A 69555-nucleotide genomic window follows, 5' to 3' on the forward strand; every position below is an offset into this window, starting at 1 on the left:
AACCACTCCTGATGACCTGACAAGGAACGGGCGTTTTGCGCTAAACAATGCGCTGCCTGATTCGCAGATCGTCTCACGAAAACAAAAGAAACGTTACATAACTGCTTTGCTAAGTTCAAACAATCATCAATAAGGAAATCGGACTCTATAAGACTCGGATTTCGAATAGCCAAAATCACCTCCATAGCATCTGACTCTATAATAATATTGCTAGAATCCTTTAGCCAACTCAGAGCTTCACGAATGCCCATTGCCTCTGCCACTCTCGGAGAATAATTCCCATGAAACTTCACTAGTCTTGCTTGAACTAGACTCCCACGCCAATCCCTTACGACGATGCCGACTCCTATGCCCTCATTCCTGGAGAAAACCGCTGCGTCCACATTTACCTTAAGCCATCCTAACTCAGCAATTTGAAGAGCCGATTCTAACATATTTTATGAAATGAAAACTCTATTCTTATTTAATTAAAAGAGAATGATAAATACACCTTGCATAAAATGAATGATCAAAATAAAATATTAAATTTATTAAGGTAGAATTACTCCAAATACAGTTTTAATTCATTTTAAATGAATTCTATACCTTTGAATGAATCTCAAGTAGAATTCAACCAAACAATGAGAGTATTCTACTTTATCCGGGTTCAACATTTGCCTGAACCAAACAATACCTTACAGTTTTCTACTTTATCCAGGTTCAACATTTAATTGAATCAAATATTATGTACCTTACAATATTCTACTTTATCTTGGTTCAACATTTGAAAATGTAACAAGGTTGATAGAAGGTGAATGCTTTCTTGAGGGATGATCAGCAAATCCTGGTTTCAAATGAGTAGCAAAAAAAGGTTGTTTAGGAGTAGGCAATACAGCCCCTTCGCTGTTCAGTATTGCTACAACATCTGCCATTGTTGGTCTGTCCTCTGCATTATCTTGTATGCATAAAAGACCCACTTGAACACACTGCATAACCTCATCCACCGTAAATGAATCGCCCAATTCCCGATCTATCAACTCGCTCGATCTTCCCCCATTCCACAGCTCCCAAGCCTTGAAATGTCCCAAAAAGTTAATTTTATTTGCAAACTTTGTACGAGAATGAAAATATATAAACCCGTGTTCCAAAATTCGAACCAGTTGCCGAATCGGTGGAGCCACCGATTCACGGTTCAACCTGATCAATCAATACTTTTCAATTCTTATAGTTTTTTTTTTCAGTTCAAAAGCATTTCCATTTTTAAGGAAGAACCGAACCGGACTGACATCAGATCAACTGACCAATGTGGGTCGGTTCTTAAAACACTGGATATTGCATTTACTTACGTGTTTTAGCAAAGTTGATTCATCATCATCAGATTCAAAAAAGGAATTGTTTCTTCTGCCACTGATGATCTCCAGCACAATAACTCCGAAACTGTATACATCTGATTTTGTAGAGAATACGCCATGGACTCCATATTCCGGAGACATATATCCACTGTTCAAACAACCAGAGAATTAATATATATATATAAATGTAGTATGGAAGCAAAAACGCTGAAACAGAAAATGATGAAATGGGAAACAAGCAGACAATATTTTTCAGTAGAATAGAATTATAAAGATAGAGTTTCGAAGTTTCCAATGCATTTTCAAAACAGCAAAATATAAATCTGAGACAAGTTTTCGTGCAATGTATAATACTGGTTCTGAGGTTGCTTACTATGTTCCAACAACCCTCTTTGTTTGTGATCTTGATTCATTATCAGAGAAAATTCTTGCCATCCCAAAATCTGAAATTTTGGGATTCATATGACTGTCCAACAATATGTTGCCAGTTTTGAGGTCTCTGTGTATTATCTTTAGTCTTGAATACTTGTGAAGATAAAGGAGTCCTTGAGCTATCCCTTCAATGATGTTTTTGCGCCGTCTCCAATCTATAAGTCTTTGCTTTAAAGGATCTGCATATAGAACCTCAATCAGATGAAAGAAATCAATAGAGTGCAAAAGACCAGAAAAACTATGTATACACGCAAACAGGATACACTAAAATAAAAGGGTTAATTCCATAATACATCACGACCTTTACACGAAGTTTCATTTTAATCACAACCTTTAAAAGTTGGCATTTAAAGGCATGACCTTTTATTTTGTTTCAAATCTATCACCAAAGTAAAATTCGGTGTGTTTTTTCTGACGAAAAATTACTAATCCTACATACTCTAGCCGAAAGATAATAATATTTGGTGTCGATTTATAATTTGGGTCTTTAATTAATGGTTTAATGAAGAACTTAGTGAAAAAAAATTACACTAAAATGATAAATTTGAAAAAAAATAAAAAGTCATGGTTTTTTATGGCAACTTTTAAAGGTCGTGCTTAAAATGAAATTTCGTGTAAAGATCGTGATTTTTTATAAAACTAACCCAAAATAAAAATGGGAAAATATATTTTTATAAAAATAGGTTATAAATATATAGTTTTGCAAATTTAAGATTTATTTTCAGAAATTAGTACAAACAAGATACGTAGGATTTACGGAGCTTCCGTGCAATATAATAGACAAGTAACGGCATTGAGATATATTTTACGAACCGAAAATGAAGGAATCCAAGCTTTTGTTGGGCATGTACTCATAGATTAGTATCTTCTCTTCTTGTTCAATGCAATAACCTAAAAGCTTGACAAGATTTATGTGCTGAAGCTTAGAAATCAATTGTACCTCAGTTTTGAATTCCTCTAATCCTTGTCCTGAGCTTGTAGATAGTCTTTTGACTGCAATTTCCTGTCCTGATAACATCCCCTGCAATAAGACATTTTTTATATAATCAAGAAATAGTTTTCATTATGTTGCACGAAACATAGAGATCAACATTTCAGTGTTTCATTTTTTTTTTAGAAACACTTCAGAGACTCCAAAACTTTATACTTACAATCTATTTTGTTAAAAAAATTCATTTCACATTTTCTTTTTCAATGTTTCCCTTTTGAGAATATGTATTTTTTCAGACAGCCTATAGTTTGAAATTTACCAAGTAAACAGGTCCAAAACCACCTTCTCCAATCTTATTTGCTGCAGAGAAGTTCTTTGTGGCTTCTACTATACAAGAAAAGTTTAGAAATGGCAGTTCATGATCTGTTCGAGCATCATCAGTACTTGGCTTGTCAAAGCTTAACGGAAGTGCTAATAAACCTGCTGCGTCTCTAACGGTGTCAGGATTTCTATCAGTTTCTGATGATATGCAAATGTTTATTCAATTCAATGTCTTGTAGTTAAGAAATAGAATACATATTGTTCAATGAGTTAGAAAAGGTACCTGTACGGTTTACTTTTGTTCGTCGTCTGAAATAGAAGGCAATCATAACCACTATTATCAAAGTGGTTAATGGGATTGCTATTGCCCGCCATAGCTTGCTACGTTGTTTACCTTAGGAAAGAAGATGATCATAAATTTAAAATCAAATAGAAGCAGTATGAATCATGTATAAACACATAGTTGTTGAAGTTCAAACTGGGAATGTTATTTTACTGATGCAAGTTCCCCGATATTCAGAAGTCACTTTAGGCCTCAGCTATACCTAATTATCGACATTGCTTGGGCAGGCTCGAACCGGACTAAACTGGACTTGATGTTTTACATGTAAGTTCAATTCTGGTCAGAACCCGGTTCAGATCTAATATATATTATCCTAACTCAAATCCATAAATCGAATTTATACGGATTTTGTCAGATTTTTTTCGAGTTCATATAGAATTTTAATTAAGATACAAATTCAAACGCATACAAATGGATTTGATACGAGTTGAGACTCAGACAGAACTTAAAGGTAAAATTAAGTATCTACACCCAGTCCAACCGGGCTGGAGCTAGAAGGACCAGGCGGATACCCAATTCATTGAACAATTTTAGCCTCAACTAAATCTAGAGTCCAATTGGGTGGATCCACAACAAGACTCAAAATCTAGATTTTGCTTAAGGAGAACTGAGATCCTTGCCACTCATACCACAAGTGCTGATGAATAATTGAAAATATTAACAAATTCATGAAATCTTTTGCAGAAGTTACAGTCAAGAACCTGATGAAGTTTGGCCTCGAACATAGATCGTGTCATTTCCTTTTCCTATGATGTTCAGAATATTCTTTCTGTCTCCATAATAGTGTACGCAATTTTTTCCTTGGTCTTCTAATGAAGCAAATGCAACACATGAACAATTACCGCTGCATATTATCTCACAATTACTGAGGCTCATAAGGCCAGACCAAGTATACATGGTTAAAATAGGCATTGAACCTTTATTTTCTGAGAAGTTATCTCCATCTTTGCAATTCGACGGCAAATTCAGGCAATCATTAAGGTTGAAAGCTGAGACACCATGACATAATGAATGATTAATCTCTTCAACCCCTTGTTCTGTCATGGTGTATTCATTGATTTCACCAGTTGAAGCTATTTCAAACCATGAAGCTGTTGAGTTTCCCTTGTTATCAAAAGTAATGTAAACTTCCTTGTCGTTTGATTCATAGCTGAAATTGTATTTATCTAAAGATTTTTCCATATTGAATATGAATCTACTGCCATCCCAGTGTCCAACTTCTCTGGCTGATTTACTACTGTAAAATACACTGAACTGCGATTTATTATCAGAATTTATGGAAATTGCAAATGAACCGCTGCTTGGAAGAGATGGGCTGTACCAGGATAAAAGGTATGCTTGTCGGACATCATCAGTATCCATGTTGAAAAAACCTAATTTCATTCCAGCGAGGAACGTATCTGTCGGATAATCAAAACTCTGCCATATGATAATTTCTCCGTTCAGCTTCAGAATTAGATTTCCTGAATCAAGAAGCGTTGCGGTAGTATTGCTGCTTGTTGCTAAAGAAGCAAGGTTAACTATAGGAGCAGGTTGCTGCCTTGTTGTATCTGACATCACCAAGTTTCCATCTGACTTTCTGATTGTAAGAAATTCGGAAAAAGTTGTCAAAGGGCTGTCTCGATTGGACACCCAAACTGGCTTCTTTCTTTTGTCATTTTTGAACCAAATTCCTAAATAATGATTGCTCATGGTCTCAGTTGAAGTGAAGAAGCCTAGTTCAAAGATTCCACTTTTAGAGACTAATGTTTCATTGTTGTACAAAATGTCTCCTGGTTTAAGTGTGTCGCTGTCTATAGCAAGAGACAGGCAGAGAAAGAGGGTGCTACATAAAAAGTAAAGCTTGACAGGAAATTTCAAACATGTGTCTCTCATTTTAGACGATAAAGAGAGATTAAAAGAGTGAGAAAAACTTATATTGCAATAAATATCCTCTCAGATAATTTTTCATGTGTTGACAAGCCAATGTGCTTATTACTTAGCAGCTATATTGCACAAAAACAGAAACCATTTAAAAAATAATTAAGAGAGAAATGGTAAAACGTCAAATTTACAAGAATAGGTCATAAAAATAAAGTTTCATAAGTTTTCTGTAAATAGAAAGGAAATACTGAAACATAAAACTCGACAAATTTCCATACTAGCTTGTCAATTTATACAAAGTCAATGTTCATTTCAGGAATAAATTAGGTAATGATAATTATTCATCCACTAAAAGAGCTAAAATCTTAAAATTGACTATCAGTATTATAGTATGTTTATGTTGAAGTAATGGAATAAAATAAGCTGCTAGAGTTTCCAAGTTTCCATCAATATGATTATTATAGTGTTATTTTTTTTGAATAACTGTTAAGAGTTGCTACTTTCAAAACTTGAGTTTTATTTTAGAATGTAAGTTCAGAATAAAAATAATGTTTTAACAGATTTCTTATGATTGCAGTTTATCTCCTTTTAGATGACTTTTTCATGAATTGTCTTGCCATTATTGCACCCTCTGCTGTTTCTTCGAAATTTACAGATTCAAGTACTACTCACAATGTTTAATTCAGAAAATGGACTGCGTAAGAATGACAACTACCGCAGACCATTTAACTATTTATTCTTTCTTTTTTTTCCTGAAAGGAGGTGGCTTCTTAATTCTATCATTAGTGTTGACTATCATTATAATAGTATGCTGATGTTTAAGTAATTAATTAAAGGAAACTAGAAGGTCTGAAGATAGATTGGCTGACAAGAAACGATAAAAACGTTAGAATTATCTATTTAACTATCAAAAATTTGATAGTCAATTTTAAAATTGTTTGAGTCTGATATTTGTTGAATTTTAAACGTCAAAAGATAGAATTTAGAAATTTGAAAGACAAGGAAAAAAAAGGACCAACATTATTTTACTTAATCAAACTAATAGGTATAATTTATTCATATTTTGAATAATTTAGTACATATTCTATATTTTTTTATTTGATTCATTCTTATTTCTATATATAAATTATTGGTACAATCCAGAAATTGTTAGCTTTTGTCTTCCTGCACATTTGTCTCCACAAGAGATTGACTAACTTTTAATATCTCAGTATTCTGTATGGGAAAATTAAGAGAGTTTAAGTGTTCATAAAGGTTAATAGTATTTGGTAAAAACTAATAAATTTTGTGCGGCTGGGTTCCAACTTTATAATTTGAAGTTTCTATATAGTATCATATCATCAAATAGAGTCCATAAATAATTTAATTGCTGGACGATGAGCTAGAGTTGAATTAGTAAAGAAAACTATGCAGGTTAATGACTTTGAACGTCAGAGATGACATATCAAGAAGTGTTACGAAAGGATGAAAAAATCATCTATGTATATAAAATAAAAGTGAACAAATTAGGCATCGAATAATGAAGAGAAAATCTTATCAGACTGTTCGAAACTAATGAAAGTTAATGATAATTAATAAAAGTTAATTAGTTTCTACAGCCTAAAGTTTGGTGCGTTGATACAAAACTAGAACTAAAGAAAGTAGGTTTAATAACATACCATTAATATATCAACAATTCCATTTGCTATACACAAAGAAACAGCATAGCATACCACTCTAAAGTTTCTTTGTGTTATTGAACAAACCATATTATGTATAGAAGCAGCAAAATCTTATGAGACTGTTCTGTCTTTGAACTACAATGCATGGTGAACCGAACACAAGTCAAAACATAAATTAATATGTAATACAAATACTTACTGTCTTTGCTAGATTGACTCTGAAGAATTTTACGCATCCACTTTTTTTACTCTGCTTCGGTCAGAAGAGAGCTGTGCGTTTCATGTTGTAAGGTTGTGGATTAATTCATTTGCAAGAGTAAAATATCTGATCGACTAAAGCTGAGCTCTGTTTTATGCACTGCAACTGTTCGGCGAAATTTCCCTGAGAAGTAATTTCCCACAATGATACCAGCGCAGCTAAACACACTGATCTCAGGAGCTGCAATTTGCATCGGTGGTTTAGAAGCTCTCAAAACAACTTCTGCCATCGTTATCGGTCGGCGCTTTCCCCCGCGCTACTGGGCACAAAATGGTACAGGTAATATAAACCGGCGGGGGGGCTCAATTTAATGTTCCCTGATAGGTAGTGGTAATATATAAAAAAAAAAAACTAAATCAGAAATCATAATTTAAATAATTATTAATTCAGTTTTAATCTTAAGAAATAAAAATAATATCATTAGTTTAATTTACAGTTTAAAATATATATAAATCAAATCAAACATAAATTATATAATTTTTATTAGAAATGTGATTATCATTTAAAAATCAAATTTAATGATATTTTTTAAAAGTTATAGTGTATTGAGATAAATTACAGTTTATATTGATCATAGTCAATATAATTTTTCATAATTCTCAATGCTTGTATATGTATTATCGGGTGATTATCAAAACAAATAAAACCAAATAGAATTATCAAAAAAAAAAAACCAAATAGAACTAAATTTGCTGATTTATTAATACATATTTTTTTTTAAAAAAAAATATTCATTGATGTAGAGTAAATTGGAAAGTTATATAACAATTTTAGATCTAAAATACTAACAAACAACCCAAGATACAAATAAAAAATAAATCGAAATTAGGCAAATCTAGATATCGATTCCGTATGAAAGGACCGAACGAGACTTGAGAGCGAAGTTTCGTTGGAACGGGTCTTCGATTTTTCCTTCCGATTTGACCGGCAATCCGCTTGCTCCGTTGAAACTTAATATTTCCGATCTTTATTTTCAATGAAATTTTAAAAAGTTAGAATTACAACCATCCAAAAATTTTAGATCCACAAGAAATTGACTATGAAGTTTGAACAATTATTAGAGATTCTTGAGAGATCTAAAAAAACACACCACAAAAATATAAAAACGTAAATTTTCAAGCAAAAAAATACTAAAATTTATACCGGAAAAACTATTAAAATAAATTTATTGAAATAAAGTCTAAGTTTATAAAATACTAAATTTTTATGGGCGGAGAGGGTGATTTTCTGATTCGTTCTTTAAGAGATGAAATAGAGAGGAAGTTGATTAGAGGGAAGGGAGAGGAAATTTGAGAGAGAGAGAGAGAGAGAGAGATTATATACTTGGTTGGATATCGGTTTAAAATTTTACTAAATCAATAAAATAAATATAGAGCTCAGGTTGAAAATTTGAAGTTCAGTTCAAGAAAGTGTGTTTCTTTGTCAAGGTATGGAAGTAATCTAATTACTAGTCATCTGAAAATTTTCATATTTTTATCAACCTTTCTTTAAAAAAATCTTGTCACATTGTCTGTGCAAGATTGACACTCTGCAGAATTTTACTAGTCAACTTATTTTCTTCTGCTTCGGTCAAAAAGAAAAAATATTGTGTATTTCATGTTGTAAGGTGCTGAATTAATTAATTTGAAAGGATAAAATTGATGATAGACCAAAGCTGAGCTCTGTTTTATCCACTCAACCTGTTCGACGAAATTCCGCTTAGAAGAAAATCCCAAGAATGATATCAAAGCCGCTAAAGACACTAATCTCAGGAGCTGCAATTTGCGTGGGCGGTTTAGCCGCTCTCAATATAACTTCTGCTCTAGCTATGGGCGCTTTTCGTCAAGCTAACGAGCACAAGCTGGTAATTTTCTTACAAAAACAACCTATTTTTCCACTCATTTTAATTGATTTGATAAAAGGTTTTAGTTACTGTTTTGACTATAGAGAAAGAATGGAATGCCATGTGGGGTTTGCAGAGGAAAAGGGTTTTATATATGCAAGCTATGCAAAGGCGACGCTACTATAAAGTGGTCACCTTTATATGATCCTATTGTTATTAACCCTTGCCTTTGTCCTACTTGTGATGGTCACAGGTTAGTTATTTGGGTTTTCCTGGAAATAAACTGTGGTGCTTTGATTGAACATTTATTTTTATATTCAGGGTTCAGCGTTGTCTAAATTGCCGCGGGAAGGGATACGCTTGATGCAATCACTTCATATTATCACATGTATTGTGCTTTACTTGGATTGTAAAGTTTCAAATCTTTAAGTGAAAGGGAAATGGAATTTGTGATTTGTGGCAGATGACAGGTTTATTAGTTAAACTTCTGTGCTAAGGCTGGAAGTGCTCTTATTTGTTATTCATTTGACTTGTTAAACTACCCAAAACAGAATGTTGTTTAACTTTAACATCATATGATGCTACTGGAACTGACTAGGTTTTAAGCATTCTGATTATGGGTTTTTGGCGTTGAATTTGATAAGTTTACTTTTTAAAGTGAGTTAGTTTCTTGAACAGTTATTGAATTTCAGTGCACATCCTGTCTGTTATTGAATTTCAGTGTACATTCTGTTTGGAGTTCGACTAGTTTATGCTTACCGTAAAATTAACACTGGACGATAGGTGTAGTTTAGAGAGATGCAGCGGTATTGGAGAAGCTGGGCTGTGAAGACGTCGACGAATTAGCAGGCGATGATGGAGATGCAGCGGCGATGAGAACATATGACGTGACACAGTAACTGCAATAGTAGGCCATCATGTGCCCAGCTCAGCCTTTTAACAGCTTAAAGAAATGACCATTTCTAGGAAGGGTCTGAATTTCAGGTTTGGACAGCGTTAGGGTCATTTTTTTAGACTCTAAAATAATCAAGGGTTTATGAGAGATACAGAAGTTACATGAGGGGTTATTTTGAACCTTTTCCCAAAATTGCTTGAAAAAGGTAGGAAAGTGGATATTTAGGGGGAAAAACTTAAAAGACAATTTTCAGCTCCAAAGAAATTTCAAACCTAAACTATCTCTTACTCTTAGGCTTGTGCGGCTACCTTCGGGTGTTCGGGTCATTTCTTGGTGAACATAATCTGCCATAATCTCTTCGATCCCTTCATTTATATGCCAGAATAAAGAGAGATTTGGTAGGGGCTGTATTGGCGAGATCCAACGGTGAACAGCTGCCCAAAAGAAAGACCCCACGTGTGATTGAACAAACGAGTTTTGCAAGGGAATTCACGATGTTTGTTTTAGAATTAAAGAAGTTTCTCCGTAGGGAAAGATTTCTATAGGAATGCGGTCAACTAAAGACCAGGAGTTAGGAGTTTTTTTTTTGAGGCTGAGTTAGGAGTTAAGGCATTGAAAAAAGACCGGTTATATAATCCACCAACCTACCAAAGTGATGGCATATGGAATCAAATTCCTCACTATAAGAATTGTATTAATCTTAAGTTTTGATTAACAACCATGTCAGAGTCGTTAAAATTTTAAGTGCGTGTCTATATTAAAATTGTAAATATAAAATAGCATAATATAATAAAATAAAAAACAATAAAAAACGACAAAAAAAAAGACCAATCACAATAAAAAAATTAGTGTATCACAAATTTTTAAAATTGCCAACTTTTATCTTTGTTTTCAATTTTAAATTTCAATTGCATCCATTTTTTCAATTTGAAAAGAAAAAAATTGAAAAATGTATTTTATGTTTGATACATAATCTAGATATGTTCATTTTTTAATTTCTTAGAACTAAACGAAATCAAAATTCAGACTAAATATCGAACAAGAAAGCATATTTGAGTAATTTTTTTTTTAATTTGAACAAATGGATTTGACGAAATTGAACATTACAAAAAAACTGACAATTTTAAAAAAAATTGAAATATAATCAGAAAAAAACGTGATGTTTTTTTTTTTTTGAAAATAGAGTCCATGAGATTTTCTAAACGCGTCTCAACTATGAGACGACACCTTTAAATCTTTTACATTTAGACTAATTTCTACTTGAATGGTATATGTCTTTTGAGGAAGACAAATTTTAAACGTCTGCTTACGTCAATACGGCTCGAACTCGCGATTTTCAAATTAATTAAGTACTCATAAAATAAATAGGATAACTTACTTATTATGGCTAAACCCATCCAAACATCCATATATTACACCACTTTTATTTAAAAAGTTCTCGTACTATTTTCTTCTCTTCCGATCTTTTAATTATTTAGTTTTTTATTTTTTATATTCTTTTTTAGTTTTTTAAGTCCCTCTGTCTATAATTTTTTTCCTTCAATAACATAAAAGGGCATAAAAATTAAAAATTAGATAAAAAAGGAAGCTGAAAGAATAAAAAAATAATACTACATAAATTTCCTGAACAAAAATAGTATGATACAGAAATCTCCGAATGAGTTTTGCGTTATTATTATCTCCATGAATTTACATGAACTACGGTTTTCTTTTTCAAATTTGAAAAATAATTATTTTTTCTTATTTTTTAGTATGTTTTATAAATATAAAAGAGTGTAAGTTAAAAAAATCAGAATATAAAAAAACAGTTATATTTTAAAATTTATGAAAAACTAGAAATTAATTCGATTGTAAACGTATACTTTAAAAAATCTATTCTTCTAATTTTTATAGAAACTGAATGAAATGCTACGTAAAAATAAAAAAAAATGTTATTTAACTCTTCAATTTTACTTTTATGTGTCAATTTTTTATTTGTTTAGTTCCAAATATATAGTCTAAATAGAAAAATATGTTGAGCAACATTTTCTCTAGATCGTGGATTTTACTCTTTTCACAAATGTTTCTATTTTGCAATTAAAAAATTGATTTTCTCCATTTTTATTCCCACGTGGTATGATAAAAGGGAATAAAAGAGAAGGAATAAAATACATTGTTCTAAAAATAAATATAAAAAAGTAAGTGTTTACAAATAAAATCAAAGATTAGAATAGTAGATTTTAGGATTAGGTATCAAATTCAATTCGATATTATCATTTAATTATTTGTAATAAATTTATTTAAATATCATGAGTTTATTACAGTTACTATAATTAATACATTTATATTAATTTTTAACATAATTTTTTAATGCAAATGCACCATTAAAGTTGATCACATGTACTAAATTGAAATTCTATTCAATAATCAATCATATGAACACATGAATGTAAACTATATTCTGAAGATAAAAGTTATACAATAGTGTATTTGGAAAATCAATTTTTGTTTTATAAATATAATATTAAATAAAACTTTGTTTACACAAACGAAAATCATTAAACCAAATTAATAAAAAAAAAAATCATTAAAACAAAGTTTTTCTAAAAAAGTAGTAAACACAAACCTCGTGGACCTAATTGTAATTTAGCTTAAAAGAACTAGTCCATTTGTAACAAACCAGCCACTGGTTTACGGCTGCCTTGACAAAACTATAAAACCCTAACACACACCTCACTTGACTCCCATTCTCTCTCTACACACGCCAATATCCCCCATGATTGATCCACCTTCTCGTCACCGTAAAAAACCAATCGCCGCCACAAACGCCGCCTCAACGTCGAGAAACCTGAAACTAATTTGCAGGTTCAATGGCTCATTCCAAATCATCGAGTCACAGCAATCATTTAAAAATGTTAGATACATTGGTGGCGAGACGCGCATTATATCAGTGGACAGAAGAAGCATTAATTTCTCCAAGCTCTGTTTCAGGATATCCCAAATGTGCCCTAATGTACGCTCTTTCTCGCTGAAATACCACCTTCCTTCTATTTCCAGGTCAGGATTAGGGTCTGAATGTGTTATTAATGGAAATAGTAAAGGTAAAGATTTGTCTCCTTTAGTTTCTATTTCATCAGACGACGACGTTTTTTGTATGATTACAGAGTATGATAAATTGGAGCTCTACGGTAAGCAAAATGTTAGGCTTTGGATTTACGTGTTAAGCAGTAGTAGTGATAGTATTAGTGGTAATCAATGTGATTATATGAGGCACAAGCTATTTTTAGCGAAACAATGTCCTTTGGGTCCAAGAAATGGAAATTCGTATACTAACTGTGTCGGGAATGTGGATGATTTGAGGGTGAATTTGATGTGTGATCGCGTTGATTATGGTAATGAGAATATGAATAGCAGAGAGGATTGTTTGGCATGGAGTATGGGCTGTTATCGTAATGGAATTCGGAACCAACGGGTTTATTCCTATAGGAATTCCAATCACCATTATTATAATCATCATCAAAGTGGTAGACTGGATGGAAGGGTTGTTTCAGCTGGGAAATGTCATCATGGGCTTAAGCCAAAACCTAACATTTCAAAGCAGGGACAGTCTTTGAGATCATATTTTTGCTCAAACTCGAAGAGATCATTGGGGAATTCGAGAGAGAAGAGTGGTTCTGATGTTTCATTGTTTGAAAATTTGGCTTATTTTAGTGCTAGCTGTGGTGCTGATGCGGGCAATCAACATCTCTTGTCTTGTAATTCTGTTGAGGGTCCATCTTCAGTTGTGGAAAACATGGAGTGCCAACAAGATCTCTTGACTGGTTCCCCTTATAAGCCGCATGAAGTCTCTCTTCACAGTGATTCTGAGAATAACTATGCTGCATCTGTTAGTGATAAGCTCACATTTGGGCATCAGAATGTTGTGAGCAACTCTAGCAATGGCCCATCAGTTGAGTGCAACAAAGAGTTGATTGATAATGGTGAAGGGACTAACTTATTGAGCCATTTAAAGAATGACACTCATAACCTGAAAATAGGAGTTGCATCTTCATTGGAGCTTTTGGATAACTTGTCATTATCATCAAAAGAAGTCAAACCTTCTGCACCTACAGTTGTCATTGGTGATGTTCTTTCTTCCTTGCTGAAGCCTAAGTCAGAGCATTTAGATATCCTGGATGGAAATATTAGTGCAGGCTACAAAGCTGGCAAATTGGGTGTAGTTAAATCTAATCCTTACGCTCTTCATGCAACTGAAGTGGAAAAGGTACCACCTAAAGATAGTACATTTTTACTCATGTTAATCGTGTTTCTATCGAATTATGACAAAAGAAGAGAGATGCTCTAATTTTGTCACCTTCTAATTTCTACAGGCCGAAACAAAAGAAGAAATAAAACGCCCCAGCGTGATGGATGTAATCTCTGATGATTTGGCCACTGGACAGTTGCAGGTAGTTAAATTGTTAAGCATATATGATTCCCTTATCATACACATATGTTCTTTGAATGGAGCCATAAGACAAAATCTAAACTATCTTTTTCTGTAGGCTATCAGAAATTCAGACCTGGAGCACATAAAAGAACTTGGTTCAGGCACATATGGAACTGTATATCATGGGAAATGGAAAGGTTCTGATGTCGCCATCAAGAGGATAAAACCAAGCTGCTTCATTGAAGACTCATCCGCGAAGGATCGATTGGTAGTTATTTACTCAATTCTTTTCTCAAGTTCTGAATTATTATTTTTTCTAGTATTTTTTCACTTGGTAAATTAATGTAGATTTGTTGGGTTTTCACAAAGTACAACCAAGAATCACATGTCACTTGAGTAAATTAATTACTCATGCAATCAAATCAACAAGCTATTTAGACTGATTGTCATCATTCTCCTTGCTCGTTAGTCAGTAAACATAGTACTTACTCTCTCGAATATCGTTGAAAACTGAAAAGCTCTGAATACGAGAGTCACATAAGTGTTATGATCAACCATATTTGAACTAATCTCCATACAATTACATGCAGGTTATAGACTTTTGGAAGGAAGCTCACATACTTGCTCAACTTCACCATCCAAACATTGTGGCATTTTATGGTGTTGTAACAGATGGACCTGCAAAATCTTTGGGAACAGTAACAGAGTATATGGTGAATGGATCTCTGAAACAAGTTCTGCGGAGAAAGGATAGGTACTGTAGTTCTGTATATTATTTTCTAGGAAACTTTTAACAATTGAAAAGCAAATACCTTTTTTTTGTTCTTTTGTGCTCAAGTTGACACTAATGTTGCATAGATCGTGAACAATCTCTTTTCCTGCTTCTGAATTAAGCTTTTGGATTTGGAATCTAATTAGACAGCCATCATTTTTTGGTGTTTGGAGGAGTTATCGAGTCCTTCAATTGGTTCTCATATAGTTTCTGCATTATTTTCTTGATAGTCGATTTTGCAAAACACCATCTGCTTGAAATAGGGATAACTAATAGCTATTTCCTCAATGGCTCTCCACTAGTCTACGCAGCACATCATTTAATGAACATGATCATCCTCTGTTTTATAAAATCATGTTTTCACGAGTATGTAATAATTCAGTATTTTCCACTGGTAGTGTTTTTCATAATTATTTATAATCATTGCAAATTGCTCAAAAAGTGATAGTTGTTGCTGTGATGTGTGGGAGACTCATTTTTTTGTTTTAGTTGTGCAACTGAATGCTGGACGTCACTGTTAAAGTGGATCTAGTTCTCTGCTCATATCTTAAATTGGCCAGATCATCTTTCTCTTTCTAACAACAGTAGTAAAAGTCTAGCTGTTCTTTTTATTAGTCCATCTAAATTGTATCACATCTCTTGAAAATTAGTTCACTAGTTTACATGTAGACCCTATATCTAGATTACACCTCATTTTACTTTCTTTCTCTTCCCTAAAATTGCTCTTTCCAACTTACAGAACAATCGATCGTCGGAAGAGGATAATATTAGCAATGGACGCTGCCTTTGGAATGGAATATCTTCATGAGAAGAACATTGTCCACTTTGACCTTAAATCTCCTAATTTGCTTGTGAATATGAGGGATCCACAGAAACCAGTATGCAAGGTAAAACATCTATAGAGAAACACCTTTTTTGTCTCGGTTAAATTTCCATTCTTTTCTTTTATATAATTATCACGTGTAACAACATTAACTTTGGTTTATTTGTTCTGCATTTCATCGACTTAGTTGAACACGTTTAATTTGTAGCCTTTTCTTTTTCAGATTGGTGATTTAGGCTTGTCAAAAATAAAAAAGCGGACACTTGTTTCTGGTGGAGTACGAGGAACCATACCATGGATGGCTCCAGAACTTTTGAACAGCAAAAATAAACTGGTGACAGAGAAGGTACGATGGTGACTTTTGTGTGAGTGAAGATAAGCACTTTCTTCTGTGGTGTTTTGCCTAGCTTATTGTTCACTGGCTGAATAGTTAGGCAACTCTATGCAGGTTGATGTGTATTCATTCGGAATTATTATGTGGGAGCTCTTGACTGGGGAGGAACCTTACGCACAGCTGCGTTCAGAAGAAATAATAGGTATATGCTTGAATTGGAGAACAGTAGTAGTAATTCAATGTGATCCTAGCTTTTTGAATAATCTGCTTTCTTGAAATTTGGTGATGAACTGTTAAATCTATAAAAAATATTGGTGTATTATATTTTCAGCTGGTATAATCAAGGGCTCATTACGGCCTGAAATTCCAAGCTGGTGTGAGCCCGCTTGGAGATCACTGATGGAGAGATGCTGGTCATCTGATCCCGGATGTAGGCCAGCCTTTTTGGAGATTGCTAAGGAGCTGCGAGGAATGTCAGCAGCCATGAACATCAAATGACTTCCATGAGTCAACCTTTGCTTTGCATTTTGTGTAAATACTTGACAATTATCAAGAACAGGGTACTGCAAATTAGTTCTTGCTGCCTGTATATGAAGGGTTTGCCATGCCGGGTGGTGATTGTTTTTGTTGTCACCTGCATGCTCTAGGAAAATGTAGATACGCGTAGTAGAATAATAGGTGTACCAGCAGCGTACGCTTATCCAGTTTTGCTTTGTAAAAACTGTTAATGTAAATATTTGTTTGAGCAAGGCTCCAATAAGATGGTTTGTTGTATAGAAAATGTGATATCTCCATCCTGCCTATTAGCAACCCTTTGCACTTGAGCTGATTATTGTACTAACTTTAATTTACAGTGAATGCTTAGAGTAATTTATATATTAACCAATCCTGATCTTCTCCTTTTCGATTTATTTTGGAACTGTGAACCACTTTTGAAGTGAAACCGAGAATTCATGAATTGTGGTCAGGTCTACTGCCATATATTTATGATGAATTGGTAAATTATTGGCGAAGTAGGGATGAGTATTTCCTTTTGTTTTTTTGCTTTTGCACATATAATTTCGTTATGTTTCAGTCCCTCAGTAATTTACCACTCTTTTAGGTTTGAATGGCGGTCAATTGCCTTTTTAACGCAGACCCTTTCCTTTTAGTGTAAACAAAACGGCGCCGACTTAAGCATCCTCCAATTGAAAAGCCATTCATACGAAAATTGTTACCTGGAATTTGAGCGAACCGATGCAATCCACGTCAGCAAAGGAAGAGAGGTGTGTTTGGATGCTTCGAATTTCATCTATATATATTCGTCTCTCACTTATTTTCTTCAATTCTTCTCTGTGTCATTTCTTTCTCTAAGGAGCCCTAAATTCAGCTCACCTTCTTTATCTCGCTTCCTTCACAGTAACGATTCGCTTTTTAATTCGTATCCATGGTTTGATTCAGGGTTTCACCTTAAGGATCTTCACCGATTCAAAAACGAATTGAAGGGCAAGAGAGAGATTCGGTTGATATTGATTATCAAGGTAAAATCTTTTAAGAACCTAAAAGTAATTGCACTTGGATCTGATTCTATCTCTCTTTCGATCGGATTATTCCATCTGTTTTTGTTTTGGCTTCAATTTGTAAATTTTATTACTGAGTTGAATTGAGTTTGGGACTTTATTTAATTGACTCCGGCCCGGTTATGTTTTAATGTGTGAGTTTGAAGTCTGTCTATATGTAAGCTAGAAAGTTTAGTTTTTTTGTGTGTGTGGGTCTAATTAAATCATATTTGTTTGGTCGTTTGGGTTAATCAGCTGTTTCTTTGAGCTTAATCCATTTTTTTCTATAGGGGAAAGGTTAGGGTTTGCTAATTTTTGGCAATAGGATGTACAAATTTTAGTTGTACAGTTTACTTACAATTATCTCCGAAATTCGTGTATATCTTGTAGATATCTTTGTTTAGAGACTTCCAACCATGATTATTTTGTTTAGCTTTACTGCTTCTTTATGCTAATTGCTCAATCATCCCTATATAAATGTGCCGTTTGGTGTCCTCAGGTATTGTTGTATTAATTTAGAATTACAGTTACTTAATTTGTCGCAATTGTCTTATGAATCATCTCTATTTGGTTGTTAGAGCCCAAGTCTTGTGTTGCTGTACCAATATTTGTGGTAGTCTCAAAAATGCCAAAGGATAGAAGAGATCGTTCTGTGTCTTCTGATAGATGCAAGGCATCTCCTTACCCATGCGGCTCCAGTCACAGCAAGCGATCTTCACCTAAAACTCCGGCAGAAATTGAGGATGACTTAAAGGAATGGGAAGATGCCAGATGCCCTGTGTGCATGGAACATCCTCATAATGCTGTTCTCCTTATATGTACATCCCACGGGAAAGGCTGCCGTCCTTACATGTGTGATACGAGCTATCGGCACTCTAATTGTCTGGACCAGTTTCGCAAGTCATCTGCCGACTCCCCGACAAGGACTTTGCTATCTGAAGAAACCAGTATTGCAACCAGTGATTCACCTGCTGTTGTAAGCTCTGAGTTCATTGTCGCTGGAGAACAAAGTTTGGAGGGGCTGTCGTCTACTGCAACCATTTCTTGTGAGAAAAATCCACAACCTATACTTTTATGCCCGCTCTGCCGTGGACATGTAAAAGACTGGATTGTAATGGATCCTGCTCGCCGATTTATGAACGCAAAATCAAGAAGCTGTGCTTGTGAAACTTGTGAATTCAGCGGCACCTATTCCGATCTCAGGAAACATGCGAGGCTTGAACATCCTCTTGTTCGACCTACACAGACTGACCCAGAGAGGCAATGTAATTGGAGAACGTTAGAGCGGGAAAGGGACATTGGAGACTTGATCAGCACACTTAATTCTTCATTTGGGGAAGACAGGGGAGATGACACCATTTTACCAATTGATGATGGTGGTTGGCTTACTGTGTTTTTTCTTATAAGGGTGTTTCGACCCGGGTCCAGTCCAAGGAGTAATAGCTGGTCTGGTGTCTCAAGAACCAGAGGCCAGCTGACTTTTAGGAGGAGAGCTACCAGGCTCTGGGGTGAGACACACGACGGAGAAGCTGGGTCTTCTACCAGAGACGAGGAAAATGATTCTTCTGACGGGGGATCAGGTGGCCCGTGGAGACGAAGTGAGCGTATTCGTAATCGGAATCGGAATCGGAATCAAACAACACCAGACCAGTTGTGAGTGGTGAACTCCAGAGGGCAAGGTTGAATAGTTTCTTGTTAAGATGCTCCAACTGTAAGTGTTGCTTCAGAATTGCTCTTTGTTGCTTGATTGGTATCTTCATGGAAGGACTTTTATTGGACCTGATTTTTCCCTTCTTTTTTTGTTTCAGGTGGAAGAAGGAAGTTCAGTTGAGCAATGGAGTCTGTTCCACCGCCTGTGGAACGAATTTTCTTTTTAGTTGCTTGGAAGATTGTCTCAAGAATGAGCAAATTGTAATGTGGAAAAAGAAAAAATTAATCAAGTTATTTAATTGACCAGTTTGCTTGCTGTTTTTATTTATGTCGCAATTTCTTGCTGCAATTATGTCAAATATGTTCTATTTGATCCAGTAAAAAATGTTGAAATAAAAAATATTAATACATAGACTGTAGCCTCCTGTCAATTTCCGGCGACGTCTGGCTGTTGTATTCCCTCTATTTTTTCATATTGAGTTGCCAATGGCTCGGCCAATTTTTTCCGCCATCTTCCTCTGATTGGTGCTGAAATAATAGAACCTTGCCCTATATAGTTTAAAAAAGAGAGTTTATGAATGGTTATTAATATTTTATTATTAAAGTAAAATTATACTTTAAGAAAGAAGTTGAAAAAAATATGAATAGTTATTTTCATAAGATAATATTAGAAAAAGAGTTTATAGATACTTATTCATATTTTGTTCTTGAATTAAAATTATACTTTAGTAAAAGAAATTAAAATATAATTTAATATTTTAAGTCGATATTTTAAGTCGGTATTTTAAGTCGGTAATTGTGAGTTAATATTCTAAGTGATTTTTTTTACTTAATTGAAAAAATAAAATTGAATTTAAAATGTGTTGTCAACTATAAATAAAATTTAACTTTGTTGATTTTATTTCGCATATGTATGTCTATAATTTATACATATTTTTTATATTATAATAAATTTTAAATAAATATAAAATCTATTTTTTATTTTTTGGCGCATTGTAATGGAAATTAATTAAGGATATTTAATTGATTTTTTTATAAAATAAATTATAACTTTAAAAAAATTAAAAAATTAAAAAAAAAAGTTTATAAACATTTACAAGGATAATGAAGGGAAAAGATGAAACCAATAGTCCATTTATTTTTGTTGTTTCAGTGGTTGATATTTGAAATTTTTCGAAACTATCAAAAATAAATTATTTATAGAAATACACTGAAAAGAAAATGTTGATGTTTCAAGGCACTAAAAAAATATTTACAAAAATATTGGATTAAATAACACAAAATATAAACTAAAAATAAAGAAAAATTAAATTGACATATTAATGGTTTATTTTTTATGTTAATATGTCAAAAAATACCAAAAAACAATGAAAACATACCAAAAAAACCACTAAAGATACACCTAATAAACATTTAAAACACATTCATATATAACAGTCAACAAAAATAAAATATACACCGAATGAACATTGAAAAACATACCCAAAAAAACATCTAAACTACATCTAAAAATACTTATAAAACACTTGTACAATATAATCAATTGTTTACTAGTGAACAGTGAGCATACCACGTGTCGACCGCATGTTGATTGCTTGTTAATTAACTGCATCGTTGTTGAATGTAAATTTTTCCAGCTAAATTCCGGTTACCCGTCATCAGAATCTGGCTATATATTTGTGGTTTTGTTTTTTTTAGTGCATTATTTTTATAAATAAAAATAAATAAAATAAAAATAACTTAACTAGTCAATTAATGTTTCAAAAATGATGAAGAATATACTTTCCTATAGACTTTTATTTTAAATATTTTAAATTATATGATAATTTTTATTTATAATAATTAAATAAAATTTTAATTTTTAAATAAAATTGAAGATACTCAATAATTTAAAAAAATATATAAGAATATTGATTAATATTATAAATAATCATATAGTTTTAATTAAAAATTAGAAGAAAAAAACAAAGAGCGTTAGTAATGGCAAAAGCAGTTTAAAATACGAATGTTTATCCCATACAACCGTTGTGGCACGTCATTTTTATAACAAATCAATAAATATTTGTAATAAAGAATTTTTTAACTTTTTTTTATTATTTAATTTTATACATGGATAACGCACTATTGATTTATCGTACGAATAATATGGCTTGTATTATGGGTGTGGGAGAGGGGACGGGAGAGAGAGTATAGAGAAAATAGTAGTAAAAAAATACCATTAGATGTAAATAAAAGGCCAAATGTTGTAAAAAGGCCAAACCTTTCACAAAAGTTTCACAAAAGTCCTGACCTTTCAATTTTGTCGATTTTGGCCAAAAATTAATTATTTGGTTTCACAAAAGTCCTGACCTTTCAATTTTGTCGATCTTGGCCAAAAATGGATTATTTGGTTTCACAAAAGTCCTGACCTTTCAATATTTGGCATGCCATATAGGCGTCACATAGACTCCACATAGGCAAATTGAAATCAAATTGAGAGTTGGCTACAATTGAAACCAAATAATTTATTTTTGGCCAAAATCGACAAAATTAAAAGTTCAGGACTTTTGTGAAACTTGTATGAAAGGTTTGGCCTTTTTAAGACATTTGACCTAAATAAAATAAAATTAAGAGGGACATAATTGAGTAACATGATGTCTGGTCTGGACGCCACTAAAAATAATGTGTTGAGGAATTATGAGGTTTGATTATATAAATATTAAGAATCTTAAATATATTTGTTTCATTATTTCTTTAAAACAAAAAAAATCTTACAAAAGCCCAAAAAGAAGATCTAATCACCCAATCCCTTTTCTTCACTTCTGTTTCATTGGAATGGATCTTTGATGAATACAGATTCTTTGTCCAATGGAGTCTTTTTTAAGATAGTTTCTTTTGCTTTTTCTATTTAAAGATAGTTCCCTTTTGGTTATTGGTGGATTAATGGGGGCGGATATTATCTCAGATTCAAGCTCACAAATTGAGAATGTAAATAATAACATAGAAACCCAGGTTAATTTAAATGTTTATGATCTCACCCCTGTCAATAATTACACCTATTGGTTCGGTTTTGGAATTTTCCATTCTGGCATTGAAGGTTTGTTTTTCCTTTTTCTTACTTTATCTTGATATGGGTTTTTTTTGTTATCATTTTGTGTGATTAAAAGATGCAATCTTTTTTAAAAATTTAGCTTTTAGATTCTAGTTTTGAAGTATGGTCATAATCTATTTTACTGCTTTGTAACTGTGCTCTGCTTTGTGCTAAAACAAAAGTTTGTGCTCTAAGCTTTGAGGCATTTATTTCTATTTACAATGTCATAGTTTTTTCATGTCATTTGCCTGTAATTGGTTTGGGCTTGAAGAAGAGAACCGGTTGTAGATTGTTTGATTGATTGTTGTATTAATATCTGTGCCAACTTATGTGTGATCTTCTTTTTGTATGAGCTTAACAGCTTGGTGGACCATCTTTCTTCATCATTGCTTACCATTAGGTCATTGTTGTGCCTTGTTTAGGGTCTGGAACAGGATGTAGCTGTGTCTCGCGAGCTACTCGAGATTGGTTCAAAAAAATAAATCAAATTTGATGTTAATCTAGTCAAGTTTGATTGTGAGCTACTCAAATTAATTGCCGAGTCGAGTTCAAGAATTAAGATTCTTGGCTTCAGAAGCTCGTGAACAATTGAATCGAGTCGAGTTGGATTTGATTCTTGATTATTTTACTAAATTCGAGCTCCTAAAATACAACTCGATCGAGTTTGTTTTGAGTTTTGAATTTTAGACTTGAATCGAGTTCTAGCTTGTCAGTAGTCGACTCAGTTACACCCATAAGTCTAGACTCTAGAATGATTACGTTCCTCTCCTGATTCTTGCATATTAAATGATCTATAGTGAGCGTTCCTTCTTTGATTTGGTTACAGTCTGGTTTTGGTTATTTTATGTGAGAAAGGATGTGAGGTTCCTACTTCTAGCTATATGTCATTTTGGAAAAGTGTTTCTAAAAAGTAGCTTAATGCAAGTTGAGATAAAAGACATTATTTCTAATCTACTGATTATAACTTCTTCATGTGTACAAACAGTCCACGGTAAGGAGTACGGATATGGGGCCCATGACTTCCCGGTCAGTGGAGTTTTTGAAGTAGAGCCAAGGAACTGTCCGGGTTTTATTTATAGATGTTCCATCCCTTTGGGTCGCATAAATATGCCTGCCTATGATTTCCGGACATTTATAGAAAGTGTGGCTTCAGAGTATCATGGAGACACCTATCACCTCATATCTAAGAACTGCAACCATTTTACAGATGACATTTCAGACAGACTGGTTGGTAAGCGAATACCTGGGTGGGTAAATCGGCTTGCTCGGCTAGGTATGCAGCATTCTTTCACGAAGTTATTGCTATATATTTTTTTTATATGTAGTGTGGGAATAAGTTCCATAGATTATAATGGGTGCAAAATTCATGTTGTCAACGAGCCAATCTTCAGCTTCACACTCACTACAGGTGCTGAGTTGCTTAGTGAGTGATCATTCGAGGTTGTTTTGCTGAAGAAATTTTCTATATAACTTCCAGTTATTTTTATTTGAACCTTGAATAATTCACAACACATTTCAAATTATGTTAGTTTCTCATTATTGCATTTGAGATCAATCAACTCCATAATATTTCATGGATAAAAATTATGTAGAATTTATCTTGCAATCATAAATGTGCAAGATCTTATTTAATGAAATTTTAAGCATAAAATTTGAACATTAGGACTCTCGAGACTTCATTCAGATCAAACCATACTTAGATAATGGCACATGGGGATTTATTGATTCGTGTCCGGTAGATTTATCAATTGTTGTATTGTTTTGCTCATTTGAGTTGTCATTTTGAGTGAAGCAAATTAATGGTGCTGAATTTGTTGAAACCTCAGGTGCTTTATGTAGCTGCCTGCTTCCGGAAAGCCTTCAAGTAACGACTGTTAAACAATTGCCTGAATACCACGAGTGCACTGGTACGTATCCTTCTCTTGAATGTTGTTCTTATTGTAGATGCCCATCGACATATCATAAAGCAGCTGACCTTTCCGACATGCTTGTTTTGCCCTGTTTGGTGATTATTATCTTCAGAAGAAGATGAAAGTGAATCTTTGATAGCATCCACTCCCCGGGAATCGACAGAGATTGACGATGCAGATCAAGAGAAGCATCTGCTCTCCCCAGGTAGCGTAAGTGGGGATGTGGCGTTTATAAAAGAGGCTCAGAAGTGAGCATAAGCTGCCTCGTCGAGGAAGAAATGAAAATAGATGTCGGAACAACATTGTGATAGCCTCTCTTGAAAATTGGGGTTTGGTTCTTGGAAGGGATGCTGAAAGTTGGGCAGCAATAATATTTGATGCTGTGATTGTTAATCCCATTGTTGTAACTTGTTTACATTATTCTTTTGGTGATTTGTATCTCTAGTTTTCTTGTTCCTGCTTGTTGGTTTCATTTGTTTAAATTAGTTTGGTACATTCAAGCTTGTGCAAATATCCTGTAAAATCCTATTTAAAATGGGAATGAAATGAAATCTTGTGGTATTCTAATTTCAATGCATAATTATCATATATTCTGTTTTTGTTTTTGAAATAATAAAGCATCTTTTGTTAATAAATCTTCTGTCAAAAGAGATTATGTGACTAGACAAATTTCTTTAATCCTACTAAGCATATGTTAATTTCATGTGGCACATGACACTTGTAACAGATTTGACGTGGCGCCAGATGAAACCACCGTATATTATGTATTTGGTAGAATTAATAAAAATTAATACTTAATAGACGTTCACATCACTATCATATAATTTTTTTAAATAGGCACACAAACATATTTAAATAAAAAATTTATTAACAAAATGTATTTTAATGTTATAAGATAATAGTTCGGGTAATACTATAGTCTATACTATAGTAATAAATTGAAATTTAAGTACAGTTGTAGGAGAAAATAAAATATTGGTACTGTCAATTAGTAAAAGATTTCCTTAAACTTGAGGTTTGATGTTTATAAAACCCAGGTCTTTTTATCGACTTCCTATTTTCTTCCAACAAAGTTTCTGCAGTGCTAGCTATATTAAGAGTGCATTGAATTTTATTATATATATATGATTTTCATAAAAAAAAAAAAAAATCTACTTTTAAACTCTATTAGATTAATTAATGTTTACATTTAATAAATTATTTTATAAATAAAATAAATTTTAGAATAGAAGTAACCCAAACAGGTAAAACCATTACATTTCTGACAGTAAGCTTCCAGACGGTAACAAAATTTTACTATCCAATATAAATGAAGTTCAGGCTAGCTTTCAATTATATTAAGTTTCTAACAGAAAAAAAATGCTACTAACATGTTTAACATTACGGATATTCTTTCGCCTCGACCATTTTCTTTCTTAAACTGCCACTAATTTCCAGGTTCTTCAACCCTTCTGAACTTTGCTCCAACTCTCATGACGATGAGGATCCTTCGAGCCCCAATTTCGAAGTCAGCCAAGCACACATCTCATCCATCTCTTGAGGAATTGTGTAGTGACCGAGCCTGCATAATTGAACAGAAGATTGGAAAATTTTAGTTCAATACATTGAAACTGATTAGTGATGTTTTGGAAGGATTTTCGAACTACAAACCCGCTGTATGCTTTGAATGTCACATCCTGGAATCTCGATGAGCTCATAACACGTGCGGATTTCTCACCGAATTTGAAGGGAACCACATCATCACCTGCAGATAACCAAATTCCCAAATCAGCTGCAATTCTACACCATCTGCGGATGTGCAGCTTAGTGTTAAAATATAACAGTAAGTTATGATTCAGCCATTTGCCCCGTTTTTAATACAGACATATCCTGGGGAGTGAAAACTGTGTTGAAGGCTCATTAACTCTTGATGAGTGTGATAAAATACATATGCAGGTAGAAAAGAAACTATGAGAGATGTTCAGGCTCGGTCACTACACATCAATTGGAGTCATAAAGAAATCAGATGGAAGTAGTAGAGGAATCATCTTTAAATACAAGCTATTTGAACAAGTATGATCTATGATGTAAAAGAAGTCTCCAATTACATTTTTGTACAAATCCAATTTTCTTCCTGGGTAAAGACTGCCAACAGTTTAAAATATTACTCGACCATACATAGTCAAGGAGGCTATTTGACAATTCCAATTTGTTTTTGTTTTTTCTGAAATAGACAATTCCAATTTGTTTTTGTTTTTTCTGAAATAGACAATTCCAATTTGTTAAACTTGAATGTGCGCATATCCAAAAGAAGAAATGCCAAATAACTGAAGTGGTGAGTAAACTTTTTGTGAAGGGCCAATCTCCGTTTTCAGAAAACAGATCATCTTAAGGGAAACATAATACTCCCTCCGTCCCAATAGAGTTGTCCACTTTGCCTTTAGCACACAATTTAAGAAAACACAATCATTGTTATGGATTTTATAGTTTTTTCTCTATTTTTCTTATCATACCCCTATTTAATGTAGAGTCCACTTTTAATTTACTTGTAGATAGTGGATTTTAAATAGGGGTAGTATAGGAAGATTGAGTTTAAATTTTTTTACTTTTTAAAAGTGGACAAGAATTTTGGGACAAAAAAATTCCTCAAAGTGGACAACTCTACTAGGACGGAGAGAGTAACTTATTTACATGTATTCAAATTCAAGGAATAAGAAAAGATACTGGTAAATAAGGGAGGAAATAAACTAGGATGATTTCTATCACCATTTGGATTTTCTTTTTTCTTTTTGACATTTCAATTGCATGTTAGTGGGGTAATTCAAATGTATAAAAAGGAGAAAAAATGAGAATTAGTGTCAATCAAGATTAAAAATGTAGCAAACAAAGATTCCATTTACCAGCCAAATACATATTAAGCAATCTCAAACCTTTCTATTCTAGTTCAAGATTTAACTTAAGTTTTAGATACTTCAGTTTAGATAAAGAAAGAGGAAATCAAAAGGTTGCAGACAAGCTGAATAGTGATCAATGAATTCAAAGAAATAGTTTACTAGCTGAGATTGCTCATGTCAAGAACCATCTAAGTTCAAGCCTATAAAAGATTTTGATAGGCGGATTAAAATATACTGGAAACAAGTAAAAAAGAATTCCATACATTTGAAATTGAACATAAGGAAATAATGAAGCAAGGTGGGGAAATGAGGAATGCCTGTTAATACCTTTTCCATGACAAAGTAATATGGGAAGGGATGCAGCACGCCTGACAGCCTCATCCACCCCTTCGATTTTGTTACTTAAGGTCCTAGGAAAAGAAAATACAAAAACAAGACATAATATTAATTGAGAAAAAGAGAGAGAGAGAGAGCAAGAAAAATCAAGTTCAAATCAAAAGCATAAGACGACAAACTTGGAACAAGGCAGCCAGCCGCTTAATCCAACAATTGCAGTCAAATTTGAGGGATATGGATTTCCATTTGCATATTTTCCCAAAGCATAGCAAGTAGCAGAATATAAGGAGGCTGCTGCACCCATACTGAAGCCTCCAATACCCAGTTTAACTGCAATATAGGACATTAGGCTCAAGAGGATGGTGAGACTGCAAAAAGCTCAATGTGCTGGTCTCTTCGATTATATCTTTGAATGTATTTTATACCAACATGTTTTCTGGTAAAAAAATTAGAGTAACCTCTTAGATTAAATTCAGAAAAATAATTAGGTTCTTGCCTTCAGTCAAGTTAACAAACTAAAAGAAACCTTTTTACATACAGCTCTTTCAAGTGTGTGCAGCATCAAAAGATAAATGCAAAAGGAAACATACTGTCGGCTGGTTCTGTTGACAATAAATTTGCAACATGTGCCGCTGCAGCATCCATCCCTTCTAAGTCATCAGGAGCATCCTCTGATAGGTCTCCAACATCAAACCCTGATTTAATTCACATTGAAACTTTAGGTCATTTAATTAATACAGTAGACAATAAAAATGAGTTTTAACATGAATAAAATATATTTTTTATGCAGATCATCAACGATAACAAGTTGAAGAACAAGATGTAATGACAGAAGTTTAGACTATAGATCTTGTTATGGTATGCTCTAAATGTCGGCACATGCAAATAACTGAACGATAATTTGCAGGGATCAAATTTCACAAATTAGTTAATCTTACAAGCTGTGGATGGAAAGCCACCAAACACAGTTATAGGTTGAGTCGGAGAAGTTGGGCATATCCATTTAATCTGCATCGCATTGTTATATTCAACAATTAGTTTTCTAAAAAGTCAGCTTCCGACAATTAGAATGTAATGAAAACAATAAGACTCATATATGTAATCCTACTCATTTAAGTGTGCTTACATTTGGAAGAGGAAGAGACTCCAAAATTTGGGACCAGCTGCAAAATTAGATCAAGCAATGAATAAGGATTTGGAAAAAGAAACTCAAATTGGATGAGAAAGGACACTCATCTTTTCCCCCCTATTTTTCACTTTCCTTTTTACCCTTGTTTTGGTGGTGATTGAACAAATGCATGCAAATGTTGACTTGTTATGCAAAATGTTAAACATGACATCAATGAACTGTAATTGTGAGCACTTGAAATCAGAGTCCATTTCGACCCCAAAATACAATTTCAAATACCGAAATGTTCGGTAAGCCGCACGATGCAAACCCCAGCAAATAAAAAGCTTGAAATGCCAAAGCATACATCTGAAAGAGTTCTTTCTTTTTTCTTTATCTTCCTAGAAAGGTGAGCATATTTTCAGGTGCTTGCTTAATTCCATTCCTAAGGTCTAAGAATGATTACCAAAACATGCCAGCAATACATCGTAAACAACAAATGCAACAGGAAAGCAATAAAATACCTGGAACCGTTATCACCAAGTCCATGAAGCCATACAACAGTAGCTTGGTGTTTACCTTTAGGCCTAACCACGTAAGTTCTCCCAAATTCAAATGCTCTCCTGGCAGTTTTACCACCTGGAATTACATTAAAACAAAAACTTAATTTACTCAAAAGCATAACCTAAAACACATAATTAAACAATACTACAATAAAATAATACTAACCAGCATTCATGGAAGGACCACTAAAACTCATCTTCTAATGATTTAAAAGAGCACAGAATCTGCAACTTCCACAAAACAAAAAAACACTTACTTTCATAATAATTAATTAAGTAAATTTATACAAGAAGCACCAGAATCTATCCAGGTGAAATTAACAAAAAAAAACATTTTAATCAGCATTTCTGAATTAATCCTAATCAATTTTCAGCTATTAACAAGCTCCAAAAATAATATAAGCTATTTTACGAAACATCACAATGAAAACTCTAAATATTATTGCATACAACAAGATATCTGAAGATACTGTTAAAAATTTAAAACGAAAGAAATGAATTAGGGCTTTAAAGAATTATTTTTACCTGAACAAGAACAGCAAAACTAGAGAGACTCTATCTCTTCGATAATGGAGGCTCCAAAGCTGCAAAAAAATGAAACATAGCCGACTTCTACTTTTTTATAATCATTTTTTTTTGTCATACGCACCGTTTTCATTCTTTCCTATTCAGTTGGGCACCGTTGATAAATGTAGTAAGAAACGTTTATTTTCTTTTACTACCTTTTTATTTTTTGAGTCAGAAGTATTAAAATGCCAAAAAAAATTGATTTTATAAATCTATTAAAAATATTTTAAAGATAGATTTATATTAAAAGTTTATTTAATTTTTTTAAGACTAATTGAGTTATATCTATATGTTAAATTAATGTATAGTTTTAAGAAAATTAAAAAAAAAGTTGTTAATTGAGATGTCAAATACTTCGAAGAGACTATAATTTTATAATTTAATACTAGTTTGGCATTGCCACTTATTATAACTAAATTAATTTTAAAAATTTGGACAGATTTTCAGAAAATTGGTTAAATTGATATATATTTATAATTTTAAAAAAATATAAATAGATTGTCGTAAAGATTTGAATTTTAAAAATTGTTTTTTATTCCATTAATTCAATAGAATGGTTATGTAATTTTCTTACCATATTTGGACATAAGCGTATCTGCGGTATGTGTAAAGAATATTTAAGGGGTTTTCTTAAGAAAAATGTACACTTACTTTATTTTATAATTTACTAATAAAAATAATATGTCTTTTTCACATTTTTTATCCAGCAACTTATACTAATTTTTTGCAATATAAGTTGGAAGCAATGCTAGAAAAACAATCAAGAAAATTAGTTATTCAATGGGCATCACATAAATAAGATTATATTCAATTGATTTAATTGAGCAGACTTAGCTATAATCAAAACAAAATGGGGCTATCTGGGGGAGATGATTGACATGGCATATGAACAAGATGTAGCGTGATTATCAGCACTGCCATCTTCTTGTTCGGATGAACCAAATGCAGCAATTGCAGCTCTGTTTCCACCATCTCCGGTATCTCTATCAATTGATAACAAATCAACAACAATCATTTGAGTCTCCGGAGGTTCTTCCACCACCACTCTTCCTTCAAGCATCTCCACCACTTTATCCATTGTTGGCCTAATCCTAGGCTTCTCTTGTATGCACCACAATGCCACATTCACCAATCTCTTCACTTCCCTTTCTTCAATTTTCATTCCACTTTCTATCAGCCTTTCATCAACTATTTCCATAATCTTCCCTTCTTTTAGTTTCCGATGAACGATTCTCGGAAAATATTGCCATTTTGTTTGAGATTTCTCATTCTGTATTAACTTTACGTTTCGTTGACCTCCGATGATCTCTAAAATAACCATTCCGTAACTATAAACGTCCGATTTCTCCGAAATTCCGAGCCCTAATAGCCATTCCGGAGCTAAGTAGCCTCTCGTACCGCGAATATTAGTTATCACTCGGCTCTCGTCCTTTTGCATTAGTTTCGACAGGCCTAAATCCGAGACGATTGCTCGATAATTCTCATCGATTAGGATATTTTCCGGCTTCACGTCGAGATGCAACACTCTTGATCGGCAATCATGATGTAGGTAAGAAAGTGCTTTAGCTACATCAACTGCAACTCTATATCTCAATTCCCAGGACAAGCATCCGCCGGGAAGATTATTATTCCGGTTAGGTTTTCTCGGGAAAATCCAAGAATCCAACGATCCATTCGCCATATATTCGTAAACGAGGAAACGAGGTCCGCCTGTCACGACGCAGTATCCGATGAGGCGAACGAGATTTGTATGCTGTACACTAGCGATTGCTGCAACTTCTGATCGGAACTCTTTCTCTCCGCGTTCTTCCCGATTAATCCTTTTGACGGCAACAGCAGTCCCGTCAGATAAAATACCTTTAAAAACTGAAGCCGACGCGCCTTGACCGATTAACGCCTGAAAATTATCTGTAGCTTCTTCAAGCTCTCTATATCGGAACTTAATCGGAACTCCGGCGACTTTTCTCAAGAAACTGTACTCAATTCGTAGCTCTCTGCCTTCGGAAGCTAATCGCTTGACTAACGATTTGCTTCGGAGAGTGTAACGGCGTCTGATAATTAGACAAGAAAAGATTGCGAGAATGAGAGCAATATCGGCGCCGGCGATCAGGTAAAATGGCTTGGAGAGTTTAAGTGAAACTCTACAAATTACGATAATGATTACGAGGATGATGACTGTTGAAGCAGCTATAATATGTACTCTCTTGTCTTCCATTAGAGGAAGATCAATAATCTGTAAAAAAAATTGTCTGATTTACATTTTTTATTTTCTGTTTGTGTGGGGAGAAAAGTAGTAGGTTAAATTGGTGATTTTCCTAGAAAGAGGAGGGTGGGGTGACTGATATTGGAAAAACAAAATGCATTGACATTTCCTAAGTTAATGACCATTTTAAGGATTATGGAAGAACCTTTGACTTTGGTTTAAAAGATAGTACTGGATCTTCAGTTCTAATTCGAATGTCTTTGCTTCCGATGATAAAAAAAACTAACCTTAATGTATAATTTAACTCCCAAATTATAAAAAGATTGGAATTGAAAGTCCGATTGTAATTCAAAATAACGGGTAGTTAATCCCCGTTGGCATACTCACCCATCATGTCAAGTGCGCGACGCGGGTCGGATCCGGATTAATTAGGATCACGACCTAAAAACCAGATGGAAAACCAAAAAAATAACGGGTAATTTTTATACATTTATTTTAAGAGTGGAGAGATTGAAAACTATTCAAACTTCCATATATTTTCCTAAAGTATCTTGAAAATCTAATAATAATATAAATCTTGAGAAAAGGCTTAATTAAATCTTGAGAAAAGGATTAATTAAAGCTTGACATAACCACGACTGCAACTATGACAGACGGATAACGTAGGCTTAATCAGTAGTAGTAATTAAGCTCAAAAGACAAGATTCAAAAAGATTATGTATTTATGTCTAGTATTCAGACAGAAATTTTAATTGTATTTTTGTGTTGATATAAGCTTTAAATGCTGAGGTCCTCAAATAGGATGTGCATCGGTCGGTTCGACTATTTGTGCATCGGTCGGTTCGGTTACCGAACCGACTCTTTTATCCAAAACCGATCGGTTTTGCACTTATAAGAAAACTGAACTGAAATTAAGGTTAAAATTCGGTTGGGTTCGGTCGGTGACCGAATATATAGTGCATAGTGTAAAAAATAACAATAACATCTTTCAGCTCAGTGGTGTGCGCGTTGGTGGTTAAAAAATAACAATAACATCTTTAAGTATAAAGTTCCAAACTGTATGATTTTATTTGAGTTGGATTTTTTTAGACATAGTATACTTTATAGATGGACTTTAATGGATATTTTTTAAGTCAGGTCATATTGGCGAGTTAGGTCAAAATTTGCCACCTCCAATTAAAAAGGGATATGGACAGGTGACTTGATCTTCCAGGCTTGATTATAACCCATCTCTAGCAGAAAGTAAGTACAATTTGCTTTCACCTCCTAGTTTCTGATTAGTGAATATACATGAATAAATTAGGGTTCTATTCAAAGTAACCAATTCAAACAAAAAAAACTAGATTAAATTCAAAGGCATTATTTAAATAATGAATGCTTTGATTTCAATTTTATAAAGATTGAAAAATAGAATTGTTAATTTCTATCATTTACATAAGTAATATGACCATCCACCGTAAATACTAAATAGTTGACACATTCAAATGCTTATTTTTTTTAATACAAGTCATGACAGATGCATCCTTGTCCTGATAATAAAAGTCCAGGTAAGTGTCACATTTTTCTAATAGTCACCAAATTATTTAATAAATTACTTTTTGTACTCTTAATCATTGAAATTATATTAATTATTATATGATATATCTCCTTTCCCATAATTTCATTTTCTTTTAAATTACGAGTCATGACCAAGTCTTGTAGCTAATATTCAAATTTATTGAAAAAATATAATTACATATCAAATATTTTTTATTTATTTTTTGATAATAATACATGTTTATTAATGGAAATATAAAAGTAAAATTTAATCAAAAATTAAGTAAATTAAGACATTCAAGAAGTACAAAAAGAGAACATCGGTAAAATAACAAAAATCTATATCTAATTTTTTCAAGTGCGCTGACGGAATTTTTTAAATGTACAAATCGGCGATTCGTCCACTCCATTATGGTTATTTTAGATTACAAATTGATTTTTTGGTCTCTGAATCAGTCCGATTATAAAATTAAAAATAAAACTTACGTTGATAAAATATATATAAAGAAAGATAAAACGTCCATAAAGTAAGAAAATGAAAAAAGAAAAGAAAATTACAATATGTTGTAATAAAAATATCAAATTATGGACTTTTAGGTTATTTTTTTATGTAAATATGTTTACCGGTAAAGTTGTCCACTTTACCCTTATCACAGTTTAAGAAAAACAATCATTATTTATAGATTTTGTAAATTTTTTCTTACTTTTCTTGTCATACCATTATTTAATTTATTTTCAATATAGGAAAGTTGAGTGTAAAAATTGTAACTTTGTGAAAGTGGACAAGAGTTTTGAAATAAAAAAATTTCTCAAAGTGCACAACTCTATTGGGACGGAAGAAGTACTATTTTTTTTCTTCTAATTTTTACACATTTCTCAACAATTCAATAATGGGCTCAAAATGATGAGATCGCTAGCATTGCTGGGTCAAAATGGCCGACTTTTAGAAAGGGTCTGTGCCATAATCGAAAACGAAAATTACCGCATCAAACGACTGCGTTTCGTTCGGTAAAAACAGACAAATCAGGTGCTTCATAACTATCAGAATCATTTTGCAACCCCATCTAATTTGCTTCTTTGACCTGATGCTGACATGTCACTCGTTTCTTATTCCTCCACTCCACACTACTAAATCCCCAAGGCGTTGCCCTAAAACCCCGCTCTTCAAAACGGCGCGCAGCGAGTCAAAAACTTCCAAAGCAGAGTTTTACGCAAGCATGGGTAGCCACCGCCAGCATGGAGGAGAGCGTTCAAATGGCGGAGCTACGGCGGTGGACAAAGGCGTCGATTTCGCTCAATATTTCTGCACTTACTCCTTCCTTTATCACCAAAAAGAAATGCTATCTGATCGTGTTCGCATGGACGCTTATTATAACGCCATTGTTCGAAATAAACACCATTTCCATGGCAAAGTAATTAACACTTCTTTCAATTTCTTTATTATTACAGTTACGGCACTGTTATTTATTTCTGATGATTTTAACTCTATATAGCTCCGCTGTTCAGCTTGAAGCTGTTGTATAATACATGAAATCAATTAAATTAGGGGTCTGGAATGTATTTTGAATACATAAAATCAATTTTAATTGTTTTTAAGTCAATTTCTTGTTTGGAATGTCATTCTAATGATTAAGTTTTACTTTTTAGCATTCAGTATTGTATGTTATAGCTTGTTGATTGATTGAATTTATGAGTTATTTGAATTTAAAGTTCAAGTAGCAACAATATGAAAGCAATGTGATCATGTCAAGAGCAGATACCTAGAAGCTGGTCAAGACTAATTTTGTTAAATTTGTGGAGTAGGTGGTGCTGGATGTAGGGACAGGGAGTGGAATTCTTGCAATATGGTCAGCACAAGCCGGTGCAAGGAAGGTATATGCAGTAGAAGCAACTAAGGTTGCAGAACATGCTCGTGTTTTAGTCAAAGCTAATAATGTTCAAGATGTTGTTGAAATTATTGAAGGTTCTATTGAGGATATTACCTTGCCTGAAAAAGGTTTGATAATCTTATTTGTAATGTTTGGATTGTCTAAGAAAATGCAAGAATTCAACTCAATGGAATTTGATTTTGTTCAAGCTTCATGTTTGGAAAATTTGTAATATTTACAACTCTATGTACTTTTTTTAAATAAATAAAATCAGGCCACAGTTGACGTGATTTCGCAAGATTGAATTGAGTTGCCCATGGCTTATACTAATGTTTTGGATTTTCTTATTTTATTGGCAGTTGATGTGATCATCTCAGAGTGGATGGGATATTTCCTTCTTCGTGAGTCTATGTTTGATTCAGTCATATGTGCTCGTGACCGCTGGTTGAAGCCAAGTGGAATGATGTAAGCAATTTATTACTATTCATTCTGTAGTGTTTAGTTCAGTAAGTGAATTATGGTTTCTGTATTTGTTTTCATTGTGTGTAGTGTACCTTCCTCTTGTTTTGACAATTTATTTATTGGGAAATCCCAGGTATCCAAGTCATGCTCGTATGTGGATGGCACCTATTAGGTCTGGATCGGGAGATCAGAAAAAGGGTGACTATAATTTAGCAATGGACGACTGGTTTAATTTTGTGGAGGACACCAAAAGTGAATATGGTGTTGATATGACTGTTTTAACTCAGCCTTTTGAGCAAGAGCAAAGAAAATACTATCTACAGGTTAGTTCTTGATTTTTGATCAATGACATTTTTTGGCTAGGCTCAGAATGACATGTTATGCCAATTCTATAAATTTTGGGTATAGATTCTGACACCCGACCTCCTATTGAGTTCTTCGTGCTCGTGCTATTTAAAAAAGGTTTTGTTAGATAGACTCATGGAGTTCTTTTTTTGCTTTTTTGTAAAAAAAAAAATGCATGGCCAAACATGTGTAAGATTCAAATTGAGGTCCACATAGCATGTGCAAATCTGTCAAACCGAGGCCCTTTGGATGGAGGGCTGGCTAATTGCTATCAATGCAGTAGGTTAATGGCAAATTGTCCAGCGATACATACTGGTGTGTGCATATGCACCAAAATAGAACAGTTGATAAAACATAAAGAAAAGAACATTTTACTTCTAAGTGTTAAATATTGAAGTTTTGTTTATGGCCGCTGAACACTTGGCTGATCTTCATTATGTCATGTGCTACTTTGATTATATTGAACATAGGCACTGGTTTCCTTTGGATCTTGGTGAACCATCTTTGCAATAGTAAATCATCATTTAGAATTTTAGATCATTATGGGCATGTTCAATCTAAGCTGCAATTTCATTTATTACCTCTGATTCTCATGGAGCTTGTGTGAACTATCCATCTATAAACCACATTTGCTGAGCATCCTTGAATCATTTTTTTATAATTCTATCGCTAAATTGCTGCTTTATGGTATACAGAACATGTGTATTCAGTGTTCTTTTGAGTTAACATACAAATGAACTAAAAAGAGTAAACAAGTTCAGACTCTCATTTTATTTCCGTATGTAGAATGATCCATGTGTTTTTACTGCTGTCTATGTTTAAAATGGTATTGATATAAAATTTTGTGTAGACATCAATGTGGCAAAACCTTTATCCAAATCAAGTTATAGGGACAGCTGCAATCATAAAAGAGATTGATTGTTTGACAGCCACTGTTGATGACATCCTTAATGTCAAATCAAACTTTATGTCAGTAATCACTATGGAAGGCACAAGACTCTCTGCATTTGGGGGATGGTTTGATGTTCACTTTAAAGTGAGTCGAATTTTTATGAAATTTACTTTTCTGGGATGTTAAAGTTTCAAGAACCTGCACAATATAATTCCTTTTATGTTATTCGGCTTCCAGGGAAGAGGTGATGATCCAGCTCAGCAAGAGATTGAGTTAACAACTGCTCCTAGTACAGATAACGGCACACATTGGGGCCAGCAGGTATGAATAGAAAACATAATGAAATAAAATAACTTGAATTTTTACCAATCAAATGGAGAATAAGAACGCTGTGGAAATATTTTAAGACTAAAGGAACCTCAATTATCAGAAAGAAAACTGGAAATTATGGGCTTCCAATGATATGTCAGCCTCAAATCTGTTTTTCTTGCAATTATCATGTAATTCGTCATGATGTTAATGTGTTAATTTTTGTAAATTGATTCTTCAGTTGCATTATCTTCCTTATTTACTTTTTTGTTTATTTGACAGGTTTTCGTTGTGCATCCTCCCATTCACACCAATGTAGGGGACAATTTGAATGTATCTTTCACAATGTCCCGTTCAAAAGAAAATCATAGATTGATGGAGGTTGAGCTCGGCTGTGATGTCATTAGTAAGTCGTCTGACAAACCTCCTCCACCGTTCAAACATAAATTCTACATAGAGTAAGGAAGGAAACAGCTAATATTTTTGAAGTTATTACTAGCAGAGGTATACCGTGTAAGTTCTTCTGTTGTAACAATTAGCTAAAAGATAATGATATTTATGCTGACATACTAAATTGCCGTTATTCTGGTCATTCAGTTTGCTTTATCTTGAGCATACGTAGAGTGCATAATGTCAACCGAATGTAACCATAATTTTCCATTGGCTGTTCCTAAACTTTTGTTTTCTTATAATGCAAAAATTTATTTGTCTGATTCTAATATGCTAAAAGTAGCATAAAAAAGAGTTTTAGGTGGTTATTAGATGTATACATGTGGTGCCCATTTCTGCTTCGGGTTTAAGATATGCTACCCTCCCTGCATTCGGTATTTTAGCATGTTTGGCATTAAGCTTGCAGATTACATTTCTAAAAACGCATCATTTTTGATTTCGTAAAAAGTGTTTGAAACTGGTACTAAATTTACGTTATAAACAACATCTAGCTGCTTATGGGCTTATTTTAAGAAAAGGTGATATTTTGACAGCAATGCAAAACAAACCTTTTGTCTTCATTAGTTGAAAAATTATGATTGTTCTCTTTTATCTTTTATTGTTTAATTATTGTTTAGTCGACTCATACAAAGTGAGGAGCTTCAAACAAGAAACACCTAACTGTTTGTGTTACCTTTTAGGGTCTTTTTTTCTTTAGGTTTCATTCATTTTTGGTAATGTTTTGCTGGCGGCTGATGAGTTGATTAGTGGTTGTAACTGAATATTGCTGGATTGAAGACCAGTACCAGTCTTATGTTGCTGAATTTAGGTGTTAATGTTATGGATTAGGATCCTCTCATGTTCACTTGAACATGAGAGGATCCTAATCCCCAAGTTATAGGGCACCATTGAAATCGGTTTATCCAACTGAATTGAAAACTGGATTCTTGGGCTTGGTTTGATTTTCAAAAAATAGCCGGAATAATCAAACAGACCAAAATGTCAATTATTTTAAACTTAAATATTTTATTTTTGATAATGATTGCCTTTATGTTTATATTTTTAAATGTTGTCTCTAAATTTTGTTTTACGATAGGTTATGCAAGTGTATTTAAAATGAAAATATCTTAATCAATCATGTATAAGATCTACTATTATATAGGATATAACCAAAATTTAAAGTGAACTGAATTTAACTGAAATGAATATTGTGGTTCAGTTTAATTTAATTCTACTTTTAGTATAGCCGGTTCGGTTTGATTAGTCTGAAAAATCTGATTGATTTGAAAGTTTTGATCTGCTAAGCCATATAGTGAAGTGCCTGCATTCTGTAGAAACAACCAGAATTAACAAAAAACACTCCATAAGTTCCACGATTTGTTGATCATTCTCTCTTTTGATCTGATCACGCAATTTCTTTTTTCAAACTTTTATAAACTATAAAAGAGATAAGAAGAAATAGTTAGGTTCCTTATATACTAAACTTAGATCACATGCAAATGCATGCCTTTAATTACATCATAAGCACCTTCCACAAAAGTCCACTCATACAAGCTGAATTATTCCATATATACCTCTGCAATTCTCCCCTTTTTCCTTCGATACCACATCTTGCAATTCTCTTTTTTCTTTATAAGAATGCATAGGCCTTCTGGCAGGGCGTCCGATGAGTTTCCGATCAATCTCTCACCGGATGTTATTGCTTCGTTGTCTGGTGTCACAAAAAAGGAAATGGGTGTGCATCAGAAGTCAGTGGCAGAAAATGCAATTCATCTTATCCCAATAGTTCTATTTATTTGTGCTTTTGCTCTTTGGATTTGTTCTCATCCTATTATTAACCATTCATCCTCTCTATAGATTTTTAGAGATGAATTTGTTTTATGTAATTTGTGGTCATGTTGTTTTTGTTGTCATCCTAATAATGATATGGATAATGATATATATCCCCACTTTTCACAGACAGTTTTTTTTTCCTCAGAATTTAAATTTAAATTCTTCATCTTCATCTTCATTATTACACTTCCAATGTTTCGCAATTATTTTTTCTTTATTTATTTATTTCTCTTCATTCTTATGGTTGGATGTGTTCATGCAGTTCAAACTGAATTTATGTTTTGTTCTATTTGTTAAAATCAAACCAAACCGAATATTTAAAAACTTCAAAAATTTCAAATGGTTCGATCAATTTTTTTGTCTAGTTCGATTATTATGTTTAAAATCAAACTAAATTAAAATAATTAACTTTTGATATAATATCTAACCGAATCAAACTGATTTTATTAGTTTGATTATTCGGGTTATTCCATTTTTGCACGCCCCTATATATGATGAAGGGTTCAAATTTGTAGTAAGGACCCATCTGCAATTCTAATAATGAGGAATTTGAAATTGTTTGTGTTTGCACAATATATTTTCATCACTTGTATATTGTATGCGGAAAATAGATAATAGTTTTTTTTCTCCCCGATAATTGAATTACTATATATCACAATTTATGAGAGAGCTATAGCAGAATCCTGATTCAAAAACTTTTGGAAAATATAATAGATATTAATATCATCTTCATTATCATCATCCACATTATTTATTAATGTTATTATATTATTAAAAGAGCTATCATTACACAATGAGATCGGTATGATCGAAAGGGCAACCTAATCTATCTGCTTGAATATAATTTCTTTAACTCTTCTCATCACCTATCTATATAAACTAGGCACCACCAAACCCCACTTTTGGCATTTTGGATTCCTCATCAGCAATATCTATATATATATATATATACTAACTTTCTGGTGATCGGTGATTAAAAAATTGGACCGAATGGTTGAACCGATTGAACTCGAAATTGATCCGTTGTCTGGTCCAATTAACGCTAAAAACCAAAAATTCGGTTGAACCGGGTGGAATCGGTTGATCCGAAGAGAACATGTGATTCACACGGTGGCTTAACCGGTTAGGCCATACGCCATATCTACAATTTATTTTTTATTGTATAATTACTAATCGGTTGAATCGAAAACCGATGGCCTTACCAATTTGGCCACTGGTTCGGTTTTTAAAACATTGCTAGTGATGACATGCCTTATATGCAAAATTTTCATTATTTAAAGATTTAGGCAACAATTATTTCTATATTAAGCACTGGAGGCATGTATACATATAGAAGTATATCAAAATGAGAGTTTGCGGACGATGGGTGATGGATGAAGTGTGATTGAAGATTGATTGAAGACTGCACTTAATTAGCGAAACAATTAATAATTTATTTTTATTTTCGTAAGTAAGATCTGCGAATCAGACAGCATGTTGTCTGTTCAATGTCAAGTTATCGGGTTTTGTTTTCGAATTATCCCAAATTTCTTACAAATATAACTGTTTCATATTCGATTTAATGAAATTTGATGAATTCAAAAAAAAAAGTATATCAAAATGAAATACCTAATGCCTTGTGTCCATTTTAATTAGAAAAAGGGGATTGCACTCGAAATTTTAGATTGGAATTTTTTCATATTCATTTGAATATAAGAGATTAAGTTCATTAAATTTACACCATTCATTACAAAATGAATAGTATAGATCAAAAAAGTTTAAAATTTAGTTAAATTAATCTACATCATTCATTTTGTAATGAATGATGTAAATTAGTATACATGACCTATTATGTTCATTTGAACATGAGGAAATCTCAATGTAGGTCGAATTATAATATTTCTAATATCCCATACCTTTAAACAGGCAATGGAAAACAATTGTCAACCAATTTATCTACATCAGATTAATGTGAAAACATAATCCATCTGCTAATAACAAACTTTGACAATTTGCTCTAATTTTCATTAAGCATAATTACTAAAACTTCTTGACATCCAAATTGTAATTACTATTTCCTTCTGGCTTTTTTAAAAGTTATATCTGGTTTTCTTTTTCACAACGTATTTACTGCTATCTTTTTTCGTGAGTTTTTGAGTCTCAATATCAAAAATAAAATTCAATTTGATCCATGAATTTATTTATTTTTCAAAAAAGTCAATAAAATCATAAAGCAATTCAAATATTTTTAAAAAAACGTTTATATGTATTTAATAAACATTAACATATTTATAAGTACTAGTTTCACATTACATGTTATGCACGTGACTCGTAACGTAACTTCTCAATGAACATATTAGTAAATTTATTATAATTATATCAATTCTTTATTTATAATTAATATTAAATTAGTTTAAAAAATTTGTAAAAGTAAATATAATATATTCGGTTATTAAATTTTTTTCCATACTGAATTTATTCTTCTTTTGGTTTTATAATAACCATAATTAAATAATTAATTTAATTTTATTAATAATTTCTTTAAAAATAATAGCTAGAAATTTAAATAATAATATATTGACCAAATACAGTATTTTAATTTTGTAGTTCAATCAAACTAAAAAATAGGTATTTCTACTAATTTGGAGACAATTTAGTTATTTTTTTACATACTAAAAATTAAATTGGAGATAATTTAGCTACCTATTCTAATTAGAACTTTAATTATAATAGTGATTAATTAAATAACTAATTAGTTAATGACTATAAAACCATTATTTAATAGTAAACTGAAAAGAAGTATTCAGTAAATTTGCATGCCTCCCCCCTCCCCTCCCACAAACATCCGTGTTTTTATATAGTATAGATTTACATTTTTCTTTTGAAAAATCAAATTAAAATTTATTATTCTAAATCAGCTGGATTTAATATATTCCAGTTAAGTTTGATTTTAAAAAATCTAAATTCAATATATTTTTGGTGTAATTTAATTTTGAAAAAAATATTAAAAATGAAAACCAATCAGAATTATACTAAATTTTATATTTTTACTGAATGAAAATGTATTAAATTTAATTGAAGTTTTAAAATTTATAATGAAAAAAATTATTCTAAAAAATTAAAATATTTAACAAATAACTGTAGATTATTTAGAAGTTAAGAGAAGTAGCACTACCACATAAGTCATTTTCAGCAACACTAGCATAGCAACACTATCGATACTATTGCAATAGTACATAGAAGGCAACAGAAAAGTTACGGTTAAAAACCGTTGCAAAGAAATTAACAAAATTCTAAAATTTATAACATAAGGCAGCAGATACGGAAAACTGCTGCATTAACTTAAGAAAACACAACAGTTTGACTGAATTTAGCAACACTTTTAAACTGTTGTCTTTTATCACTTCATACCAAATTATATTTTTAGTCCTAATGAACAATAAACTATTTAATATTGAAATAAATTTTTAAAATCAGTATATGACACTATAAAAAATTGATGTCTTACGTACCGAATATTTACGAAAGGAGTTTAATTTGGTCGGGATTATCCTTTCGGAATATGTAAAAATATAACTAAAATTTAGGAACCAATTTATATCTTTCCCTCAAATTAAAAAATTCTGGTCGCAATAGCCTAAAATCATAGCATTCCAAATCATAGCTAACTTTCTGTTATATTCTGATCTGCTCTGCACTATTCGCCGTCAACTCTTCTCATTTCTAATCTCTCTCGCACTCGCCGGAGATTTCTCTCGTCATTTCCTGCCTCCACAATGTCCGCCGCTAATAACGCCACAGCCAAGGCTTCTCATACTAAAGATGAAGCTTATCTCAACGCGGTAATCGAAGAACGCATCAAATTGTTCGAATCCATCAAAGAATAGCAAATCTCGCGCTTGCAATCGCTCGAGCACGACATAATAACAAAATTAACAAAACTCCACTTCATTCACTGCTAATGCATCGAAGTTTTCGCTTAATTAATTTGAATTCTAATTATTTCATTTGTTTTTGTAGGATTAGCTTGTCGAATGGGACCGTGAAGGAAGGAGGGAGACGGTTATCATCTTCGATGGACATAGCTAAAGGCATTTCAAAGAGTTTGGCTACGAATGCTTTGATTGCTCAACTTAACGGTTGGCTTTGGGATATGAATAGGTTTGTTTTTCCGTTTTTTCTCCGTCTCTCTTCCTTAATTTCATTTTTTGCAAAGTTAATCCAAGTGTTTGTAGAAATGTCTCAATGAAACTTGCTGCTAATTCAGTACTATTATTATCCTAGCATTTTACATATGGAATTTAGATGTATTGATCTATAAACTTTTAGGTTTTAGAAGTGTATTGATTTATAATTTGTTAGGTTTTAGAAGTGTATCATCTGTAATCTATATATTTGATTAATAATGGATTTAAGTAATGATATTTGTGGTTTCATTTTGTGCTAAAAAATATCTGTGTACAAAAGGTTCAAAATAATCTTAGATCATTTTTACTAACTTTGTGCAGGTTGCGTCTTTTTTGTTAAAAATATTTTTTTTATAAAAAGGTGGAGAGACCATGTTTTCCTTTGAGGTAAGAATAAGAAAATATGTTGCATTATTTCCCAGTTATCTGTTGCTTCCATAAACATGTAAATAAACAATTATCCATATGGTGACATATTTTTGTTGTAATTCATGCTAGACTACACGATTATCCGTGTGTAAACAATTATCCATATGCAATTTGTGATGATTAAATTAGATGTTAGAATTTTCTTGCAAGGGATTTATGCAGTTAAGCTCTTATTTTCAGTTAGCCCACTTATTGTTTTGGCACAGGCCAAATGAATCTTAATGATCTCGACAAGGTTTGGAAATTACAACTTTAAAGGGTAAGATTGGAGAAGATGATGCTAAGATATTCTTTGAAAAAATTGCAAAACAAGTTCAGCAGATTATGTGCAAACATCAGTGTCAAGTCGAAATTCTCTCTGATCTTGGCAAGGTACTATTACAATCTTTCCTTTTATGTTTGGTTGTGTTTATCAGTTTATGTATGGATTTCCTGGCCTCATTTTTATAATCATCATGTCAAGTCCTAGGACAAGGTAAGCGTTACGGCATTTAGTTTAATTAAGATATCTCATTTTTAAATATATCTTACATTTATTTTTCTTGGACATTCTTCTGTTGACGGCTTTCTTGATTCACCCCTGCTTGATAGAATCCAGTCTTATAGTATTTTGCTTCTTTTCTTATTTTTCATACAAGAAATTGTTTTTCTTTTGCTTTATTTTTCCTCAAAATGCTTATTTAGTGTGAAATGTCAAAAACCAGTGACAAATCAATTTGCTCTTGTAGGATTATCAATGATATTTAGAAGGAGAGGCAGCGATGATCTTGAATAAAGTCATGCTAAGTGGGTAGAAACACTGCAGTTGGCACCAGATGTGTTTAACATGACATTTACACCTATTGTTTCTTTACTTGAAGGAGTAACCGGCTTAAAGAATCTGTCCCGGGCAATGGACTTGTACCTGGAGTGTAAGTTTCCCTATGTTTTTTTATCTCGCTCCATACATTTGCAAGTCTCTAAATATTTGAACTAGATGTAACTTCACATTGAGTTAATGCAACTATAGATAGCTTATTATGAACAACTCGTAGATGTCTCGTTCATGCGATTTTCATTCATTGAACAATTTTATGAGTTATCATCTTCTTCAAACAGACAAACCACCAATTGAGGATTTGAAGGTTGAATATTCAAATTTCTTAAGCTTGGGCTCCTGGACAAAATTATCTCCAAAGAAAGGAGCCTGTTTGTCAATCCTTTCAGCTCAGCTGGATGAGTCCCAAGCTTTATATCAGCCCAGATCAGATAAGATTAACCATATGCAAAATATTTTTTTAATATGCAAAAGGATAACGAGAAGTTTGTCTCCACTTTGATTTGTTTTCATTATCTCATGATAGAACTAAAACTGTGTAAATCACATTAGCTTAAGCACTTTGCAAACAAATCAAAGTGGCAGACAAAAACTATTAGAAATATTGGTAAAAATTGTGTAAATCACATTAGATTAAGCATTTTGCTCAAGCATCTCTCTAAAGTATAAACTGAATCGAACTGAAAAAATCACTTTGCAAATCTAAGGTGAGGATTACTATTTCAACTTCAGATTAAAAGTTTGTCTGCTACTTTGACTAGCTTTCAGTTGTACTGAACTCATTTTCATTGGTTGATGCAGGTTGAAATTCCCTCTTATTTTGTTGCCTTGATCTTGGAGAACTGTGATCTTCCGTATGCAAATCATGGACATGTTATTCTAGCTGACCCTTCTCTGATCTTGTTTTATCGTATTAGCAGTTCGGAAATTCACTGTTTGGTTGACATACCAGCTGGCTATAAGCAGCCTTCTGTTTACAATGGCCAAATTGACAAGTATGCACTTTTGGTTCTTCCTCCATTGAATGTTGAATATTTGATTGGTTGGATTGTGCTAATTGCACTGTCGTAAAATTACAGGTATGCGGATATATACACCTCTAAGGTCTTGAATTTCCTAAACTATACACGATTCATGTACTTCAACTCGCAAGAAGAGGTATGATACCTTCAGTCTAGTTAAAGTGGTGTGCAGCGTATTAAGCATTGAGCTGAAATTGAATAATATTGTTTTCATTTGCAGACGTTGGCTCAATCTTGAGTGACAGCTTCTCTAGTTAAGTACTCGTTCTTTGCACATTTATCTTATTATGTATCATGTTTGCATATTCTGAGTATTATTGTTTGTGGTTTTGCAGGATTTCATGAAGATATTTGTGGAAAATGGTGACGTAGGAGAAAAGGCGCACAATGTTTAGTAGTATAATCGTTATTTTTGATGAATATTTTGGCGAACATTTTCTGTTTGTGATGTAATGGATGGATGAAATATTTTCCGACTTTGAATTTTATGAATATTTTCCGTTTTCTAATTTTGGTGAATATTTTTTGTTATACTATTTTAGTGAATGTTTTCCGTTTTTAAATTTAGCGAATAATTTTAATTTCCGTTTTTAATTCTTGTTCCTCCAATATAAACTGTTGCGTGCTTTATACAAACCGTTGTTTAAAGTTTTTGCCAAACTATTGCATCAATATAAATAACTGTTGCCTAAAGTATTATTCAAATCGTTACCTTATTAAAATAAATGTTGCCTATAGTACTATACAAATCGTTGCCTTAAAAAAATAAATGTTGCCTAAAATGCATTACAAAACTGTTACAGTAGATGTTTGAAACCGTTGCTTTTGTTATAAATTGCAACGATTTTATTTCTATTACAATAGTATAAAAAAAATGTTGCAATAGCTATTAAAACCTATTGCAGCGGCCGCAAATGTAGCTGATTGAAAAGCGTTGCAATACATTTAAGGTAACAGTTTTTGTACATACAACAACACTTGTCCGGTGTTGCTGAAAGTGACTTATGTAGTAGTGTAGTAATTACTAATTACGATAAACGTCTAAGTAATTATCCATTGTTTATTGATATTAGACATGCAATAGTATAATAGTATTCAACATAAGGAATTGGAAGTTTATATGGTCATTAAAAAAAAGAATTCATCAAAAAAATTTATTAAAAAAGAATGAAGAATTAGAACTCATAAAATTTGTGTGTTGAAAGGTTCTATTTTCTGGTTAGAGTCAAAGGGCAAAATTGGTTTACTTTGGCTGCTATTGAAAATTAATATGGCATGAGTCTGGTTTGACCTATCTGGTCTTTCTTTTTATGCATCTCTTTCAAGACTTTACATTAATTTAATTGATATTTATTTAGGTTCATGTTAATGTCATGCAAATTTTTATCATGGAAATTTGTTTCATCGCCCTTTTCCATTTTCATGTGAATCAACAATGATTTTGATTTTTGTGATGCTTCAAAGAAAAAGAATGCTTTAGTTTAGAAAAATTACTCATTGTCGCGCGCTTTTATTATTAGTATAACAAAACAATTTTATGTTAGCCATGTGAAATGTTTAATAATTAAAAAAAATAAGTAGTAATAGTTAAAATATTCTCTATCTCAAATGCTCATTAACTACTTGTAAATATAACATGATACAACCATTGCATGAGATAAACGCTAGTTAGTTTATTATTTTAGTTGTTTGTCATAAGTTTAGTATAATTTTTTTGAAATATAATCAGCATTTTATTTAGAGGTAATGTCACGTTTTCATCATTATAATCACGCCGTTTACAAATCGTCATTTTCATACACCAACTATCAATTTCTCAAATTCTTATACACCGTTCAAAAGTCCGGAAAAAATACATGGCATGTCACCATATGATTCGTTATGACATGTCACTATCTGGTTGCCAACTCAGCAATTTTCACCGAATTTTTGGACGGTATATGAATTTGAGAAAAATTGGTAGTTCGTGTATGAAAATGATGATTTTTAAACGGCGAAAAAAATGAAAAACGTGTAAACTCTTTTATTTATAATCTACTAATAAAGTTAACCTCGTGGTGAGAATATTACATTTAATTTTATAATCTTCTCTAATCCGTTATAATAAAAGAAAAATAATAATGAAACCCACAATCTTACTTTATTGGGAAAAGGGTCATTCATGCCCCTATGAATTTGAGAAAAATTGGTAGTTCGTGTATGAAAATGATAATTTTTAAACGGCAAAAAAATGAAAAAACGTGTAAAGTTGGTGAATATTTAACTCTTTTATTTATAATCTCTTAAAGTTAACCTCGTGAGGAGAATATTACATTTAATTTTGTAATCTTCTCTAATCCTTATAATAAAGAAAAAATAATAATAATCAAACCCACAATCTTACTTTATTTAATTCACTTAATTTTTCTCTATTCATGATCAAGCAAAATTGATGATATAGTTTTAGGGCATGAAGAGCATATTTGGAGTACAATATAGTCACATGTGTAAACCAATTAATGAAGCAGAAAATAGCACTCAAATGAAGGCTTAATATATAGTTTGACCCCTGAACTTGTACTCTTTTACCCATCTAACCCCTGAACTTAACGTCTCACCTATCGAACCTCTGAACTTGTTAAATAATTCGATTTGACCCCTGAACTTGATAAATACGTAAATATTGAACCCTTTCGTGTCCACCTGTCACTTAAAATATTCTAGAAGAAATTATGTACGGAGGGGTTTAATGTTTACATATTTATCAAGTTCAGAGGTCAAATCGGCTTATTTAACAAGTTCAGAGGTTCGACAGATGAGACGTTAAGTTCAGGGGTTAGATGGGTAAATGGGTACAAGTTCAGAGGTCAAACTATATATTCAGCCCTCAAATGAATGATGCATATCTTCAAGAGTTTGTTAAGTTTGGTTTATGCAACCTCATAACTCATAAGTATACGTTAGCAAAAACTTTGCCACTTCTCTCATCAACGTAAATAAGAAAATTCGCCACTTTTTAACTGACTAAAGATTGCAAATCTGGCTTTTAGAAAATTTTAAAAAGGTAAATCCTAACTATAGCTAAATTAAAAATAAATAACATACTGAATAAGGCATAATCACTAGAAGAAATCCAAACATTTATTGATTTTATTAATTCTAATTAAACTTTATAATTTTGTCAATTATTATTTGATTTATATAGTTTTATTTCAGTTCAATTGAACTTAATTTTGCTCATGTGACAATCTTTTAATGATTTATTTTCTTGTACTTATCTTCTGTTTTTTTATTACCATCCAAATGTATGTGGTTTCAATATGCCACTATTCAGTGACTAACACATGACCAAAATTAATTTAATTGAAAAGATTACAGTTGAAATAAAATTCTTCAAATCAATTAAATAAATATATTTAAAACTATAATTTATTTATTTAATTTTACACATTCTCTCTCATTTTATAATATATAAATTATTTTCATGTCTTCTAATTTTAACTGGGGAGGAAATATATTTTTAAAATCATTTGTACGATGCTTTTTCTTAATTTCAGTTGCCAATTGTTTAAATTTTATTAGGAAATAGTAGTTAATTACAGTATCTATATCTATATAATAGTATAAAAGTGAACCCAAAACACTGTTCATGAACAGTGTTTTGGGTTCACTTTACTAAAAGCCCCTCATAATGTAGTAATAATTTCATATTCTAATACTATATTCAAAGCTATTTGTATGCCTATTTATGTAACTTCATCTACAATCCCATATAAATGTCCATGTTTTTCTATTATATTATAATAAGCCCAATTGCAAGTGGATTTTCTCTTTATGATAAGACCATAATTATAGAGATAATTACACAATTAACACTCAATAAAATGATGCCGTTTTATTTGTTGGATGGAAAGGTCTATGTATTGTCGAGTGAAATGTGTTGTTTTATAAAAATTCAATTTTAATTTTTTTTTTTACAAAGAACTACTCTTTGATATTATTTCTCTTTTTTACAATAATTTCAAAATTATTTATACTATGGATGTCTATTGTTAATTTCTATATTTTCTAATTTAAAGAGTCAATTTTATTTTTATTTTTAAATTTCTTTTGCTAAAATTAGTTTTGCACGGATTATGAATTATAAAAGTTTAATTTTTTTAATTAAAAAATCATTAAACAATATCATATCATAACTTTGACGTTTATGTTTATCCTTAATTTTAAAATTGGTGTCTAAGTTTATTCTTGAACTTAATATTCAAGTTTATAAAGTTTTTAGTATATAAGACAAAAAAATCATATATATATAACATTAAAAGAAAAATTATACCTAATTTTTATTACCTATCAATTTTATTATTAGTTTTCCATATTCACATTTCACCTCTCGCTCTCTTTTATTTTTAGTGTTTATAACAAAAGAAATAAAATTCATATATAATAAAATAGATCATGTGATGATGAATATCTTAGAAGTGGTATTTATTCATGATTTTGCTATTATTTTGAATTTTTGGTTGGTAAATTTTTGAATTTAGCTTAATCGACGACGTGTTCTATTAAATAGGTTTCAAACTCAATGTTGATGTGCTGAAACTGAAATATAAATTAAGGAGTTAATTTTATTTTAATTGTTTGATTCTTTATTATATGGTTTATTAATAATTTTATTTTTCTTAAATTGAATCAGATTATTTTTGATACGATTAAAAGACGTATAAGATTTTGAATCATATTTTTTTTCCAAAAATTATCTACAATTTTCATGTCAATATTTTATTTTCCATATATTTTTATCATTTATTTCCATTTTAACATAATTTTAGTTTGCTTCGGTTGAATTGCACCGAATTGGCGCACTTCTAACAACATACATATTTTAGTTTTTATTTTTTTATTTAAATTTTATTTTTTCGAATCTTTTTATTTTTGATTTTAGTTGTCTTTTTTTAATTTTTTGGTTTTTTGATATAACACGAGTTTCGTTAATGAAGATCGATCAACAAGATAGAGTTTTGAATAAAAACTAAATTTTATTGAAAAACTAAATTTTTGAAGTTAAAGATAAATTTGGATTCTATTGATCTATATAGTTGTATTTTTAAAAAAATTAGAATTGAGTTGGAAATTTTATTACGTACGAAAATAATGTTATGGGGTTATTGAAACTGATATTACAATAATTTGATGTGGAATACATATTGACTAATTAGTTGTATTGATGAAATAAAGAAGCTATTTTCAACTAAAATATATTAATAATAAAAAAATTAATTATCTCCTTTTAGTATTTATATATAGCTAACTTGCTATTATAAAATACTTAATTAATGTTACATATTATTTATTCATTTTATTCAAATTTTAATGTGTTTGTTTTTTCGAATAGAAATATAAATTCTGATGCGAAGCGAAGCGAGGGTTTCGTACTAGTATAATATAATTTGGACAATAGTTTAGCCATGGCGGCGGTAATGAGAGCTCTGGGAGTCAAAATCAATAACATTTTATAAAAAATAATCATTAAAAAATGATAAATTAGAGGAAGAATAAGAAGCACACATGAAGTGAGGAGGCTGTGGAAGGAGGAAACACATAAAAATTAAAATTTGTTTTATTTTAATATGCAGAATAAAAAGAAGTGACCACTATTAAATTTCGGTAGGTTTGGAGAGAAAAAAAAAAGAAGCCATGTGGAGATAACTTTCTTCAAGTGAAAACATGTACATAGTTGAAATACAATATAAAAATTTAGGCTAAAATTAAAGCTCTTGAAAGTTTTGCATATGAATGAAACTGGGTAATTTTTACCAACCGTCCCTAAACTTTTATCTCTTTTCTCCAATCGCCTTAAATTTTAATTTGTATTCCAGTTGTCTCTGAACTTTAATTTCATATCTCAAAGATCTCTAACGTCAATTTTATAATAACTCCGTCCAATTTATTTTTTTATTTCTCCAAATAAACCTCATCTCACCATTTTTAATTTGAACCACCTAAGTGTCTAGTCACGTTTTCAGGTCAATAAATTGGACAAAGTTATTATAAAAATGACATCAGAAACCTTTGGGATATGAAATTAAAGTTTAAGAACGACTGGGGTATGAATTAAAGTTCAAAGACAGTTGAGGAAGAGAGACGAAAGTTTAGGGACATTTAATAAAAATCACCCAATAAAACCAGTAAAAAATTTCCCTCTCAACTATCTTCTTTTCCTTTTACAAACCTTAATAGTCTCTTCTAGGGAAAGTTGATTTTTAACTAATTTTTAGTTAAAAATCACCTCCTCACACTCAAATTTTCTTATAAATCCTATAAAATAAAGGCTAATACATTAAAAACTCCCGACATTTTAAGCCCTTCTCAATTCTACTCAAACGTTGAAAATTGATCAATTTTACCCTATTTTGCAATTTCTCGTTTCAATTGTACCCTAATTTTTAAATTTTTCACAATTTTTTTATTTAAATGATGAAATCATTTAATTTACTAAATTTAAAAATAAAATAAAATTTATTTCCATTAAAAAAAATACAAATAAGTCTTTTATTTTTAAAAACTAATTAAAAACTATAATCAAATTAAAACTAATTTAAATTATTAATTAATTTAACTAAATCTAAATAAATTTTCAACATATACAATTAATATATGTTAGACATGGAGAACGTTTTTTAATTTTTTCCAAACCAAAAAAAGTCAATTTAATATTTCAGGGTACAATTGAAAACAAAAATGCGAAATAGGGTAAAATTGACCAGTTTTCAACGTCATGATAGGATTAAAAAGGGACTAAAAGGTCGGGGAATTTTGAGACATTAGGCCGAAAATAAATGATTTTAGCATATAAGTAAGTTTATTGTTGTTTCTTTTATTTTGAGTTTATCTACTCTTCATGAATTTATTATTTTTATGGAATATTTTCTTCTTTAAAAATGGAGTTTTTGCAAGAAATCGTCTACTTGAAAGGTTAACTAAAAATTTAGATTTTTTTTCAACTTAGTTATTGTTCTTTAAATTTTAAATTTATGACTTTTTTTATTGCAATTATTTAGATTTGTAATTTATTATTATCTTTCAACTATATATAATTTTTAGATCTAGTTATTTTGCCTTATGTATTTGGATGACATTTGATGGTTAATTTAGCCCTATTCGATGATTATATTTTTACAGCTTTCATCATCATTTCTGTAATAGTTTATTCAATATGTTAAAAAACCGTTCATGTAATTTTCGATATAATTAAGCGAGTTAGCGTTTGACCAAAAAAACAGTCAAAAAAGTTTCTTATTTTCAAGTGATCATTAGGCAAGGTGACTTGGCAGCCACATGGACAACAATCACCTGCAACTTTTCAAATTTCAAAAATTGCAAACTAAAAAATTAAAAAAATTGACAATTTTTTATGAGATAAACGAAAAAAAAGTATTTTTAATAATTAAATCAGTAAATAAACTATTGACAGAAGATACATATACATTTTCAGGCTTTTGATGGATTATAGAAGAATATTCATACTCCTAAATTATAGTTTGGGGTGCAGCCCAATATATTTATAAAATTAGTTCAGATAAACCTTTATTTTAACATAAAAACAAACATAACTAATTCAAAGAATTGATTTTTACTGATTTTCTAATTTCAAAGGAGAATTGCACAGAAACAAATTTTTTGGATATAAATATTATTTTATAAAAGTTTATTCCTAATCTAAATGGTATAAGAGTCGGACATCATTTTGTTAAGGTCGTGAATTCATTCCTCCTACAAGCATTTATCCCTAATTATAATTTTTTTGTATTAATATTTTTAAATAAATAAATAGATTTGAAACCCTTAGTTATTAATCACCTCCTCCTACATTATAATAAAAAAAAGAATATACAAAATTATCCCATATGAAAAAAATCAACACATGAATAATAGTTGTAGAGCTTTAATTCAAATTAAAAAAGTGAAAAGTTTAATTTTGTAAATCATAATTAAGATGAAATGGAAGAGTTAATAATAATCCCACCTCTACAAGCTATTCTTGGGCAGTTGGCAACTTAGCATGTAAACCATACTAATATTCCCCTTTTCCTTGTTAATTAATAATTCTTTTAATGTGAAATTATATAGAAAATAAAAATAAAAATTGGCCTTTTTCATAACTAATAACAAATATAATGCCATTATTCTCCATGATCAAATAATCCACACCCAAAAATCACAACCACAACTAACATTAACAATCTTTGTGAATTGGAAGAGATAGAGAGAAAAGAATCAAAGTAAAAAAAACAAAGAAAAAAAGGTGACTGAAAATCTCTTTTTTTTTTAAAAATATTATTTTAATTTTAATTATCAACTACTAAATTTTATTTTTCTGCATTTGTTCTTGTTTTGATTGAATTCACTATTGTTTCTGTTATTTCCTTGGATTTTTCATCTGGGTTTAGTTTGATCAGTGTATAATGCAGAAAAGTTTGATTTTTGTATTGAATTATTGTTCAGTTCATTTGTCTTTTTGTGCTTGACCTCTGTTTGGTTGCTGAGAAAACGGTAAGAAAAAGAAAAAGAAAACAATAGTAAAGGATGGGGATTTTTATCTGTATTTAATCTTTTTGTTTTTGCCTTTTAGAAAAGGTTTCTGTTATTAGCTGCTTTTTTGTGTATTTAAAATAGAAATAAAACTTCAACTTAGTGATATACTAATTATAGGCCCTTTTGGATTTGTTTCTTTCGTTTCTGAATTATTGTTAATTTATGGATTTATAATTTTGTTTTCCTGCATTTTCTCAATAACCAAACAGAGCTTAGAGTCTATTCTGTGATTATTGCTGAATCAGTAGTGAATGGTATCTAATGACTGTCTTCTTCTTGTTTATATATTTTACATGGAAATAATGGTAAGGTGTTCTTTATGTCATTATGTTTATAGCTGTAATTGTTAAAAATTGAGTATTTTTGGCCTAGAAGACTATAGAAATGAGAAATCATGTAGTATTAGTATCTTGGTTTATCTCTGAATATTTAGACATAGTTGGGTTCTTGCCTGATGATGATGTTTTGATTGACTTAATCTGTTTTGATTGATCACCTAAAGTCTTGTGGTTTTTGAATTATGTCAAATAGCTCTTTGGTTCCTGCAACTCTATTTCATTTATTTTTCGTATGGCTGTTTAGTTCTTAATATTTACAGCCATTCCTGTTGATTCTGCTAACTCTTGATCTAATTATCTCTTTTTACAGACTCGTGACATCATAGCAGCCATGAGATTTAAGAAAGGGAGTAAAGTAGAAGTCTTGAGCAAAAACGGTGTCCCTTCATTCTTCTGGCGTTGTGCGGAGATTTTATGTGGCAATGGCCATACTTATACGGTCAGATTTGAAGGGCAGGCGGGCATCGTCAGTGAGACAGCAGTGGAGAAGATACGTAGGAAGGAAATTCGGCCTCGCCCTCCATCACCTGAAATTGTGGAGACTTGGGCTCCTGGAGATGTGGTAGAGGTGTTTGACGATTTCTCTTGGAAAATGGCTACCATTTTAAAGTTACTAAGCAAACAACGCTTCTTGGTCAGGATAGTGGGATCATCTCTTGAATTCAAAGTGAGCATATTTGGCATCCGGGCTAGACAGTATTGGCAAGATGAGAAATGGACCGTGATTGGAAAGGTACTTCCTGTTTAAATAACTTGGTTTTCCTTACAATTTCTGCTGTTAGAAACTTTGAATACTTAAAGCTAAACTTTGACCTTAGATATGAACTGTTTAGTTGAAATTTTTGTGCTATGCTGAGTATCAATGTGTAGCAAAGCATGGATTTTATCTGTAAAGTGGTCAAGTTCTAATTTTGGATCTAAATTTTTAGTCTCTGTTTTTAATTTGGACTCACATTGGTCATATTCCTTTTATGTTGATTCTTATGACCTATTGTTTATTTGTTTTGCATTATGTCCAGGTTTCTGGCAGTTGTGAAGATGCAAAGCATGATGAAAAGTTAACTCTGAAGTGCAAGCGAAATGTTCAGAACAATGTTGAATTGAAAAAAATAAGAAAGGGTGTTCCCTTTCTTATGCGGAACAATGAGAAACTCCATGATTCCAACATTGCCTCTTGTAGAACTTTGAAGCGAGGACCTTATGACTTTAAACCAGTTGAAACATACGATGGTGCTGTCCAAAAGTATAGATCAGTTGAAAAAGAGGGCAGGCTCCATCGACTGATTGCAACAAATCAGTATTTATTTTCAGAAGATGTAGATGATGTTGCATTACCAAAGGAAAGGACGGGTGAAAAATTCATACATTCTTCTCTATACAGCCAAACTGATCTTACTGAAATGGATATGGAGAGAAGAAAACAAACTGGTGCTGTTGGATGTTCTTCTGCAATAGAATTAGAATCCAATGACGAAGATAGTGTCACTAGCTCCATCGGCAGTTGTAGCATCACTAGGAACAATTACTTTAGAATACATCATCAAGCGGGTTTTATTGACGGTGATTGTAGTGATGCAGAATCTTTCTGTCACCGGGGATATGAGGAAGGAAATATTTTCATTCCCACAAAGGAGGAATTAGCCGCTGAAGTCCATAGATTAGAATTGCATGCCTACCGATGCACTATGGAGGCATTATATGCATCAGGGCCTTTGAGTTGGGAGCAAGAAGCAATGGTGACGAATCTCCGTCTTTCCCTCCATATATCAAATGATGAACATTTGGTGGAGGTCAGAAATTTAGTTTCTGCTGATAATAGTATTCCTTCTAGATGACAGGGATATTGATATTGGATTTTTATGTTGGTCAATCCGTTTTGGTTAATTTGTAGCTGTAGATTATGATAAATATCTGCTCAGGCAGCTTCTCTCCTTGTAAGAAGCAGGACACAGTACCCACCTTTCATTTTTTTTCTTCTTTTTCATTTTTATTTATGACCTATAGTGGCAGAGTTTAAATGACTGTACTAGAATACTTGCAAAGTAATGAATATGTCGAAACTTGCCGTTCTCTGTCGCTTCTCCTTTCTTGTCTTTTCTTTTAAGTTAAAATTTGCAAATAATTGGGTGGATTATGAGATTGCAGCCTGTTTTTCTTTTTCTATTGTCTTCAAGCTCGTTATAATAGACACATGCAGATAGTTTGCTTATTTTGTTACTGTTTCATATTGTTGAAACTTGAAGACTTGAAGTTAGAGGCTAATTACTCCTACAGACATGTAGATGATGTAGAAGTTTCTTTTTAAATGTAACTGTTTTCAGTTTCCCATTGAGTAATACCACTTGGCATTGCAGCAATATCATGAAATTCATCTAAGAGTGGATTTTTTTTTTCAAAAGTTGAATGTAGATCAAACAGGTATAAACACTTAAGAGTGTCAGATTTAAGCAAGGGAACCCTGGACTGACAATCTGTTAGGAAACAACGAACTTCTCCAGCGAAAGGTAGTGCTTTATGTGATTGGAAGGCTGGAAGCAAATGCGAGTTGTCAGAGATCATGTATCAGCAGGAACGGAGCAAGATCACATGTGCATCTTAAGGTATACTAGATTTTGAAACTTTTGGTGCCAGTAATTCTTCATCTGTTGATTATACTTGTATTTTTTGACTGAGTTATTATTTTCTGCTGATGTCAGAAGTACTGATATATGCTGTTAATAATGCTGTTGTTGGAATTCTTGCGCTGATAACCTATGTTATACGAAAACATGTTAAGTCCTACATTTTAGTGTTTCGTTTCTACTTCCTGAAACGCATCCGAATTTTCAAAACTCTACACTTATAACATATTCTTGTAAAAAATAGTTCTGCCGTTTTCTGTTTCAGCATTTCCTATGTTTCAATATTTCTGTGCAACATAGCTGATAACTTATGAACATCTCTTAATGTATATCCTTGATTTTGATTTTGTCGGATGATGAAGTTAAATACCACTTATGACCTCGTATGGTATTTCTTGTGAGGTATAAGATGCTGTAGGATATGTTAAGTATGCTATGACCAAGGTAATGAATGACAGAAGATATTGGTCAGCGTTTAACACGAATCGGACAGACTTTTATGAATTTAACTTATTTAAGGGTACATACAATACATGGTTGGTGTCAACTTTTATTTGTTTACATGCATTCAAGATCTTTTTTTTTTCTATTTTCTGGTCAGCTCCATCAGTTGTAAATCGAGGCAGCAGAATTCTAAGTAGCATAGTGTATCAGCAGAAAAGTAGAGCTATATTATATTGTGGAGCACGCGGATGAAGAAAAAATGACCACTGCAGTTTATACGGATTGAAACTGTTGAAATTTGAACTAAGCGTGAATAAATGTACGTATCTAATAACTCAAAATTCTTAGTGTAGCATCAAATGGAATTTTTGCTGGTGTTAATTATGAGAATCTATGGTCATAATGCATATTCTTGTATGCTGTGTGTCAATTACTAGTTGATTGTAAAATGGTAAACCGGGGCCAGTAAATTTGTGTCTGCAGCAGATTTTCTACTCTTAACAGCCCTTTTGCTGTCTTGAAGATCAAGTGCAATTCTTTGGTATCACAAATGATGTCTTACTTTTTAACATTTTAATGTGACACTACCAAAAAAATGTTAATTTTATTTGTTGAAGCAATCATGGAATTGCTGTTTATGGTCTATCTGTTAGATAATATGAAACTTAAAACAAAGGCATGCTGTCTTAATGTTGAGGGTGTTGGGGCTCTAGTTTAGTATTATTACAGTTAATTTGGTCACTTTTAATTTGGTTACTCAAAACAAGCATATCCATTGCAGAATCCCCCTATTTCTATTTTTTTCATCCTAAAATTGTTAACTTGATAAATACAAATTAATATTTTTACATATAATAAATTCTTTAGGTTTTTATTAGTTTCATCGGCAAAGTTTTTTTATGTTTCTAAAATTTTAAATATCATACTTAAAATTTATTAGTTTACATTTTTCAATGCATTTTTTTTTAAGAATACTACACTTTATATAATATTTTATAAAAAATGATATGATTAAGCTTTATTCAAAGTTACAATAAATAGCAATAAAAATCATAATTATTATAACATTCTATCTAAATTAAGAATTTGTTAGAATTCCTCAAAAAAAAAAGTTTGTTAGAATAATTAACATCGTCATACTATTTTCCGCTAGAGTATTGTAAATTGATTCTGCTGTTAATGAAATTAAAAGTTATATAGTCACAAAATTAAAATATCAATTCAATTTTGATTATAGAATATATACATGTAATACCATTTCTAAAAAAAATCAAATTAAATAATAAATACTCCCTCCTTCCCAAAATAATAGGTTATTGCATAAAGATGTTAATTAAAAAAAATGGTTAAGTTAATTAAATTTGTTATTTTGACTAGTTTTTTGCTTTTATCTTATTATAATTTTTTTTAAAATATAATACTTCTCCCATCCCATTTAAGAAGGGACAAATGATTTTTACACATAGATTAACAAAGCATTAATTACTATAGTTTTTTTTATCCCTTTATATATAACTAATAGTCATTAACTATAGAACAAAAAATGGATAAAAGAGATAAAATTATATAAATTGACAGAAAACACGATATGACTTTGTTAAGTGGGACATGTAAAAGTGTGATATGTCCCTTCTTAAACGAGACCGAGGAAATAATATATTAATTTCCAATTTTTTATTGGTGCATTTTGCATTGTCAATAAAAATGACATTTATACAGCCACTTAAAATTTGGGGCTAGAATTTTACCTCCTGCAAGTGACTTACCCGACTCGAGTGGTGATTAGTCTGAATGTGGAAGGTTTAAAGGTGCCGACCTATTCAGACATCTCGTGTACTATGTACCAAAATAAAAATAAAAATGACATTTATTTTGTGTTGGAATATGAATCAATTAATTCATTTAAAATAATTATATATATTTATTAGAAATTTAAGTAGCAATTTGCCCCCTCAACTTGTAAGCAATGAATAATTAACATATAAATTAATTTTGTGGGCAAATCAGTCATGAATTTGCTGATTATGTACAATATTAGCCTATTTTGGCAATTTGCCCCCTCAACTTGTAAGTTAATTGTCTGTCAATTGGCAATTTGCCCCATCAACTTGCAAGCTAATTTGCAAAAATGGAGCTAATTACCAATATCAACAAGTTCATATATAATTGATTTGCCAACAAAATTAATTTATGTGTTTACTTACAAGTTGAGAGGGAAATTGCTACTTAATAAATATGGGGAAAGGCGAATCGAATTTGACATTTTCATGTCGACTTGCAATGTTTTTGTCATTAGACCATGTATATGAGAAAGTTTCAAAATTTATTTTATTTGTGCAATTTAAAAGTTAATTCACACCTAAAAATAAAAATTATTATGTTTAATTAATTAAAATAGTTAGATATTGATAACAACCTTGATAGAACAGTTGCAAATGAGCTAAGAACTAAAGCTCAGACCCAAACACAAAAGCTACAATCCAACAACTATAAGCAAACTACCATCGAGCACATTATTGTGACCGAGCATGCTACCACCAAGCACACTGCTTCGATCGAGCATGTTATTACCGAGGAAACTACTTCGACTGAGCATAGCAAATAGTGACTTAAGATAAGAAATATTCTCTGACACCCTATACTTCTGATAAGGGCACTCTGACACCGTGCCGGCGTATCTCAGTGCATGCCAAAAGTACGGAAGTATCAGTCTTGTCTGCTACCAACCCTTACCATTTCAATACCCTATAAATACTCACAACAAAGATAAGTATAAGGTTAATATTTTTTTTTCTCACTGTATAACTCTTATTCTTTTACTTCTTATTTCTTTCTATCACTCAAACCTACTAGATCGTCGGAGTAGTACCCCGAAATTCTCTTCTAACGCCCTTCTAACAATTGTTCTTTATGTCTCAGATGAGTATTGAGGATTGGACTTACCAGAGATCCGCCCTGATAATTTACAAGTTACCAGGTATAAATTAATTGATTTGACGCATGAAATTAAAAATTGGAATGACCCTATGCTCATACTGAAAGCCTCAAAATCACGCGACTCGGTTTACAAACATTACTACTATCTCCTCTAAGAATCTAAAATCAAAAAAAGTAGCTGAAGAAAGGTAACTTAATCTTAATAAACAGCCAGATTGAGCAAGTCACGTAAATTTTGGCAATTCTCATTTTGTTTTTTCTGTTTCTAAATTTCCTCTCTTAAAGGATACTTGACGTACCCGCAATGTGTTTACAACCCCATCCTATAAATTAATAGAGCACTGTAGCATGCAAACTTAATTATTTATTTTATTTCCAATTTTTGCACAAGTTAGAGAATGTAATCAAATTACGTTATAGTTAAATCACTTTTACTAAACTATAATTTTTTTATTATAATGACAATTTTTTTTTATAATTGCGGAGGAGGGAGCGCTTGTGGGAGAAATGAACCCACAACCTTGACAGTTTGTTGTCCAGCGTTTATACCATTTGAGTTACAGCTCGTTGGTTATAATGACGAAATTCAATGTGTTTTAAAAATTAAACCGATAATAGAATATGTGTGGCCATTGGTTTAGAGTTTTGAATCACTCATTTCAGTTAGATTAAAAAATTACAATAGATATGCATGTATTATTTTTTTAAATGAATCTATATATTTTAATATAAGAAAATATATAAAATTTTATTTACAAAACAGATTGAACAATTAGTAAATAAATCACTCTAACTAGTAAATAAAACTCATATAGTTTTTACAGTTTAACTCGGTTGTTGCAAATTTTTTTGTTTAAAGTGATTCAAACATATTTTTAGTTAAATAAAAGAAAATTGAAACTGACACTCTGCGGTCGACTAATAGAACCGGCTGGTCCTGTTCAATTCTCAAAAGACTGCTCGTTATAAAACAATTATAATTACTGAATACCTCACATAGACGGATTCTATTTAATGAAAACAAAAATTGGTAGCGTTAGTTGCTCGTCATGATTGTAAATAAAGCAAATACGTATACAATTATGTAGACACTTCAGGTAGGTTGAATAGTATATTTAGGGCAAAATAGGATCCTGGAAGTAAGACAAATGTAGTAGAAAAATACGTAAGACAAATGAAGCAACTTACATGGCTTGTCGTGTGAAACTTCTGTGTGAATGTAGATGTAAATCACAAGTAAAACCCTAGCTAGCTATCGCACACAATTTATTAAGTTCCACCCCAGCAATTTATTAGTGTTCTTTACATCCAAGCAATCGTATGTACCGTGTTCAATTCTTCCTAGTAATCACACATTTTCTTTGAAACTTAACCTTTCAACTTCACGTGCGCAAATTTGTGTATACCATGCCATGAAGTCTGAGATTTCACCAATTTTAGGTAAAATATTATTAATATATTCAAATAAAATAAAATTGATAAATAAACCCATAATAAAAAAAAGGGTAATATTATAAAAATGCATAAACTATACATGTTTTCTCAATTTAATCACGAACTTTAAAACGTCTCAATTGTATGTATGAACTTTCATTTTTTTTCTCAATTCGATACATGGGGTCATAATATGATGATGTGGCTGTCAAAAATGATGTCCACCTCAACAAAATTACACCAATAAATGAGTGACACGTCGACATATGCATCAAATTGAGAAAAAAATGAAAGTTGATGTATACAATTGAGACGTTTTAAAGTTCATGATATTGAGAAAACATGTATAGTTCATGAATTTATTTAACATTACCCCTAAAAAAAATTGCCGGTTTGGTTAAGAAATTTATAATTTATGTAAATTATATTCAGATAATAATAAAAAAGGGTCTAACTAATAAAAATAAAATATTTCATTAATTTACTTTTATTATAAATTAGTTCATAATTAAAAAAATATCATAATTTTTTAAAAAATTGTATATTCAATTTTATCAAAAAAAATATATTGTTACAATTTTTTTCTGTTATTATAAATTAATTATGATTTTTTTTTTCAAATATGAAATAATTTATCATAAAAATTATCTTAGTATAGGAATAATTCTTATTTTTATTAACCACGCCCTTTATTTTTCATATATATATATATATATATATATATATATATATATATATATATATATATATATATATATATATATATATATATATATATATTACTTTAAAATATAAAGTTATTGAACTAAATTTTTACAATTTTTTAATCAGATTATATGTTTCAATTTTATCATAATTTTAATATTTTATCTATATTTCATCTGAATCAATAGCTAATATCATATTATTGATTAAGAGTAATAATTAAGGCCCCATTTGAAATTTTTTTAAATCTATGGATTTTATTAATTTTATGAATTCTAAACCTTTTATCTTACCAAAAGATTGAATTCGTTAAAAAATTAATAAATTTATAAAATAAATGAATTTTATTCATCTCAAATCTCTCAATTCGAATGGTGTTTAGATTAATTTATTTTTGAAATGATAAAATCCTGAACTTAAAAATATATTATGAGTTTACAGTAATATTTTAGCTTTCTCATTAGAGGATTTATTTTCCTCCTAATATATTTCCAAGTCTCCATTTTTTACTGTTTTGTACGTAATACATAATCACAAAATAATAGATTAACAGACTGTATATGATAAGTTGTTTAATAAAAAGTTGCAATAAAAAAATTAATCCGAAATAATCATTCCTTAAGATTGACTATAAATAAAATTATAAAAATATTATATTTTGAATATTTAGATAGAGAATTTAAATTTGTCTTGAACATGCATGTTAATTTTCAACTGTGCAATGTCTACAGCAATAGCACATGGCACACCCTTTTATTATATACAATGTGTCTAGCTAAACATTACACATGTACATTTAATTTTTTTTTTTATGGTATGATCAATCTTTTTCATGTGATATTTTTGTAACATTATTCTTCAACAATGCAATAAATAAAAAGAGAATGGGAAAGGTGGCATTGTCACTAAAATTACCAGCATAGTTGCAATGTGTCATTCTTTGGTCACTCATTATTATAAACAGATGCATATCATCAATTCGCTTTCTTTGTTTAATGGAGATTGATTATGATTCTATTATGATTTTGATTCTATTATGAGCAGGGATGAAACCGCAACTTATTTTTAGAAGGATAAAAAAGAAAAGTTAAATTTCTTTTTATGGAGTAAAAAAGCTAAAAGATTTTTCTTAACAATTAAAAAAGCTAAAAAAATTGGGGGGCTAGCCGCTCCTTGGCTCCATCCATGATTATGGGTAATAATTATAAAAATCGAACCAAACTGAACAATTAGATCAATAAAATTTGATTTTTAAAGTAGGGAAGGATGGAAAAATCACCTTTTCTTTCCCTCAAGTTCTTCTAAATTTTTTATCAATAAAACTGTTTCGGCACAACCATTTTTTATTTATGTGTGTAATTTTAAAATTTTCAGTGTTTGTATGTATAGATTTTTATTCATTCAAATTTCAATCAATAATTTCTAGAATTGTTGCGGGTTGCATGTTGAGAGTTCTTACTCATTTATGATTTTTAAGGTTAACTGAAGCCGATTCAGAAATAAAACATCCGCAAACAGAAAAGTTTTAAAATTACAAATGGTCCAGTAAAATTTAAAAGTAGACAAATTTTTAACTTATTTATCGCAGTTAAAATCTCATCATATTTATGTTATTCCATTTCCCTTTAGATCAAGTGTTAGATTTTTTATTTGGCATCTTAGTCTTTATAATGTTTGATTTACTTTGGTTGAATTTTAATTTTTCTTCAATGAGACATACTTTGAAAAATAACCAACAAATTTGGTTTGATATTATAAAATATTTTTTTTTAGTTTGATTGAGTTTAAATGTAATTATTTTAAAAATAAAATTTGAATTCGATTCGGTTTAATGGGTTTGAAGAATATGCAGCCTTAAGTACAAAAATGATGGATGGATGTATAATATGAGTAGTGCATTAATGTGGCTCCACCAAATCCTCTGCCATTGTCTCATTTGCATCTCTTTGTTATTGCTCCTCGCCATGTGATGATGCCTCTCTTTAAGGGAAAGGTTTCTCCAGGTTTTTCGTGGGACCCTTGTTCTAATTTTGTCCCTAATTCAACTACTAATCACATTGTTTAACTAACTTATATACCCTCCGTCCTATTCTAATTGATCAACAGATTTTTTATTTCGGACGTCTCTTAATTGACAATTTTTATCTATAAAATATTTTTTACACTATTTTTTCTTTCAATTAATGCATTTATAAAATATATTTCCAAAAATTATAATGCATTTAATATAATGTAAGGAGATAAAAGTAAAATTATTAAAAATAAATAAATAATGCACATTAAAAAAATTCTCAATTAAAATGAAACGGAGAGAGTATATTATTTCCGCCCTATCTATTGAGGCTTGTTCGTCCTAGACCGAGCTTGAATACTTATTTTTCGTCTCAAGCTCTATACGAATCCGAGTGTAATGAACTCATTTTTATGGATTAATTTGGGCTTTTACACTTGTTTGATTCTAATGCATGCTTGTTTTTTGGCGAAAGGTACAAAAAAATCTTCGTAGTTTTACAGAAGTACAAATCAGTCCTTTTACTTTTTTAGGTATAATTAAGTCCTTTTTATTTTCAAATTAAACAAATAACCCCTTTCGTCCAACACCATTAGAAACACTCGTTAATGGCTGACATGTCTCTCATAATCATATAGGATAAAAGTTCAATAATAATTTTAATGTTTAAAATATTTATCAAAAAATTGAAGGGGTAAGTGTCCCAAAAGTAAACAATAAGGATTTATCTGTTCGATTTTAAAATAACGAGGGTTCAATTGTTCAATTGTAAAAACACGAGAGTTTAATTGTACCCAAAAAAGTAAAAGCGCCGATCTGTATTTTTGAAAAAAAGTCGAAGATTTTTTTATACCTTTTACCTTTTCTTTTTTTATTCGAGTCCGTATAAATATAATATACAAAGCAAACTTAAATAGTAGATATAAGACCCGAATCAAGCTCATACCAGACCTGAACTTGCATTAAAAGAACCGAGTATGGTTAGGTTTAGTCAAAACCAGACCCATGAATAGGTTAATTCCAAACTGTCCACAACCCTATTGCATATTAGGTTTAAATTCGGGATTCACATTTATGTAATTAATTCACTTAAAAATATGAGATAAAATTTCAACAATAGTATTATTATTAGTTTTAACATACGGCCATACAATAGCATATAAACTTATTTCATTTTATACATTTAATTAATTATTTTTTTTATATTTAAAGATCAAACTCTATGCCTTTCAATTGCTAAAATATCGATATAATATCAAAGCGTAATGGTGAAAAAAATCCAAACCTTTACAACTCGTTATAATTTAAACTAAATTTTTTAATTTTTATAATGATAGTCAAATTGTATTTTTTTGTTGCACTAATAACCAGATTAGTAGACAAACTTCCAACAAAAAAATATAAGTTTGGCTATTATTGCAAATAAATAAATATAATTTAGCTATTATTATAAAAATTAAAAAGTTTGATTTAAATTGCAACAAGTTGTAAAGGTTGAGTTGTTTTCCCTGTTAAACCTAATATCAAATAATCAACTCACTTAAGGATATCCAATAATCAATTCATTTGAAAATAAAACCGGTTAGATTGATTTTAGTATGAACTGAGTTCAAGTTATTTAGATTGATTGAAACTAAAATCTAAGACTGAAACAGGTTGTTGAAGAAATAAAAATTGGTCTCCCAATTGTCTTTTCCTTGAATCTTTTTAGCAAGACTAGAACTTTGGAGTAGTCTTTTCAGAAGATTGGTCCCAAATGTGGGACAAACAGCTCCATTTCAAAAAGTGTTTGAATGAAGACAATATTTAATTTTACATCAAATTATTAATACCAATGTCCAACATTTCTAGTTATTTTTCAATGAAATATGGGACAGTAAGAGAGTGAAGTTTTGTATTTATTTGGTTTTGTATTTAAGCTTATGTATTATTGTTGTTGCTGCCTTATTTTATACATACATTTAGTAGTATTTTCAGATCAATTTTGATTGTCACAGGCTAACACTAAATGGGAACATATCTTGGGATAATCTGTTTGTATTTTCCATGTTTTATTGGATTCTGTCATATGGATGTTTGTTGTAGTGAGAAATGTATAGCACATTTATCATAGCATAAGATGCTTTTTTTTAAGAAAAGAAATTATTATTTTTCCGTTTAATGATCAAGTACATATCTCATAATGCAAGGAAGATTTTAAGTAGTTATAGATAAATCCCACTTGTGTATTTGCCTATTGCTTATAAATTTAAGGGTTAATTACGGATAAAATCGTCACTTTCATACGAAATTTAAAAATAACACGACTTTTAAAACATATCAATTCAAGGCACCACCTTTTATTTCCTTTTAAAACATCGGAAATTTTTAGTATCGTTTTTGATGGCGTGGCACGAGATGTGGCACTCTTATCAGGTGTCCAAGTCAGCAAAATTTTATTTAAAAATGTTCCTATGTTGTTTTTGAAAAAAAATGAAAGGTGATGTCCTGAATTGGCACGTTTTAAAAGTCCTATTATTTTTGAGATTCCGTGTAAAGGTGGTAATTTTATATGTAAGTAACCCTAATTTTCAATCCTAATGACAAAAAAAGCCAAATGTTTGCCGAAAGTTTTCGATTGGTTCAAATCTTTAAAACATCTCAATAATGTTCAAAATCATATTATATCGTTTTAAAAATATTCCAACCCAAAAAGGAGAGTGCTGTCACGTAGCTGACATAGACTGCCACATACTTGCAATGTATGAAAAACGTTTTCAAAGTTCGGAAAAAATGATGACTTTTGCTAAACATTTGCCTGTTGGGTTACAGTCTGCATATTTTGCTTAATATATTTCATACTATATGACAAATAAATGGCAGCCCACGTAAGTGACAGATCAATATCAGCACACTCCTTGTCGAGTTGGAATATTTCTGAAACGATATCATTCGGTATTGCTATTATCGAAACATTTTAAAAGCTTTGACAAAATAGATTTTTTGCTAAACGTTTGACATTTTTGAGTCATTAGGCTTAAATTTAATTTAGTTTGGGGGGTTTAGATTTAAAGCTTAATAATTTTTTTTTCAAGTTGATACTTAATTTTATTATAAAAATAAATTAAATCCTCCTTTAACAAATTTTTATTGGCTAAATTCATCCTACAATTTTTGTACCATTAATTTTCATTTTATTTGATCCTTAACAAATATTTTACATTTAAACAAATATTTTATATTTAAATAATTTTTTAATTTCGTGTGGTCCTTACGAAACAACATTATTTTTATGTCAATAAAAATGATGATGTTTTGAGTAATTCTCTCAATAAAAAAAAGGCAAAATGTATAAAAAAACTTTCGACTTTTCCTCAAAAGTATATATCAGCCCTTTTATATTTTTGGGCACAATTAAGCCCTCGTGCTTTTAAAATTAAACAATTAAATCTTCGTTATTTTTAAATTGAATAAATAAATCCTTTTAGTTTACTTTTTGAACACCTATCCTCTTATATTTTTGATAAATATTTTAAACAATAAATTATTTTTGAACTCTTTTTTATATGATTATGAGAGACATGTCATCCATTAACAAGTCTCTTTAATAGTGTTGGCTGAAGGTCAAGGGGGTTATTTGTTCTATTTGAAAATAAAGAGGACTTAATTGTACCCAAAAAGAGTAAAAAGGTTGATATATAATTTTATGAAAATATAAGGTTTTTTTGTACTTCTTGCTTAAAGAATCAAGAGTGTGCAAAGTAAATAATAAAAAAATTCCTTCAACTGAAAATATTTATTAAAAATCAAATAAAATAAAAGCTAATAGTTTAAAGGTTTAATTATGGGTTTAGTCATTTTTATTTAACCGTTTTCTCCCTTGATGTAGCATACATGTGATATTTTATTAAATTTAGATATAAATTATTTACTTATATATGGAACTCAATGGTATAAAAAAGGGCTTAATACATAGTTTGACCCCTGAATTTGTACCCTTTTACCCATCTAACCCCCGAACTTAACGTCTCACCTATCGAACCTCTGAACTTGTTAAATAACCCGATTTGACCCCCGAACTTGATAAATACGTAAACATTGAACCCCTCCGTTCACAATTTCTTCTAGAATGTTTCAAGTGACAGGTGGACACGAAGGGTTCAATATTTACATATTTATCAAGTTCAGGGGTCAAATCGGGTTATTTAACAAGTTCAGAGGTTCGATAGGTGAGACGTTAAGTTTAGAGGTTAGATGGGTAAAAGGGTACAAGTTCAGGGGTCAAACTATGTATTAAGCCTATAAAAAAAAAGTGCAAAATGGACTTCTATCAATGCTACTTGTATTTCAAATGTTTTCCACGTCAGCATTTGCAACGATAACATAAAAAAATT

General features: G+C 31.2%; 9 protein-coding genes and 1 long non-coding RNA gene across 21 annotated transcripts; 7 read left to right on the forward strand and 3 right to left on the reverse strand.

The window, feature by feature from the left end:
• Positions 1-505: 505 nt before the first annotated feature.
• On the reverse strand, positions 506-7477 carry LOC126684760 (G-type lectin S-receptor-like serine/threonine-protein kinase At1g11330). 6 transcript variants are annotated; one of them, XM_050379513.2, is made up of 8 exons: positions 4680-7475; positions 4060-4595; positions 3299-3409; positions 3014-3213; positions 2577-2784; positions 1705-1942; positions 1326-1479; positions 506-1052 (listed from the first exon to the last, which is right to left on the reverse strand). In XM_050379513.2, the coding sequence occupies exons 1-8, from the start codon at positions 5231-5233 to the stop codon at positions 747-749; spliced, it is 2307 nt and encodes a 768-aa protein (XP_050235470.1). In that variant the 5' UTR covers positions 5234-7475; the 3' UTR covers positions 506-746. The 6 variants fall into 6 exon arrangements, with proteins under 6 accessions (XP_050235470.1, XP_050235472.1, XP_050235471.1 ...); XM_050379515.2 differs by having other exon boundaries at positions 4060-5031; positions 7082-7474; XM_050379514.2 differs by having other exon boundaries at positions 4060-5073; positions 7082-7474.
• Positions 7478-8577: 1100 nt separating this feature from the next.
• On the forward strand, positions 8578-9640 carry LOC126684916 (protein BUNDLE SHEATH DEFECTIVE 2, chloroplastic). The gene is made up of 3 exons (XM_050379523.2): positions 8578-8984; positions 9068-9216; positions 9285-9640. Exons 1-3 carry the CDS (start codon positions 8859-8861, stop codon positions 9325-9327), a joined length of 318 nt encoding a protein of 105 aa, XP_050235480.1. The 5' UTR covers positions 8578-8858; the 3' UTR covers positions 9328-9640.
• Positions 9641-12521: 2881 nt separating this feature from the next.
• LOC126684744 (uncharacterized) lies at positions 12522-16976 on the forward strand. The gene is made up of 8 exons (XM_050379510.2): positions 12522-14101; positions 14208-14285; positions 14382-14534; positions 14857-15020; positions 15778-15925; positions 16085-16207; positions 16310-16397; positions 16527-16976. The coding sequence occupies exons 1-8, from the start codon at positions 12614-12616 to the stop codon at positions 16691-16693; spliced, it is 2409 nt and encodes an 802-aa protein (XP_050235467.1). The 5' UTR covers positions 12522-12613; the 3' UTR covers positions 16694-16976.
• A 536-nt stretch (positions 16977-17512) lies between these two features.
• LOC126684858 (uncharacterized) lies at positions 17513-19707 on the forward strand. The gene is made up of 3 exons (XM_050379519.1): positions 17513-17715; positions 18312-19444; positions 19542-19707. The coding sequence occupies exon 2, from the start codon at positions 18359-18361 to the stop codon at positions 19388-19390; it is 1032 nt and encodes a 343-aa protein (XP_050235476.1). The 5' UTR covers positions 17513-17715; positions 18312-18358; the 3' UTR covers positions 19391-19444; positions 19542-19707.
• Positions 19708-22052: 2345 nt separating this feature from the next.
• On the forward strand, positions 22053-24930 carry LOC126684900 (deSI-like protein At4g17486). The gene is made up of 4 exons (XM_050379522.2): positions 22053-22459; positions 23439-23726; positions 24280-24360; positions 24476-24930. Exons 1-4 carry the CDS (start codon positions 22306-22308, stop codon positions 24613-24615), a joined length of 663 nt encoding a protein of 220 aa, XP_050235479.1. The 5' UTR covers positions 22053-22305; the 3' UTR covers positions 24616-24930.
• A 665-nt stretch (positions 24931-25595) lies between these two features.
• Positions 25596-29880, reverse strand: LOC126684874 (uncharacterized). Of its 2 annotated transcripts, none has more exons than XM_050379520.2 (10): positions 29769-29880; positions 29410-29468; positions 29205-29319; positions 28699-28735; positions 28511-28580; positions 28163-28267; positions 27752-27902; positions 27564-27646; positions 26014-26107; positions 25596-25924 (listed from the first exon to the last, which is right to left on the reverse strand). In XM_050379520.2, exons 2-10 carry the CDS (start codon positions 29438-29440, stop codon positions 25834-25836), a joined length of 777 nt encoding a protein of 258 aa, XP_050235477.1. In that variant the 5' UTR covers positions 29441-29468; positions 29769-29880; the 3' UTR covers positions 25596-25833. The 2 variants fall into 2 exon arrangements, with proteins under 2 accessions (XP_050235477.1, XP_050235478.1); XM_050379521.1 differs by having other exon boundaries at positions 29410-29474; positions 29769-29846.
• Positions 29881-30597: 717 nt separating this feature from the next.
• Positions 30598-32222, reverse strand: LOC130014832 (probable receptor-like protein kinase At5g20050). The gene has a single exon (XM_056103782.1). The coding sequence runs from the start codon at positions 32023-32025 to the stop codon at positions 30667-30669; it is 1359 nt and encodes a 452-aa protein (XP_055959757.1). The 5' UTR covers positions 32026-32222; the 3' UTR covers positions 30598-30666.
• A 2392-nt stretch (positions 32223-34614) lies between these two features.
• LOC126684842 (protein arginine N-methyltransferase PRMT10) lies at positions 34615-38138 on the forward strand. The gene is made up of 7 exons (XM_050379518.1): positions 34615-34961; positions 35353-35545; positions 35777-35882; positions 36013-36202; positions 37075-37260; positions 37354-37437; positions 37708-38138. The coding sequence occupies exons 1-7, from the start codon at positions 34635-34637 to the stop codon at positions 37885-37887; spliced, it is 1266 nt and encodes a 421-aa protein (XP_050235475.1). The 5' UTR covers positions 34615-34634; the 3' UTR covers positions 37888-38138.
• Positions 38139-43309: 5171 nt separating this feature from the next.
• Positions 43310-46630, forward strand: LOC126684932 (uncharacterized). Of its 3 annotated transcripts, XR_007643100.2 has the most exons (8): positions 43310-43508; positions 43687-43827; positions 44489-44654; positions 45011-45193; positions 45381-46094; positions 46179-46257; positions 46342-46374; positions 46457-46630. It is a non-coding gene; the product is annotated as an uncharacterized LOC126684932 (long non-coding RNA). The 3 variants fall into 3 exon arrangements; XR_007643111.2 differs by having other exon boundaries at positions 46342-46630; XR_008790025.1 differs by having other exon boundaries at positions 45901-46094; positions 46342-46630.
• Positions 46631-54235: 7605 nt separating this feature from the next.
• LOC126666050 (uncharacterized) lies at positions 54236-58740 on the forward strand. 4 transcript variants are annotated; one of them, XR_007637747.2, is made up of 5 exons: positions 54800-54997; positions 55341-55763; positions 56050-56820; positions 57430-57630; positions 58253-58740. XR_007637747.2 is itself a non-coding variant. In XM_050359006.2 (3 exons), the coding sequence occupies exons 2-3, from the start codon at positions 55362-55364 to the stop codon at positions 56863-56865; spliced, it is 1218 nt and encodes a 405-aa protein (XP_050214963.1). In that variant the 5' UTR covers positions 54236-54402; positions 55341-55361; the 3' UTR covers positions 56866-57102. The 4 variants fall into 4 exon arrangements, 3 of the variants coding, with proteins under 3 accessions (XP_050214963.1, XP_050214964.1, XP_050214962.1); XM_050359006.2 differs by lacking the exons at positions 54800-54997; positions 57430-57630; positions 58253-58740 and adding an exon at positions 54236-54402 and having other exon boundaries at positions 56050-57102; XM_050359007.2 differs by lacking the exons at positions 54800-54997; positions 57430-57630; positions 58253-58740 and adding an exon at positions 54529-54650 and having other exon boundaries at positions 56050-57102.
• The last annotated feature ends 10815 nt before the right edge of the window (positions 58741-69555 follow it).

Source organism: Mercurialis annua, linkage group LG1-X (assembly GCF_937616625.2).
Source record: "Mercurialis annua linkage group LG1-X, ddMerAnnu1.2, whole genome shotgun sequence".
Classification (NCBI taxonomy): domain Eukaryota; kingdom Viridiplantae; phylum Streptophyta; class Magnoliopsida; order Malpighiales; family Euphorbiaceae; genus Mercurialis; species Mercurialis annua.

Bases quoted from the DNA above. Each gene is read 5' to 3' on its own strand.
- LOC126684744 (XM_050379510.2), top strand. From the start codon at position 12,614: ATGATTGATCCACCTTCTCGTCACCGTAAAAAACCAATCGCCGCCACA. The intron at 15,926-16,084 runs GTAAAACATCTA...TTTCTTTTTCAG, and splicing joins CACAGAAACCAGTATGCAAG to ATTGGTGATTTAGGCTTGTC. The intron at 16,398-16,526 runs GTATATGCTTGA...TTATATTTTCAG, and splicing joins GCGTTCAGAAGAAATAATAG to CTGGTATAATCAAGGGCTCA.
- LOC126684760 (XM_050379511.2), bottom strand. From the start codon at position 5,233: ATGAGAGACACATGTTTGAAATTTCCTGTCAAGCTTTACTTTTTATGT. The intron at 3,214-3,298 runs GTACCTTTTCTA...GCATATCATCAG, and splicing joins AACAAAAGTAAACCGTACAG to AAACTGATAGAAATCCTGAC. The intron at 1,480-1,704 runs GTAAGCAACCTC...TTGTTTGAACAG, and splicing joins AAGAGGGTTGTTGGAACATA to TGGATATATGTCTCCGGAAT.
- LOC126684858 (XM_050379519.1), top strand. From the start codon at position 18,359: ATGCCAAAGGATAGAAGAGATCGTTCTGTGTCTTCTGATAGATGCAAG.
- LOC126684874 (XM_050379520.2), bottom strand. From the start codon at position 29,440: ATGAGTTTTAGTGGTCCTTCCATGAATGCTG. The intron at 28,736-29,204 runs GTATTTTATTGC...CTAATTTTGCAG, and splicing joins CTTGGTGATAACGGTTCCAG to CTGGTCCCAAATTTTGGAGT. The intron at 26,108-27,563 runs GTATTAACAGGC...GGTTATCTGCAG, and splicing joins ATTACTTTGTCATGGAAAAG to GTGATGATGTGGTTCCCTTC.
- LOC126684842 (XM_050379518.1), top strand. From the start codon at position 34,635: ATGCTGACATGTCACTCGTTTCTTATTCCTCCACTCCACACTACTAAA. The intron at 34,962-35,352 runs GTAATTAACACT...TTTGTGGAGTAG, and splicing joins AACACCATTTCCATGGCAAA to GTGGTGCTGGATGTAGGGAC. The intron at 35,546-35,776 runs GTTTGATAATCT...TTTTATTGGCAG, and splicing joins TATTACCTTGCCTGAAAAAG to TTGATGTGATCATCTCAGAG.
- LOC126684916 (XM_050379523.2), top strand. From the start codon at position 8,859: ATGATATCAAAGCCGCTAAAGACACTAATCTCAGGAGCTGCAATTTGC. The intron at 8,985-9,067 runs GTAATTTTCTTA...TTTTGACTATAG, and splicing joins AAGCTAACGAGCACAAGCTG to AGAAAGAATGGAATGCCATG. The intron at 9,217-9,284 runs GTTAGTTATTTG...TTTTATATTCAG, and splicing joins CCTACTTGTGATGGTCACAG to GGTTCAGCGTTGTCTAAATT.
- LOC126666050 (XM_050359005.2), top strand. From the start codon at position 54,944: ATGGTATCTAATGACTGTCTTCTTCTTGTTTATATATTTTACATGGAA. The intron at 54,998-55,340 runs GTAAGGTGTTCT...CTCTTTTTACAG, and splicing joins TATTTTACATGGAAATAATG to ACTCGTGACATCATAGCAGC. The intron at 55,764-56,049 runs GTACTTCCTGTT...CATTATGTCCAG, and splicing joins AATGGACCGTGATTGGAAAG to GTTTCTGGCAGTTGTGAAGA.
- LOC130014832 (XM_056103782.1), bottom strand. From the start codon at position 32,025: ATGGAAGACAAGAGAGTACATATTATAGCTGCTTCAACAGTCATCATC.
- LOC126684900 (XM_050379522.2), top strand. From the start codon at position 22,306: ATGGGGGCGGATATTATCTCAGATTCAAGCTCACAAATTGAGAATGTA. The intron at 22,460-23,438 runs GTTTGTTTTTCC...GTGTACAAACAG, and splicing joins TTTCCATTCTGGCATTGAAG to TCCACGGTAAGGAGTACGGA. The intron at 24,361-24,475 runs GTACGTATCCTT...TATTATCTTCAG, and splicing joins TGAATACCACGAGTGCACTG to AAGAAGATGAAAGTGAATCT.